The 72,089-nt window shown below is 39.7% G+C and overlaps 1 long non-coding RNA gene across 1 annotated transcript; it reads left to right on the top strand.

Moving 5' to 3' along the window:
• Window positions 1–20,060: 20,060 nt before the first annotated feature.
• LOC102547648 (uncharacterized) lies at window positions 20,061–67,004 on the top strand. The gene is made up of 4 exons (XR_015678278.1): window positions 20,061–20,117; window positions 20,622–20,749; window positions 42,660–44,049; window positions 65,914–67,004. It is a non-coding gene; the product is annotated as an uncharacterized LOC102547648 (long non-coding RNA).
• Window positions 67,005–72,089: the final 5,085 nt, after the last annotated feature.

Genomic DNA, 72,089 nt, shown 5'->3' with positions numbered 1-72,089 from the left:
CAAGCCTACTAGGTCAGAGAGGCAGAGAAAGCACATAGATGACCTTCCTCATTAGCTGACATCTTAAAAGGAAGTTCCATCTCAAAAACTTCTCAAACTCAATGCCCCTCCCTTCTCTTACTAGTGGGTAAGGTTCATCTCTCTATCTATCCTCCTGACTTCTTCATACACTCTATGATGTTTGTTTCCCCTATATTCACTCCCTGTCAACTGGTTGTCTGCTCCACCTTTTGACCTGTGGTTGAGTTTATTTAATCCTGTTTTTAATAAATGGATAACTCTTGGATTAAAGCTGTGTGCTAGCGATGTGCTATACCACAACTAGAAACAGATTTTTCCAGTAAACAATACAATCTCAGGGATCACAGTGTAATCAAATATCCTGCACGAGGTTCCTACTACTCTCTTTCACTCCTCACTCAGTACTTCACATCCTTGATATCTTTAGACTGTCTGCTAACCTCTAACCATTCCTAACCTTTCTAGGATCGATAAGTAATGTACTCCTGTTTTAAATTTGAATTTTTTCTTTCCGTATTTCAATTGACTAACACATCTCTATATGTTTCCTTAGGATCAGGGCTTATTAACATCATTCCCAAGAGAGACATAACACTAAACAGAAACCATAATAATAGAAATCTCAACAAGGAAAGAAAAGGTATACAGTAGATCTCAGTATTGTCTGATAATTTTTTCTGAAAATCTAAAATTAGTGTAAATTGTTTAATTTTAATGAATTTATGAAACATAAAAAAATTGATGACAGGGGAGAGGAATTTGTCAGAGCAAGACCAAGGAGGGACACATTACACTATAGAAATAGCTGTCAAAATAGTCCAGTCATCATAAGGAGAATCATAAGGACAAAACCAAACCTCAGTATCTTTAACACTTGCATATGAGCAGGTGAGATAGAACATGTTTACACTATAGCATCCAAGGTTTGTTTATAGCTGACAGGAGCAAGAATAAATGCTCAAAACTAAGTCCCTCATGAGTGGGTCCCTTAAGACTCAGCAAATCTTTCCAAAGTTTATGGATTCACATCTCCTCATGACTGTCATTGTACCACAGCTGAAGAACCTTGAAAGCACTGCACCCTGGGATTATATATTCTGGGTACAGGCTGTTTTGCTGAGTACAAGCATTGCAGGACACCATGTTCTCAGAGATAAAAAGATATAGCCCAGGTTATTCAAAACATATTCTTCTGTCTGGATAAAACTGTTACATTCCCAGTACGTTCTGCAGTCATTCCAAGAACTACAAATGAGAGGAGAAAAGCAGGGTTTAACAATGATATCTGAAGGCCTGCTACACAGGACTGCTGTACAACCAATGATAATACCTCAGGGGAGACATCAGCTTTGGTTAACCAGGATTCTCAGAAGAACATAAAAAATTCACCTGTCACCGACTTCAAAGGGGATTATTACAAGAGGTCTTGAGGTCAGTAAGAAACAGAGCTAGCAGAAGAAGCTTGTAATAAGAAAGCAGAAGTCAAGCTGGGCATGTTTCAGTGGGCAAAACACTTGCTACACAATCATATGACTTGGAATTGAATGCCTAGAACCCAACTAAATCCTCACATGGTAGCCTTCATCTATCATCCCAGGCCCTGTAAAATGAGAGGTGGAGACAGAAAAATCTCCTGAAGCTTTCAGGCCAACCACGGGAATAACAGAGACCCTATTATAGAAAGTATGACAGTTTATATATGCTCAGCCCAGGAAGTGGCACTATAAGAATATGTGGCCTTGTTGGAGTAGGAATGCTCTTGTTGGAGGAAGTGTGCCACTGTGGGTGTGGGCTTTAAGACCCTCATCCTAGCTACCTGGAAGCCAGTATTCTGCTAGCAGCCTTCAGATAAAGATAAAGAACTTTCACCTCTGCCTGCACCATGCCTGCCTGGATGCTGTCATGCTCTGGGAATGAATAATGGACTGAACCTCTGAAGCTGTAAGCTATCCCTAATTAAATGCTGTCCTTTATAAGACTTACATTGGTTATGGTGTCTATCCACAGCAGTAAAACCCTAACCAAGACAGAAAACAAACATACAAACATCCATGGATCATCTTTGGACATCCACACTCCTGATTTGGCATGCATGTGCCTACATACACACACACACACACACACACACACACACACACACACACACACACACACACAGAGAGAGAGAGAGAGAGAGAGAGAGAGAGAGAGAGAGAGAGAGAGAGATTTCAATTAATAAAAGAAGATGGAACCAGAGCTAGAAGTTGGGCTTAATTGGGGAGAATAAAAAGAATCAGCTGGATGGGAAGGAAGGTAACTGGAAAGAGGAAAAAATGAGAAAAAGTATGAAGGCTGCATATGAAGACATCTTATGAAACTAGTTACTCTGCCCACTAGCCTAAAATCTTGTAAGATAAATAAATAGGTTCTCATGCTAGGTAGGAGACTGGAATTTTTCATATAATTTTTGACAGAGTAGGCAGGGTTTCTATTTCTTGGAGTTGATATACTGCATCAGGAGCAAATCCAGAGTGACTACATAGTAAGCCCAAGTCAGACATAACTCATAGCAGTTTATATGCAGCATAGGAATACAAAAAGCACTGATGGACCATTTTGCTCTTATTTTTGATTTTGTGTTTTAAATTGGGTTGGTGTCTAGCTGTGTAGTCTGGGCTGCCCTGGAACCAGTAATCATTTTGTCTCTGTCTCCAGGTTGCTGGAATTAGAACTTCACCAGGTGAGAGGTGATACAAAAATATGTGCTGAATCCCTATCAGCTCCTATCTTAAAATGACAGGCATACATTTGTGAGGTATAATGTAATTCTAGAATCACTCCTCAAAGGCTGTCTTGTGTCAGGATACCCTGTAGTCTTGACTGAACTATCTTTGTTCTCCCTGAGAGCAAATGGCTCCAAAGGCCTGCGATCATCTAGGTGAGTGTAGCATCTTTCCGTAGCCTCAAAGACATAGCCTGGTCTAGCAGTATCTACAACATGAATGAAAGCCACTCAGCCCCTGGCCTGGGTATACAGCTGAGGTGGACACAGCTATCAGCATACCAGTATGATCCTAATAGGCTCAGTGAAGCACCAAAAATGGTAAGACATGTTCTTTTTGAATAGGGACAAGCACTGGGGATGAGAATCCCTATGCTATGAGCAACCAGAGCCTCTATATAGAATTTTTGATTCATAATAGTCTGGACAAGAACGTGTATTAAATCTCTGTCTCTCTCTGTCTCTGTCTCTTTCTCTCTTTCTCTCTCTCTCTCTCTCTCTCTCTCTCTCTCTCTCTCTCTCTCTCTCTCTCTCTGTGTGTGTGTGTGTGTGTGTGTGTAGTAGAGGCCAGAAATCAGTGTTGAATGTCTATCACAATCACTGTATAGCACTAGCTGGTCAAGCCTCTGTATTTTATTTCTTTCCAAACACTAATAAATTAGTTGATTTACCAAATAATTTTGTATTCAATATTTATCATTGAAAATTTCATCCCTTTTTAAAGTATTTTGCAGCACTGATAATTAATATTCTTTTGTAAATCTTGCATAGTCACCATGTTCCAAGATGTTTCTAAATACTATGTATTCACTATTTAGCTGGATCTTGAAAATATCCAATTAAAGCATTATATTGGCCCCATCTTACTGGGGAAAAACACAAGCAAAATCTCTCTATAGAGTTTCTACTAAAATCTGATAAAAAAAGAAATCAAAGATCTGAATAAATTTAGAGACACCCACGTTCAAGAATGAATCAAAACATCCAATGTGGTCAGGATGCTATGTTTTTGATCTACAGATTCAATGCAATCCCAATCTATATCCCAGCATATTACCCCAAGGATTTTAGTGAGTTATTTCAAAGTTTTGCATGAAGAAGAATAAGATTCAAACTATTCAAAGAAATATTCACTGATGTTAAAGGAATAGCTTAACAGATCACAAAAGACACTTGCATGACAATGTTTATTGCAGCACTATTCACAAGACTTAAGTTGTAGAATCAACTAGAAATGTATGTCAACTAGAAAATAAGATACATATGGGATTGTATTCAACCTGTTGTTTGAACAAAAACAAAACTGAAAATTATCATAAGAAATGAATGAGTTAGTTTGCGTTGTTGAACTAGATGCTCAATAGAACACATCTCTCAAAGAAACTTCAGGCTGTAGACTCATAACTTTCTTAGTGTCGTAGAGTATCAAAATCAATGATGTTCAGCCCTGTAATTATCAGCGAGACCACAGGATGAATTGTACTAAGCAGTCAACCATGTGTTTGATAGTTGACAACTAATATCATTCTTTCAAATTCTACCATTTCCTTGTTCTATATTGTCCCTCAGTTATAGAAGCACTACAACTCAATAAATACTCTATTGAACTCTTGACTTTATATTTTCTGATTGAAAGTCCTTTTTGGAGCTCATTTAATGGCATCTTTAGTAACCATTCATAGGTGTCTGAAAACCAGATCTTGAGTATCTTCAATGATTTTGAAAGTATCTTATACTCAATAAGATTTTTCTATTTAAAATAGATTGGGTGGTTTCTTTTTCTTACTACTAAACCCTAATGAGTTTATGTTTGTAGAAGTACATAAGGAGACCACTATACATGTGCATATGTGACATTTTCTGGAATGCTCACGGAGATGTGGCATTAACACCAAACTTAATAATAGGATAGATTTTTAATAAATTTAAGTGTAATTTATATGTCTATAAGTTAAAACTAATAATAACACAGATACATGATACATCTACCTTAGCTAATTGTAAGCTACTTCTCACGCATAATCACCAATTCCTGTGGTTGTGATACCAATATCAGGAAATGACAGCTCAGACCAATTGTCTTCTCTTACCTCCTGCCATGGAACTAGAATAAGAGGAAACTGTCTTTCTATTGCTGTCCCTATCCACTACAGAGAAGAAGCCATGAGAGATGTTATGAGGTCTGCTGCCACTCTGTCATAGGCCTCTTGTTGACAGAACCCAACTTGCTGCCAGAGGTATAAATTCTTAAAAATTAAGGAAACTAAACTCTTCTTTTACTTTTAAGCACTAATAAAACATGGTATCACAGAAACAGAAAATGAAATGTATAGTAGATACTCTTCTTCATATGCGTCTTAAATTTGACCATACAGTATTAGATGGAACATGAAGAAGTATTTACCCATGTACCCTTTGGTGCCTCATGAATGGGGGCTCCCATTGTTTATAACCTTACAATTTCTTTCATTTCTAAAAATCTAATAGGTTAAAATTTTACTGCTTTTTGTCTTGATAATTAAGAAGGACCTATTTTCACATGGTGTTTGATCTTTTAAACTTCCTCAGGAGGGGTTAAACAGCTCATTAAAATCTGGGCTTTTAGCCTTTAAAATAATAGTGTTTAAGACTTCTTTGTAAATTTCATATTCTGATCTTCTCCTGCTGTATACAATAAAATGATCTACCAAGCAACAGCTTATACTTTTAACCTCTGTCTTAGTTAGGGTTTTACTGCTGTGAACAGACACTGTGACCTAGGCAAGTCTTGGAAGGACAACATTTAATTGGAACTGGCTTACAGGTTCAGAGTTTCAGTCCATTATCATCAAGGCAGAGCATAACGTGTCCAGGCAGACATGGTGCAGGCAGAGGCACAGCTAAGAGTTGTAAATCTTTATCTGAAGTCTGCTAGCCCAATGCTTGCTTCCAAGCAGCCAGGATGAGGGTCATAAAGCCTGTGCCCACAGTGCCACACCTACTCTGACAAGGCCACACCTTCTCCAACAGGGCCACACCTTCTCCAACAGGGCCACACCTTCTCCAACAGGGCCATACTTTCTCCAACAGGGCCACAACTTCTAGTAGTGCCAATCCCTGGGCCAAGCATATTCAACCATGACACCTTCCTATTGTTGCTTATAGAAGTCACATATTTTGATATTTGTATTTAATCAAATAATTTTATCATAAATATATGGTTCTGATCAGAATTTTACAATCTCCATCTATATACCTTAAAAGATGTTTCCAAACTGAGAAAATCTTTAAAGTGTCTAAAAGTTATAAAGAATTAATTTGTATATTAGGTTTTATTAATCTTACTTATAATAACTTTGAGTAGGTAAAAAGTAAGAATTAATTATACATCCTATGCTTTATGAGTGAACTGCTGCTTGGGCATCATCTTTTAAAAGTGATCAAATATATATTTACCAACTAACCAATTCTAGTTCCATGATTTCTATTCTGTCTCCTCTATGTCCAAACATATTCTTTAACTTAACAGTATTATGAATTTTTTTTGTCTTTTAAAATCTTCTAATGATTTCAATTGCTGGCAAGCATGTGTGGGGAAAAGAATCCTCATACTGTGCTAATTATTCTAATTATGTCCATTATATAAATCCCTACTGAGGATTCTCCAAAAAGTAAAAAGACAGCCAGGTATGGAGGTGCACACCTTTAATCTAAGCTAGGAAGGTAAACATGGGCAGATCTCTGTGAATTCTCAACCAATCTTGTCTACATAGTGAGTTCCAAACCAACCATAACTGCAAAGAAATACCCTGTCTCAAAACAACAGCATTCCTTACAATAGAATAGCCATGTGGTCTATCTATTGTTTTAGGCATAATAACCAAAGGATTCTAACTCAATATACCTCAAAGATATTTGCACACTTTTATGACTACTCAATCTACAATAGTCTGGGAATGCAACTAAACCTAAATGTTCATTGACAAATGAATGGAAGAAGAAAATGTAGCACATACTCATTAGGAAACTTTATTCAACTATGAAGAAAGATGAAATCATAGCCTTTGCACAAAGAGGAAAAAAACTGACAAAACAGATTATCATTATCTTAAATAAAGTAAGCCAGGAAACCCAGTACTGTGTTTTCTCTCATATATGAAACCTATATTTACTCTGTGTGTGTGTGTGTGTGTGTGTGTGTGTGTGTGTGTGTGTGTGTGTTTGTAGTCATGAAATTAGAAAGGGATCACGAGATGGGACTCACACACCTCAAGCAGAGGAAGAGGAGTAATAAAGGAAAACATGTATCATGAAAGAAAGAAAAAATTATCAGGATGAAAGACAACATGTAGAAAAGCACTGGAGAAATGAGGAGTGCTAATCATGCAGTTTTCTACTCAATGAAGAAAATGGTTACCTGTTTCCCACCCAGAAGGCTGAGCATAGATGTTGTTAATAACCTGATGACTGTTGTATCTACAGTGCTAGTCTTTCACCCAAATCCTCCAGAATGTTTATCCCAACCCTCCCTAGACCTTAATCTTTAACCTTCTCAGTCAATAGAACCCATCCTTAAGGGAGGTGTCACGAGTACCTTATAAGTTGCTGATCTCTATCTCTATTCTGTCTTAGTCTGAGACCACACAGAGCCTTGATCCTAAGCTATAGAACACATGGTAGAAGTCACATGTACTTTCCAAAAATAAAAATTTATGTAGTTGCACTGTGCTGATTAGAATATGTCCATTATAAAAATCCCTATCGAGGTTTCTCCAAAAACTAAAAATACAGCCTGGTATGGAGGTGCACACCTTTAATCTAAGCTAGGAAGGCAGAGATGGGAAGATCTCTGTGAATTCTCAACCAATCTTGTCTACATTCTGAGTTCCAAACCAACCATTGAAAGACCCTCAGAGAGAATCTTCCTTTGGGAAGGAGATCCCCAAGCCCAATGACCAGGCCGAGACCACTGGATGCAATCAGCAAGAGGGTTTATTGTCTGGATACACAGGTACCTGCCGGCATCTCAGTCAGCTCAGAAGGACTGGCACGCCCAGCAAGGCCGGGGACGGGTTTTTATAGGGTTCTGGGGAGCAGCAGCAGGCATACAGAAGCAGATGCATGGTTACAGGGACTTGATTGGTGGATTCAAATGAGGCGCGGATGCATGGTTACGCAGCAAAAGAGTACGGGAAGGCTGGGGCGTCTGGAATGTCAGGGGCTAGGGGCTTATCCCTTCCTGCCAGATGGCCTATGAGTCAGCACTGATAACTCGGGCTGGTTCTGCATTCCTTTTTCCTTATCTTTATGGTCTGTTAGTCTTTTTTTGGTTGTGAGCCTAGCCTTTAACGGCTGAGCCATCTCTCCAGCCCATGGTCTGTTAGTCTTAACAGTGGGGCAGGCCCCACAGGGCCTGGGCGTGCCTGGGCTCACCCGGGCCTGTTTTAGCTCTGAGTCTGTGAATCTTAAGACTTACTTTTTACTTTTATAGTTGTGGACCTTAAGCTCGTATAATTTTCCTTTTAAGGGGGGGTCTTTCACCATAACTGCACATGGGATTGGGATAATTATTACTAGGAAGATTTTTTCCAAGATTGTACTTAAATATGACTCTGACATCTGCCTGATGTCAGACTCCAGAAGTTTAAATCAACCTAAGTTATGCTGAACCATGTTTCCTTCTTTGCCTGGGACCAGCTTGGCAATAGCCTTGTCCAGCAGAGGAGATAAGAAGTCAGTACAGGAGGAGTGACTTAGGTTCAGGGGTCAGGAGGGAATCTTATAGCCTGACAAATTGGCAGTTAGGTGCTTCCTTATCAATTTTGTCTCTTGATACATGTTTTAACTTCTTGGTCTTATAAGTTTAGTCATCACTGATAAGTAGTGACAGAACAGAGTTGTGTTTTGTAATCATTCTCAGTCGTCGACCCCATAACCAAATTTTTAAGAACCTAGAGTCATATTTTACCTTGCAGTGTCAAGGGCACTAGACAAAAAGAAAATACATGTTAGCTTGGTCAAAGTATCATGTCCTGAGAACAGTGTATTATTAATTCTTAATGATCAGAATGCCAATTATCATCAGGTCAAAAAAAATTCTTCTGGCCAAAACTGCTGTAGTTATTCAACTTTTGACATAATACAATGTTTATATCATTGTAGAATTTATTTATATATCTAATGGTGGCATTTTTTGTTCCTTGGTCTTACAACACCACTGTGGCCTTGTACGAAATAACTTTTCTAAGAAAGGGAGGTCTTAATACTTCATTCTTTTATTATTTATCCACACCATTCTCTGTCCATCATTGTGTAGGGCAGGGATAACTCCAGTCAATCTAACTTTGTTGCTTTATTTTTTCTTGAAGGGGCCATACTATATGCAGCCCCCAATCTTATATGCCACATAATTGCCTGAGCTTATAATACAAAGAGGTTTTTACTTTGATCTGCAGCAAAATCTTCTAGCCTACCATATCTCATTTACCTTTATAAGTTTAATATTTTTTATTATCTTGTTCTTGAGTAAGTATAGAGGCAGATGTTCCAAGAGTATCTTGAAGTCAGAGCCTCGTAAGAAGATCTCTGGCATCTTTATTTGAGTCACAACCTCCAGGGCATAAAGAAGATCTTCAAGTAGGGTCAGATATGGATATTTTCCTTAAAAGGGGAAAGGTAGTATGTTTGGTACTTTTCTGGGGAAGCTTAGAGCAGTACTCCTTGGAGAAGGTATAAATGATTCATAAGAAATTTTCCATCAATCTAATGTCCTAAATTGTATAAAATATTAAAAGCACCCAACTATGCAAAACATGGAGACCAAGACCAAAAATGGAAGACATTTCAGAAATTATCAAAAACAGACTTTTGTTTTATTTTGATTAGCTTCATTTGAGGGAATGTTTCATATACTTCAGGCTGGCATACCACCCACTATGTAGCTGAACTTGACCTTGAACTTCTGATTCTCCTTTGTCCACCCTTCAAGTCCACAAATTACAAGCATGTGTCACCATTAGAGTTTATGTGGTGCTAGAGAATGAAGACATTATGCACACTAGACAATCGCTCTACCTATTTAGCTAAATCATCAGTCCCACAGCCTCTAAACTGGTTCTTAATTAGCCAATGTATCCAACCCTAATGAGCTTATTGTCAGGAAAGATATTCTAGCCAATGCTCAATAATAGGATATGCTGGTATTTTAATTACTTGTACAAATGTGGACTATAAGATATTGAATACAGTAAATGGCAAATTATTTGAATTAGCAATAGTTATCTAGAGAAAATTAACCAATAGGGTGGACTAAGAGGAACATTTTGCATGTGACAATTGGTTTACATGATTCTATATCATTCTAAAACCCATCATACCACCTGCAAGATGGAGAACCAAGGAATCCAGGAGTATAAAACCAGTGTGTGTTCTAAAGTCTAAGTACAAGGAAGGCAAGTCAGCAAGTTCTAAATCAGGAAACCAACAGCTCCATGGACTAAGGATAAGAGAAAATAGATTTACAAACTTCAGATAAAAGAAATCTCTCCCTTCCATTGCCATTTTGTTGCATTCCAGCCTTGGAGAGACTGGATAACAACTGCCCATGTTGGTAAAGACTAATCCTGTTTATAGAACCTATTTTATTCAAATGATAATATTCCCCTGAGGCACTCTCTCAGAAATATTCAGAAATAACATTTTGTCAGTTATCTAGATATCCATACTCTAAACCAAGTTGACATGTGAAAAATGCCCTACACTGGGGAGAAGGTACTTGTAGAGGCCCCCTCCATCAGAAAGACAGGGCATCAAGTGAGGGATGGGGTTGCTATTCCACAGTCAAAACTCTGACCCATAATTCTTCCTGTCTGAAAGACCTGCAGGGATGGAAATGAAGAAGAGCCTGAGGAAAAGAAGGTCCAGCAACAGGTTCAAAGTGGTATCCTGCTCAAGGGGAGGTCATAAGACCTGACACCATTGCTGAGGCTATGGAACACTCACACAAGGGACCTGTCATGACTGCCCTCCAAAAGACCCAACAAGCAGCTGAAAGAGTCAGATGCAGATATGTGCAATCAATCAATCAATAGAAGCTGCTGACCCCTGTGGTTGAATTAGGGAAAAGCTGGAGGAAGCTGAGGAAGAGGGCAACCCTGTAGGAGGACCAGCAGTCTCAATTAACTTGGACCTCTGAGATCTCTTAGACACTGGATCACCAACCAGGCAGCATACACCAGTTGATATGAGGCCCCTAGCACATATACAGCAGAGGACTCGGGCATATGGGTTCAGTCAGAAAAAATGCACCTAACCCTCAAGAGACTGGAGGCCTCAGGGAGTTTAGAGGTCTGGTGGGGTGTGTGGGGTGGAGACATCTTCACGGAGACAGGGCATGGCAGGGAGGCGGTATAGAATGTGGAACAGTCAGAGGGTGGACCAGAAGGGGAATAAAATCTGGAGTGTAAAAATAAATAAATAAATACACTAATTAATTAGCCATCCTTGATACCCACTTTTTCTCCATATTTCTCAAATTGTTAATAAACTTGTTGCCATTTTCAGCATGAAGAATTTCGAAAAAGCTATCAACTTTCAAAAACTGAAGATGGACCCTGCATGTCTGAGCTCAGTCAGTGCTGTGTTGCAGGGGGTGGCACTTTGTTGTGCACAGGAGGAGCTACCACCCAGCTACCGTCACTACCGAAGTTCTGTTTCTTCTCCTTTTAGGTTCTTTTCTGATGTCTGAAGCTCAACTGACATTTGCTAACATCTAAAGCTGCCACTAAGCCTTGGCTCATGTTTAGTGTGAAATCAAGCTTTCCAAATCCTGTGTGGATCTAGGCTAGATTCCAGAGTCTGATGCCTGATCTCCTCCCATTGCTCAAGAACCCTCCTCCCTCCTACTGGCTCCTTCTGGGGGAAACCCTTTGGCTTTACTTATTCTTTCTTGTCTGGTGTACAAAAGCCAGGTGGCCCTCTTCCCAGACACAATTCATTTGCCAATTCTCCCAGTCATCATTTGAGAATGACAAAATAAGGGAATCCCCCTTCTTGTCACTGTACAAATGTTGTAAATATTTTTGTTTTGATTTGTTCTGTTTTTTATAAGATAGAAAATTTGAGCCTGTAAATATCTGCCAATTTTTTATTGTCTCTGTAATTATTTAAGGTCAGCTTCTATAAGAGCAATCAATTGCTCTGGTTAAGTACTTCACAAAATGAGCCACCAGTTTACCAACTGGCTATCTTTACCTAAGATTTAAATGTAACAATAGAGTTTGAAATGATATTCAACGAGGAATTAATATTACGGGGAAAATACCAGTGCAGTTATGTTCTCTTAACACAAATCATAGCCAAGTAAAGGATCAGAAAACAGTCACATATTTTAGTCCAAAGTAAACAGTGTTTAAATGTCCCTATAAGTAACAAACTGAACTAATGGCATCTCTGTGCACACTAATATCTAGGTCTCAATTCTAACTTATTCTTCACTTTCCAGTTATTTAAGGCTAGTTAATGTCTTGGACTTAAGGGAGGCTGTTGTATATTAACATGTATTTATTAAGGCTCAGGTCAGAAGCTGCAGAGTTCTTCATGCAATGATTCAGATATGCAGAGTCCTGTCAACTCAAACAGGAATTATCTCAATTCACTATAACAGGATAAGGTATGTGAGGCAGCTTATTGGTGCTTAATTATCTTCTTCAGGCTACAGTGGGCCTGTCTAGATTTCAGTATCTAGAAACATAAGATAGAAGAGAGTCTGGAAAGTACAGGAGAACATTCCAGGAGACAACAAAAGCATTTGATAAGTACTATTCCTCTCTAAACAAGCATGCGTGCTTTCATGACTTTCTCTCCTTAACTTAGATTTATTGTGTTTAGCATTAAAAAGACAAGTTTGTCCTTTTTTGATATAGTATGTGCAGGCTAGTTTATGTCAACTTGACACAAGTTAGAGTTATCTGAAAAGAAGGAAACATAATTTAGAAAATGACTCTATAAGGTCTGACTGAAAGGCATTGTCTTAATTAGTGATTGATGAAGGAGGGCCTAGTTCAATGTGGGTGGTGCTATCATTGAGCTGGTGGCCCTGAGTTCTACAAGGAAGCAGGCAGAACAATCGATGGAGAAGAGTATACAGCACTCCTCCATGACCTCTGCATCAGCTCAAGGATCCTGCCTTGTTTGAGTTCCTGTCTTGACTTACTTCGATGACAAACAACATTATGAAAGTGTAAGACAAATAAACTCTTTCCTCTCCAACTGGTTTTTTGGTACAGATATTTCACTGAGGTAATAGAAACCCGAAGACACAGAGTTTCACGCAGCCTAGGCTTGGATAAAATTCATCATTTAGCTAAGGATTACATTGAACATATGATCTCCCCACCTCTACATCCCACCTGAATCCTGGAATTGCAATCATGTGCCACAATGCCCAGATTTTATGAAAAAGCACTTTTGAAACCTTGTTTCAATATTAGCAATTCCTGCTCTAAGGATATATTGTCTTTCCAAGAAACTGGGTAACACAATTTTTACCCTGCAATAGTTTTCAAATTAAACTGAAGACAGAGAAGTAGTAGAAGGCTAGCTACCACCTTTTATCAAGGAAAATGTAGATGAGATGTGGAAACTAGTCCTGGGAAGAGTTCTTTTCATTTATCTGAACATTTATCACATGATTCTGTTCCCATGCATGCTCAAAAGCAAGGAAAATAAAGTCCTGATTTGTTGTTTGGAATATTTCAGTGTACATCTACCCTGTTGTTACTTGCCAATGTATTCTCCATATATTGATAAAGCACAAAATTACATCGTCATTCACTTACCAAAAGTAGGGAAGGGTCATCATACATGAGAAGAGTGATGTCTCACCCTTGTGATCAATTTCAGCAAATTGATCAATGATGACACCCTTGTGATCAATTTCAGCAAAAATGAACTAGCATATGTCAAACAGCAAAGGAGAATATATATTTATTATAATGTATAATATAATATGTATATTTTAATATACATATATATTAAAAAGAAGTCTTTGTATTGTTAGCACTGCACGAAGATCCACCAATGGATATATTTCATCCAGCTAGAATGACAAACAGATGCTAACTGAGAACTGAGAGATACAGAGCCAAAGACCCACTACCAAGCCAGCAAGTGACTACAATGTGAGACAAAGTTACTCTTCACGCAGATGAGGCCAGATGACTTACAGATGCCCATCATCATCCTTCAAGCTTTGGTCCACAACTAAAATGAGAAAAATGATAAAGAATATGATGAGCTAAGATCTTCTTGCTAACATACAGAGAGAAGCCATGTAGCCACTCACAGCAGGAATTCTAGAAAGTAACAACTGTGAATAACACTTAAAATGCCATGGTATCTAGCTAGTTAGCTCAGTTAAATGTTAGCATTCATGATGTCACCCAAGATGACAACATATTTAAACACACACATGCACACACACACACACACACACACACACACACACACACACACACACCCCTACCTAAACCAGCAATCTCAACAGGAAATACTTTTCGTCTCCAAGGAACACTTGACAGACTCTGAAGAATTTTTTTTTCAAAATTTATGACTGCTTTTGGCATCGAGTAAGTTGAGGCCAGAAATGCTGATAGGTATCCTGTAATGCACAGGACAGCTCCTTTCCAAACAATTGTACAACAAAGCATTTTCAAAGCATCACTGCTGAGAAACCCTGAGGTGAACCATGATAATGATTTCTCAGCACAAAAGAACTAAGAGTAATTACTGTTGAGGCTTGAATATGAAATGTGTCCCCATGGATTCAAATGCGTTGCAACAGTTTGTCCCTAGCTTGTGCCCACTGGTTTGGAGTTTGCAGCATTCTTTAGGAGATCAAATCTAGCTGGAAGAAGTACGTCACTGGAGATGAATCTTGAAGCTTTATAGCCCACCCCACTTCCTATGTCTTTGCAACCTCAGAAAGTAAATACTGTGTAACCAGCTGCCTAGTATTTTTAGCACTGAGCCTTCCTCACCATGGGGGACTGCACCCTTCTTCAACAGTAAGCCAGAATAAATTCTTCCTCCCTTAAGTTGTTTCTTGTCAAGTAATGGTCACAACAATAAGAAAAGAAAGTAACAGAGTGCTTTGGAATTTGTTTGTTTTGTCTTGTTTTTGTCATAAAAGAAATTGTGTGTGTGTGTGTGTGTGTGTGTGTGTGTGTGTGTTTGTGTGTGTGCGTGCGTGTTTGCATGCATGTATGAAAGCATCCTCTATGGTGGAGGCTGGCCTGACACTATTGGTCTAAGTGGCTTTACACTTGTGGTAATCTCTCTGCTTCAGACTCCCAAATGCTAGGAAAATAATTATAAGGTAATATACCAGCCATGGTAAGTAATTTTTGTTTTGTTTTGTTTTGTTAATCAGGAGTAAAAGAAATTCTATTCAATGAAATATGCCATTTTTTCCACATTTGAGTAGATTTAAATTAAGAGCTAGAGAAGTTTCTATCAAACAATGCTGGGATGTGGGATAAGTGGATAGGTGACAGTTTCTGTCATATCATCTCCCAATGCCAATAAATTTACATGGATATATACCAAGACACTTTCTCAGAATTACCCAGTTGCTAGCTGAAACGGAATGTCCTGCTTTTCATTCCCATGATAGAAGCAATACCAGGAATGAATGCCTGTGTTGAGTTATAACTGAACTGCTTGATCAGGAACTGGAGAAGGTGGTCCTATAATGTCCTAGATAATCCCTAGTGTGCTTCTGCAGAGAATCACTGAGAAAGAACATCTTTTTCTAATGTTGTGACTGTTTAATTGACCAATACTGATCCCTCACCCCAAAGAAGAAAGAAAAGAAGGAAAGAAGAAAGAATATCACACCAAAGTGTGGATGCTACAGTCCTACTTAGAAGGGGGAAGAAAATAATCTCCAGGAAGTAGAGGGAGAGAAGGATCTGGGAGGGAGAGAGGAGGGTGAGGGGAAAGGGGGGGCAGTTCAGTTCAGATATGGGAGAAGATGGTTGAGAAGTATGAAGAGTCAGGAATTTGAAAGGAGGTACATAGCAGTGGAAGAGGGGGAACTTGAAGTACCACTAGACAGTCCCAGATGTCAGGGACCCAAGAGGTTCCCAGACCCAACAGGGATGACATTTTTCAAAATAGCAAACAAAGGGGAGATAGAACCTGTAGAGAACATATCCAGAGGTTAGACATGGCCCTGGTTGAGGAATGGGGCCAACCACCCATCTCAAAAATATTAATCCAGAATTCATCCTGTCAAGGAAATTCAGGGACAAAGAGTGAAGTAAAGACTGAAGAAAAGACCATCCAAAGACTGCCCCATCTGGGGATCCATCCCATCTGCAGACACTAAACCCAGACACTATTGCTGATGCAAAAAACTGCCTGCTGACAGGAGCCTCATATAGCTGCCCCCTGAAAGGCTCTGCCAGAACCTGATAAATACAGATGTGGCTGCATGCAGTCAAACATCAGACTGAGCAGGGACCCCAACAGAGAAGTTAGGGCAAGGACTAAAAGAGTAGAAGGAGTTTGCCATCCCATAGGAAGAACAATATCAACCAACTAGAAACTAGAAAGCTCGCAGGAACTAAACCACTAACCAATGAGTACACATGAGGGGATCCATGGCTCCATCTGGATATGTAGCAGAGGATGGCCTTATCAAGCATCAGTGGAAGGGGAGGCGCTTGGTCCTGTGGAGGCTCAATGACCCAGGGTAAGAAAATGCTAGGTAGCTGAGGCAAGAGTGAATGAACAGGTAGGGAAGTACCCTCATTAGAAGCAGGGAGGGGGGAGGAAATACGGGGTGTGCAAAAGGGAAACTGAGAAGGAGTTATTTGAAATGTAAATAAATAAATAACCAATAAAAGTGAAAAAAAGAAAATTTAAAAAAGGAGAAAATGAACTTTCTTATATGTTCTTAAAGAGAGACATCAAAGTTCCTAGATATCTGATGTTGAAAGAATGTCATTTTATAGGTAACATGTTTTGATAAGCCAAGCAAATTTAAAAACCAGAACCATAGACGATAACAAAGCTCTGGGTGCCACCAAGGGACTGAATGCTTTTTAATAATGTTGACTTAGTGTGGAGAACATTTTCAGAGATTTGACATTTCTCTCTTGGGTTACTCTCTTCAATTTCTGCTTGATTGCTTCTAATCTCCGGGTTCTAAAATAAATATTATGAATATCCAAAATCCCCTATCAAAATATCCAAAATATCCTAATCTCCATAAAATACTTTCAGACATTTGATCAGGTGCATTGTTATCCAGCGTTACCTTTGGAGACAGTAGAGTAGAATAACGGTTAAGTGTTCGTAGGATTCAAAATTTCTTCCAAGTGCATCCTTTTATTCATATGTAGCATGACACGGAGAAACTCTGTCAAAGAGCAAAGGAAATTTGGGCACTTAGAGGAAGGCACCACATTGGACTGAAATTGGAAGAAGATAATCTTTAGATAAAATTACAAGCAGTAAAAGCTATTTTGTGGCTAAATATGGTAATAACAACAGCAGCCTTCATTATTAGGAAATCAGTGAGGTGTTTAATTCTAAAAGACTTACAATGCTTTGACTTAATTCCATAGTTTTGTAGTCACATACAACTTTAAATCCCTTAGAGAAAAAGTATGATGGGATGCTATTGAAGTTTAAGGAAAATCTTTGATCTTCAGATTTTGAAATATTTTATTGAATGGTAAAATAGATCCTTTAAAAACACTTTTAGTTAGAGACAACTTCAAATATCTCCAATACCATGTGTATAGAATGAAGTCACATGTGGTCATTTTCTAATTTCACAAGGTCTATTTTGCCTTTTGAATACCTTTGGATCTTAACAAATGTCGATTTGACTACATGAATACAGGGGCTTCCCTAGAAATCTGAACACAGGGTGGATAATCACAGGATTTCCTTCTTTGGTCTCTGAAGAATAAATTGGGGAAGATTAAGACATCAAGCAGAGGCATCAAGCTACACATATTTAATTATGTTCTCACTTCCAAACACCTCACCAAAACCACGGCAAGTAGACTTCTTCCAGCCACCACTGCACAGTGGTGACGATTCTAGGAGGAAGCCACAGCAACTAGGCTTGCACACTAGAAACCAGAAGGAGACATCATCATATAGCAGTCATAAATGGAGCAGGGCAGATCCACATAGATAATATTTACAGAGCTGGCAAATGGAAAACTGTCTAACTGTACCATTAAGAGTTCTGCTTTGGGGTTGGGGATTTAGCTCAGTAGTAGAGAGCTTGCCTAGCAAGCATAAGGCCCTGGGTTTGGTCCCTAGCTCCGGAAAAAAAAAAAAAGAGTTCTGCTTTATCTCTGGCTAAGGGATCCTTCTCCATAGAATGCAAGATAAAAGCCATGAAGATCAGAGTTTCCCTGTTCTAATCCCCAACAATTATCCAACAGTGAAGATCACAAAGGAATTCCTTTCAGGTTCCTATACTCTAGTCAGAGTTTCTTTCCCCTGACTTGAATATGAGACAAATAAATCATCCCATACATCCAAGGGAAATACCTAATGAGATCATAATAAATATATAACTGAGATAAAAATCATGGATCATAATAAATATATAACTGAAATAAAAATCATTAAACAGGGAGAAGAATATGGTGGCCAGTGCAAAAGTTATGTATGTAAATATTACAATGAACACATTTCTTTGTAAGGTATGCAAAAATTTAATAAAAAGACTAATTAAAAGTATTATGCTCCTAGAGAGACAAAGAAAGTTATTTGATCTATGAAATAAGAATTGAATTTTTTAGAAGCAGTTTTGGAATAGCCAAAAAACCAATATTTTCTTTTGGTATTAAAGTACGCAAAACTCAATTGGTGACACTGCGTTTGTCTATGAACAATGGCAATTAGGAACAACAACAAAAGGTTTTAAAAGAATTTATCACATAATCCAAACTCCAAGTTAAAAAATAAAGGAAAAAAATGAACAATAACAATGAAACAACGCAGGGGTGGGAGGGACAGGACAACTTACAAAAAGCTATGAGAAAACTACTTGCCATTTTCAGGGAAAATTCCTGCTACAGCAAAGAACAGCATACATCTTTGATGGAAAATGGGGAGGAGGGAGATTATTACACACAGAAACGGGTTCTGGAGTGACCCTGGATCTCTCGACAGCATCATTCTAGTGATTCCAATAGAGCACAGCCATGAATTAAGCCTTAAAGTCTTAATATTATGATCACTGATGTCTACCATATCAAAAAAAGATATATATATATATATATACATATATATATATATGGGAGGTTGTTAAGTAGGAGAGAGAGAGAGAGAGAGAGAGAGAGAGAGAGAGAGAGTTAATCATAGAAACTAAAGAAGACACAGCTAAGTTCTGATTCTCTTTAGAAGGAGGGATACACACACACACACACACACACACAATGCTTTCAAACTAAAAAAAAATCAAAATCTAGAATGACATTTCCCAAAGAAAGACATAATTGACCAGAAAGCATATGAAAAAAATAATTATCATCATTAATAATTATTGCAACCAATACTATAGGGAGCCAATACTTCACTCCAGGAAACAATAACTACTGTCCAAGAGCCAAAACACAATTGTAAGTCTGTGGGGAAAAGAGAGTACTTGTGAGCTCATTAGTGAGACGGTACTTTGGTGTAGTCATTATGAAAAACAATATGGAAGATACTTGGCTTATCTTCTTCCACTATTGCTGCGATAAGATACCCAGACAAAAGCAGGGGATTCTGGCTTATCCATCAGTGTGGAGTCCATCAAGACAGAGAAGTCAAGGCATCAGGAGCTTGAGACAGATGGCCACAGTGCATCCACAGTCAAGAAGCAGAGAGTGAAGAATGCTTTCCCTTTCTCTATTTTACACAGTCTAGGAGCTTCAGCCCAGTAAATAGTACACCCACAGTCAAGATGATTCATCCACCTCAATTAAATTAATCCAGGTATAGACTGCGATTGTCTCCCATCTGATTCTAGATTCTGTTAAGTTGACAATATCTGCTGTATTAGAATCAAGGATCGCGTCCAGACAGATCACACCAGGTCAGTACAGTTCCATGGGAGAGGTTTATTGTGGGGAAAAGGACAAAGCAGGCAGTAAAGATGAAGAGAGAAAAAGAGAGCGAAGGTCAGGAGGGGTCTGCCTTTTATTTGGGTTGGGAGGTAACCACACACAGGTAAAGGTTGGCCAGGTGGATGCTGGGAATGTATGGTGATTGCCATGGCAACAGATTCACAGATTCCTCTTGCCTATGAGTGATGTCTCCGTCATCCCTAGATTTGGAGGTGACTTATAACCTTAAAGTCTGTTCCTGACTGTAAAGCCAGTTCCTAATGTGAACATACCTCCTGTTTTCTTAACATAAAAAGAAGAAAATGGAGAGGAGGAAGCCAATAGTGAAAGGGGAATAGGGGCACCAGATCTCTTAATCTGATTCCTGTTGTCTAGGGGCATCATCAATTTCAGGGTGTAGGTGACTTTCACCATCAGGGTCCACTTGGTAAACATTTACATCAGGCTCCTCTGTGGACAACAGCTGGTTATCCTGTAAGGGGAACTGATTAATTGTTTAGTTAGATATTTTTTATATTTGTTGTTGAGGGAATGTAGAAACAAGATTAATGAGACAGGAAGAAATAATACCAGGAAGATGACTAGGAAAGGTGTTATGAAAGGGAGTATCCACTTTCATATAGGGTTTTCAAAAATCCAAGAATTGGAGGCCTCATGTTTCTTGAAACTCTGCATGTCTGATTGTAGCTCTTGGATTTTATTTCTCTCTATCCCAGATTGGTTGATGTAGAAACAGCATACTTCTTGGAGGAACAGGCAAAGACCACCTTCTTTAGCTGTCAGGACATCCAGCCCCATCCGTTCTGAAGTACCACAGCTGCCAAAGAAACGTTGTTTCTAGATGGTAAATATGGTTTCAGACATTTTTTGAAAACCAATGTTAAGCTTGGAAGTGAATTTATCATATTGGGTTATGGAAGTCATTATCTCTGCAAGTCCAGTACCAGGACCTATGACTATGCCTACAGCAACACAGAAGGGTGCAAACTGAACTGCCCTCTTACGTTGGACAGATATCATATCTGAACTGGGATTGACAGAGGCTAATTTCCCTGAATTATTCCTAGTTGAGGGAAAAGGATCACCGACATGCAAACTCCTGACCCACTGGCAGGTAGGCGATGATATACCCGAGTGCTAAAAAATTGATGTGTTTTTGGACTGCAGGGCATTATGGCAAAGATCGGGTACCAAGGGTAGTGGTTCTATTGCAGTCTAGTGAATTTAGTGTAGCTACATAATGTGTCCTGGAGGTCTTAAAACTGTTTGCCATGCCAAAAAAGAGGGAGAGAAGAAAGATATGGAGTCACGACAACATCAGAGTCAGGGCAGCTGACAAAAGGTGAGGTAAGGTTATTTGGCAGTATCACCGGAGAGGTTGTAAATGGCAAATGTGAGTTTATTCCAGGGGGTACACATAGCCAGCAATCTTTAAAGCAACCAGATTGGATGACTTAAGGAGTTGTAAGCTGAAATCTGAAGCAAAAGGTGAAATGACAAGTTAGTGCCATTTATGAGGGAGGCTGTCAAGGATGTAAGGACCTCAGAGGAGTGTTTGATTACTTCTCCTACTTTTCTGATATCTAGAGGTTGGGCAATTGAGACGTATTTTCTCCAGATATAGATAGTACTTACTTGGGACCCAGCTTGATTTTACAGGGGAGCTTATCAACAATTCTTGTCTCCCACCTGAGATTCCATGGACCTTGTATGTAGAAAAAGAGTGTCTAGCATTGTTGATAGAAGAAGTGATTGGTCTGTGATCCTAGTATATATGTATCTAGCAAGACCAATATGTACAACCCCATAGTCATCGGGCCATTTTTTACAATCAAGTTTTATCTGGTCAAAGAGAAAGCAAGTAAAGAGGTCATAATATTTAAACAGAATAATAGATACAGGGTTGATAGCAATTTGGATTGGTTCCTGGCATCTGGCTATGGAGCAGTTTTCTGACTCTATTTGGAAATACGTTATCAGTGGGGGTTTCTTAAATCTCAAATCTCTATTTGTAAGGGCTACACTGAAAATGAACCGCAGTGGGGGATGAGAAGCTCATGTCTTATCCAGTGGGATCAAGCGCAGCTGCTTCAGTGGAGTCTCATCTTCTGTGATTGGGGACAAGGTGGGTGGTAGATGTGTATGAAGAATTTTTAGGTGAAAGGATGAAAGGTTTGAGGTGAGACAGATGGACCAAACGAGAGAGTCCCTCAAGTTTAACAGCTACAGGGGTCATGAGAATTACCCTGAAAGGGACCTGCTATTTAGAAGAGAGAGAGGTAAGGGCTGATGGTCTGGAGAGGATAGAAGAACTTGGTCTCCATTTTGACCACTATAGATGGTGGTCAGCAAAGTTCCATAGGAGAGAGAGGAGGTGGCAAACTATTGGGGTTTGAGAGAGGAGAGCATTTAGGTGAAAAACCAGGAGTTAGGATAGGGTGTCCATACATGAGTTCGAAGGGTGAGATGAGGAGAGGTCACTTGGGGAAAGCTCAGAGCCTGAAAAGATCCAGAGGTAGGAGTTTTAACCAGTCAAGGTGAAGTTCTTGTCATAACTTGACAAGAGTGGTTTTTAAAGAATGGTTGGTTCTTTCTACCTTACCTGAAGATTGAGGGTGGTAGGGAATATGAAACTGCCAGGGGATGTCTAGGGTCTTAGATAGAATTTGAGAAATATGGGAGTGAATTCATGGACATTGTCTGACTGGAGGGAGGCAAAAACACCAAATCAGGGGATAGTCTTTCAGAGAAGGAGATCAGACACTGTTGTGGAGCCCTTTTGTTAGTTGTGGGAAATTCTTGAACCCACCCCAGAAGATGTCTACCAAGACCAGGAAGTACTTGATTTGACAGTGCGCATGTGGGTACAGTCAAGTTGCCAGTCCATTCAAGGAAGGGAACCTCTAGCCTGATGAGTAGGAAAGTAGGTGCTATGACACCTTGAGTTGGAGTCTGACATCTCACAGATTTTGCAAGAGGCAGTGATCGATTTTAAGAAACTTAAGTTATCAGGAGTAGGCTGCAGGTGGGTCTTTAAAAAGACAATTTTGAATGTTAGGATGACAGAGCTGGTGAGGATAGGACAGTGTTTGAAGAGTGTCAGGGAGTGAGGGTGGGGATGTGGGTTGTAATGTAAAAATGCCCTGGGACGGGTGAGAGGAGTCTAGGCCCCTAAGGGCCGCAGCTCTAGCTGCCTCATTAGCTCGGTTGTTTCCCGAGAATGGAATCATCTCTCTGGTGGGATCTGCATTGGACAATCCCAATAACTGTGAAGAGATAGGAGACCTTTAGCATGGCCATAATTTGGTTTGCATTAGTTACTGATCCTTCTTTAGTCATAAGTAACCCACGCTCCTTCCAGATAGCGGTGCGGGAAGGGAAGATATGGAAAGCATATTTGGAGTCTGTAGATGTTGAGATACTGTCCCAGTGCCAGTTGAAAGGCACAGGTAAGGACTATTAGTTCAGCCTGTTGGTTGGTAGTATGAACAGGAAGGGCCTATGTCTCAACCACCTCTGTGTCTGACTACCCCAGGGATTCTGGGACAGTCAGCTCTTCTGGTCCCTTCATGTAGAAAGGAGCTTTCATCTGTATGCCAGGTATAAACGTCCTGAGGCAATGTGCCCTCATGTATGTGTGAAGGATGAGGTAATATTTCCTCTAACATTTCAATGCAGGAGTGAGATGGGGAGTTGTTAGTATCTGGTCAAGGAAGAAGATTGGAAATATTAAGAGGTGGGCATAATTGGAAGGTGAGTGTGGAGTCTTCTATTGGTGCTACCTAAAGAGAAAGAACCCTGGAGGGAGGTAGAGTCTGTACTCCTTTGTAAGTTAGGAGCTATGACAGGTTATGAGAAGAGAAGACATTTATAGGTGACACAAAGATTAGTTTTTTTTTTTTTTGACTCTCGAATAAGGAGTTCAGCAGTTGCTAAGATACTAATACAAGGTGCCCATCCCTGAATAATTAGATCTAGTTTTTTGACAGGTTTGCTACAAGTCATAAAAAGGGTCCCAGTTGGTAACCTAGGAAGGAGCCTTGGAAAGGGCTCGGTAACAGGTTTGAGAAAAGGTTCATGGTTGGGTCCTAATGCAGAATCATATAAGGGGTGGGAATAGAGGAGAAAAGGAAGGAACCCAGGAACATAAAAAACTAGCTATTCCTAGGAATGATAAAATCTCTTCCTTTGTAGAAGAAATGGTTAGATTCTGTTTCTGTTAGAGACTTAATCAGATTCTTTCTATCTAAGGTAATAACCTTGTGGGTTGGGTTAATTGTTAGTCCAAAATAAGTGACCTGAGAAGTGGAAGTAGGACTTTAGAAGGTGAGACCCTGTAGCCTCGACTGGAAAGTAAATTTATGAGAGCAGAGGTGTCAGCTTGGCTAATTTTTAGAGAAGGGCTACAGAGAAGGATATCTACATAACGAAAAATCTTAGATTGAGGGATAGACAGAGAAATTAGGTCAGAAGCCAGGGCCTGGCCAAATAGGTGGGCTGTCCCGGAATCCCTGGGGTAGGACAGTCCAGGTAAATTGAGCAGAGAAGTGAGTGTGTGGATCTGTCCAGGTAAAGGTAAATATGTCCTGTGACCAGGCGTTTAGAGAGACAGAGAAAAATTCATCCTTGAGATCTGGGACTGAGAAATTGAAAGTCCGTGAGGAGACAGTGGAAAAAAGTATTTAAGGGTTAGCCACAACAGGATGGAGAGAACCACTGCAGAATTAATGCATCTGAGGTGTTGAGTCAGGCGATAAGTTCTGTTAGGTTTCTTAGCTGCTAGTATAGGGTTATTAAATGGGGGAGTGATAGGGCAAAGGAGTTTTTTTCTTTTTCATTTTTTAAAGATTTGTTTATTTTATATGTACACTGTAGCTGTCTTCAGACACACCAGAAGAAGGCATCAGATATCATTACAGATGGTTGTGAGACACCATGTGGTTCCTGGGAATTGAACTCAGGACCTCTGGAAGAGCAGTCGGTGCTCTTAACCACTGAGCCATCTCTCCTGCCCAAGTTTTTTTCTTAAGAGGTCAGAAATCATAGACTTAATCCCTTGAAGCTCTGGAGAAAGAGAGGCTATTGTGCTTGAGTGATATAACTAGTAGAGTCCAGTAATTGGATGACAACAGGAGAATGATGTTTAGCAACAGAAGAATTCTGGATGACCCAGACTCAGGGGCCTACCTGAGAAACTGGTAAAGGAAACAACATGTTAATATTAGTAGGTTGACTGGCTAAGAGCAACAGAGGGGCTGATGATCAGCTTGGGTTTAGGTGAGTGGGGAGTGGGGGACAAAGGAAATAGAGGCTATCAACTTAGCTAGAAAAGTCCTTCCCAATAAGAGGGCAGGATATATTGGCACTATCATAAAGGAATGGATGAGAAATACACCCCTAAAAATGCAAGTAAGTGGTAGGGTCTGGTGAGGGAGGTAATTGTCCTCCTACCCTGATAATGGAAAATGAGAGGGGGAAGTGGGTCCCCAACACTCCATCAGACCCGAGTAAGTGGCCCCAGTGTCTAAGAGGAAGGAGATGGACTGACCAGATACCATGATGGCTACCCGGGGGCTCCCTGATAGTGATGACGGTGGTCGAGTCAAGGAAGCTTGAGACTCTTCGATCATCCATAGCCAAGCCTTGGGGATCAGCTGGAGGGTTATCTGGGAGTGATGTCCCTCTCTCCTGTACAACATGAGGACAATCGACAGCCCAATGGCCCTCCTGATGGCACCTCGGACATGGCCCCTTTGGCTTGTTGGGGTTACATCAAGCCCTTGCCCAATGACTTTGTTGACTATATCTGTAGCAGAAGCCTAGTGGTCTCTGAGTCTGAGAGGATCAGGAGTCCAGGGCAGTGGCTGCAGCTGTCCACACAGACTTTGCCAGCATATGATATTTTTGTCTGTGGGCCTTGTCATCTCTCTTGTGGTACACTTTGAAGGCCAGCACCAAAACTTCTGCCTGTGGAGTTGGGATCCCTTCGCCAACTACTCAAGTTTAGCTTTTATATTGGGGTAGATCTGGGGAAAAAAGTGGTCATCAGAAGTTTCTTACCATCTGGGTTTTCAGGGTTTAGATTAGCATATTGTATTAAGGCTTTTGCAAGGCATTCTAAAAACTGAGATTGGTTTTCTTGTTTGTCCTGGATGACCTCTCAGAGTTTTACAAAATGTATTGGTTTTAAGGCTGCCCTATAGAGAATGGACAGGAGGCAGGTTATGAATTTATCTCTGGCTAAAATACCACCTGCGGAATTATAATTCCATTCCATTGGTCAGGTACTGCCTCAGATCTGATGGGTGTGTTTCATCTGTTTGATGAGTCTCGTCTGCATGTATTCTCGCCCGCTCCCAAACTCGCCTGTGCCCATCAGGAAGTAAATTATTAGTGAGGACCATATGTGCATCGTGGAAAGTCAGACTATAGGATTGAGTAATGTGCTGAAACTCTTTAATAAAAGCAGAGGAGTTAGAGGTATAGGAACCCAGTCTGCTTTCCACTGGAGAAAGTTCACTCAACAAGAAAGGAACATATACTATGACAAGGCTGTCTACCCCAACAATTTCCTTTATATGAAGGACTGATGCTGGGTCAGGTGTCCCTGGGGGGAGCAACTTGGGGGTTTGACTGGGGCCTTAGAAGTGGTGATGGGAGGGCTAAAGGTAGGTGACTGCAGCAGCAGTGGCTGGGGCAGCAAGAGAGTCTGTAATTGAAATCCATGTGGTGCAGTGGTGTCAGTGGTGGTCTGTCAGTCATGGTCACTGCTGGGGTCACTGTGACCAGTCTAGCAATTCCTGGGTTTCAGCACCAATACTTTTTTAAAGATTTTTATTTTTTTTTATATATGTGACTACACTACACTATCACTATCTTCAGACACACGAGAAGAGGGCATCTGATCCCATTACAGATGATTGTGAGCCACAATGTGGTTGCTGGGAATTGAACTCAGGACCTCTGGAAGAGCAATCAGTGCTCTTAATCCCTGAACCATATCTCCACGGCCACCATAATCTTCAAAAATGTAAAAATAGACCCACTGTTCATAGGAATATTTTACCACTGTGTATATGTCAAAAAGAAATGAAATTGCTATGTTAAAGGAACACCTGTACTTCTTATTAATTGCAATTCTGTTCCTAAATGTCCAGAAATAAAAGCAACTTAAGTGTCTACAACTGATGAGTAAAATAAAATGATGTGGTTGATCTATACCAAAACTTGTCCTTCAATACATCATAAGTATGTGCAACTTCGGCTTTTATGTCTCAGTTAAAAATAAAATCAGTTTTAAAGTAATAAATGCATTATTTAGAATCTTGATAAATGCATTACATGGAGGACATTAAGATAGAAACTTGTTAAGTTCTGGCACTATTAGATGTTATAGAGATTGGATGGCTAGTTAGATGATAAATGTTTAAAAGAAACAAAAGTGTTTTGTCTGGAAAGAGAAAAATGAATAAAATAATAAGCAGGAATGAACTGCCTTTTATACTTCTACCAAAAAAAAATGCCCTCAAGAAGCCCATGGAATACATCATAATAAAAAAGGGGAGAAAGGAAAATTATTGCTTAATTATAAAAATCCCGAGTTTAGTTGACTCTTCTTTAATGTTTTTAATTGAAATAGAATTGCACCACTTTTTCTGCTCCCTTTCCTTCCTCCTGTCCCTTCAGGTACCCTCCCCCGAACCTTTCCTTTTCCACCCTCCACTCTTAAGATTGTCAACAAATAACTTGATTTTTTAAATCTCTGACTCTCTGCCTGCCCTTAGGACCCTTTTCCTTCTGCTGGGTTGCCTTGTCCAGTCTTCATATGAGGCTAGGTACTTAGTTTTTTTTAACTTATGACCTGTTGGCTTCATATTTCTTGGAGGTCTGTGTTTTTCTGAAGAGAAATGGAGGAGTGAATCTTGTGAAGAGGAGAGATATAGGGAAAGGACTGGGAGGAAGGGAGGGAGGGCAAACTGTGTTGGGGGTGTAATATATGAGAGAAGAATAAGTAAATGTTAAATAAAGTCTGGCATATCTATGTTTAATACAAATTTTAAAACTTCAGCATTGAATTAGCAAAATAAAGCCATATTCTCTGTTTTATATTACTTTTGAATTGATATTCACATTAATTTCCTTTAGCTAGGCACATCTTTGAGCAGAACAGCCCACATTCTCACACTTTTGAGTAGCCGGCAGTCCTCTGTGTATGTGAGAACTCTGCAAGCTGATTAGCGAATGAGCTGCGACAAAAAGTTACAAAAGTGAAATGGAAAACAACTGCCCCCCACACTGTTTAATGTGTCTACTAGGCACACAAACATTTAATTAGCTGAAATGTGTTGACAGAGTAAGACCTTCCTGATGGCTCAACAGTTTTTTACCCGAGGAATATGTTCCAAAAGTCTGGCTGAGAGAATGAATTTGTTGCAATGCTTACTGTCAGGTTCTATTGTATACATATGCTCTGTCTCAGAAGCTTAAAGAGCAGCAAGGAAGCTCAGTGCTCATTAGTAGGCACTCCCAGGATCACAGTTTCTGCCTAAGATTCTGAAAGTTAGTCCTGTTATAAGCTCAGACTTGAGCCTAGTTTTGTGCTGATTACATGGGTTATCTAAGCCCTCTTATGGCCATATGTCCTCAACTTCCTCTGCCCAAATGTTTTCATTGTCGACATTTTAGTAAAAGATGCAAACATCTCTGTGTGCAACAAGTCTCAGTTTCTCATTTCCATAGAAACTACACCAAAACCACCATCACCCCCCACCCGGAACCCTCAACCACCACTATAAAATACCAGGAATATAGGCTTCAGGATGAGCCAATGGATCTAGCCCATGAAGAACATACAATAACCCATGAGATTCATACTTTGTACTTTCCATTGAATCCACTATTCTGGAAAATGTCTGAGTAGATGTAAGAAGTATTTTTTTTTCCTTTATTAACTTGAGTATTTCTTATTTACATTTCGATTGTTATTCCCCTTCCCGGTTTCAGGGCCAACATCCCCCTAACTTCTCTCCCTCCCCTTCTATATGGGCTTCCCCTCTCCATCCTACCCACATTACCACCCTCCCCCCAACAACCACGTTCACTAGGTGTTCAGTCTTGGCAGGACCCAGAGCTTCCCCTTCCACTGGTGCTCTTACTAGGATATTCATTGCTACCTATGGGGTCAGAGTCCAGGGTCAGTCCATGTATAGTCTTTAGGTAGTGGCTTAGTCCCTGGAAGCTCTGGTTGGTTGGCATTGTTGTTCATGTGGTGTCCCGAGCCCCTTCAAGCTCTTTCAGTCCTTTCTCTGATTCCTTCAACGGGGGTCCCGTTCTCAGTTCAGTGGTTTGCTGCTGGCATTCGCCTCTGTATTTGCTGTATTCTGGCTATGTCTCTCAGGAGAGATCTACATCCGGATCCTGTCAGCCTGCACTTCTTTGCTTCATCCATCTTATCTCGTTTGGTGTTTGTATGTGTATGGGACACATGTGGGAGAAGCTCTGAATGAGTGTTCCTTCTGCCTCTGTTCTAAACTTTGCCTGCCTATTCCCTGCCAACGGTATTCTTGTTCCCCTTTTAAAGAAGGAGTGAAGCATTCACATTTTGGTCATCCTTCTTAATTTTATGTGTCCTGTGAATCTAGGTTAATTCAAGCATTTGGACTAATAGCCACTTATCAATGAGTGCATACCATGTGTGTTTTTCTGTGATTGGGTTACCTCACTCAGGATATTTTCCAGTTACATCCATTGCCTATGAATTTCATAAAGGCATTGTTTTTGATAGCTGAGTAATATTCCATTGTGTAGATGTACCACATTTTCTGTATCCATTCTTCTGTTGAAGGGCATCTGGGTTCTTTCCAGGTTCTGGCTATTATAAATAAGGCTGCGATGAACATAGTGGAGCACGTGTCTTTTTTATATGTTGGGGCATCTTTGGGTATATGCCCAAGAGAGGTATAGCTGGGTCCTCAGGCAGTTCAATGTCCAATTTTCTGAGGAACCTCCAGACTGATTTCCAGAATGGTTGTACCAGTCTGTAATCCCACCAACAATGGAGGAGTGTTCCTCTTTCTTTACATCCTCGCCAGCATTTGCTGTCACCTGAGTTTTTGATCTTAGCCATTCTCACTGGTGTGAGGTCAAATCTCAGGTTTGTTTGATTTGCATTTCCCTTATGACTAAAGATGTTGAACATTTCTTTAGGTGTTTCTCAGCCATTTGGCATTCCTCAGCTGTAAATTCTTTGTTTAGCTCTGAACCTCATTTTTGAATAGGGTTATTTGTCTCCCTGCGGTCTAACTTCTTGAGTTCTTTGTATATTTGGATATAAGGCCTCTATCTGTTGTAGGATTGGTAAAGATCTTTTCCCAATCTGTTGGTTGCCAATTTGTCCTAACCACAGTGTCCTTTGCCTTACAGAAGTTTTGCAGTTTTAGGAGATCCCAATTGTTGATTCTTGATCTTAAAGCATAAGCCATTGGTGTTTTGTTCAGGAAATTTTCTCAAGTGCTCATCTGTTCGAGATGCTTTCCCACTTTTTCTTCTATTAGTTTGAGTGTATCTGGTTTGATGTGGAGGTCCTTGATCCACTTGGACTTAAGCTTTGTACAGGGTGATAAGCATGGATCGATCTGCATTCTTCTACATGCTGACCACCAGTTGAACCAGCACCATTTGCTGAAAATGCTATCTTTTCTCCATTGGATGGCTTTGGCTCCTTTGTCAAAAATCAAGTGACGATAGGTGTGTGGGTTCATTTCTGGGTCTTCAATTCTATTCCACTGGTCTATCTGTCTGTCTCTGTACCAATACCATGCAGTTTTTATCACTATTGCTCTATAATACTGCTTGAGTTTAGGGATAGTGATTTCCCCAGAAGTCCTTTTAATGTTGAGGATAGTTTTAGCTATCCTGGGTTTTTTGTTATTCCAGATGAATTTGCAAATTGTTCTGTCTAACTCTCTGAAGAATTTGATTGGTATTTTGATTGGGATTGCATTGAATCTGTAGTTCGCTTTTGGTAAAATGGCCATTTTTACTGTATTAATCCTGCCAATCCATGACCATAGGAGATCTTTCCATCTTCTGAGGCCTTCTTCAATTTCTTTCTTCAGAGCCTTGAAGTTCTTATCATACAGATCTTTTACTTGCTTGGTTAAAGTCACACCGAGGAACTTTATATTATTTGGGTCTATTATGAAGGGTGTCGTTTCCCTAATTTCTTTCTTGGCTTGTTTCTCTTTTGTGTAGAGGAAGGCAACTGATTTATTTGAGTTAATGTTATACCCAGTCACTTTGCTGAAGGTGTTTATCAGGTTTAGTAGTTCTCTGGTGGAACTTTTGGGATCACTTAAATATACTATCATATCATCTACAAATAGTGATATTTTGAGTTCTTATTTTCCAATCTGTATGCCCTTGATCTCCTTTTGTTGTCTGATTGCTCTGGCTAGAACTTCAAGAACTATATTGAATAAGTAGGGAGAGAGTGGGCAGCCTTATCTAATCCCTGATTTTAGTGGGATTGCTTCAAGTTTCTCTCCATTTAGTTTAATGTTAGCAACTGGTTTGCTGTATATGGCTTTTACTATGTTTATATATGGGCCTTGAATTCCTATTCTTTCCAGGACTTTTATGATGAAGGGGTGTTGAATTTTGTCAAATGCTTTCTAAGCATCTAATGAAATGATCATGTGGTTTTGGTCTTTCAGTTTGTTTATATAATGGATTACGTTGATGGTTTTCCATATATTAAACCATCCCTGCATGCCTGGAATGAAGCCTACTTGATCATGGTAAATGATTGTTCTGATGTCCTCTTGGATTCGGTTTGCCAGAATTTTATTGAGTATTTTTGCGTCGATATTCATAAGGGAAATTGGACTGAAGTATTCATTCCTTGTTGGGTCTTTGTGTGGTTTTGGTATAAGAGTAATTGTTGGTTCATAGAAGGAATTCAGCAGCGCTCCATCTGTTTCAATTTTGTGGAATAGTTTGGATAGTATTGGTATGAGGTCTTCTATGAAGCTCTGATAGAATTCTGCACTGAACCCGTCTGGACCTGGGCTCCTTTTGGTTGGGAGACCTTTAATGACTGCTTCTATTTCGTTAGGAGTTTAAATGGTTTATCTGTTCCTGATTTAACTTTGGTACCTGGTATCTGTCTAGGAAATTTGTTTAAATGGTTTATCTGTTCCTGATTTAATTTGGTACCTGCTATCTGTCTAGGAAATTGTCCATTTCCTGAAGATTTTCAAGTTTTGTTGAATATAGGCTTTTGTAGTATGCTCTGATGATATTTTGAATTTCCTCTGATTCTGTAGTTATGTCTCCCTTTTCATTTCTGATTTTGTTAATTTGGACACACTCTCTGTGTCCTCTCATTAGTCTGGCTAAGGGTTTATCTATCTTGTTGACTTTCTCAAAGAACCAACTTTTGGTTCTGTTGATTCTTTCTATGGTCCTTTTTGTTTCTCCCTGGATGATTTCAGCTCTGATTTTGATTATTTCCTGCCTTCTACTCCTCCTGGGTGTATTTGCTTCTTTTTGTTCTAGAGCTTTTAAGTGTGCTCTCAAGCTGCTGATATATGCTCTCTCATGTTTCTTTCTGCAGGCCCTCAGCGCTATGAGTTTTCCTCTTAGCACAGCTTTCATTGTGTCCCATAAGTTTGGGTATGTTGTACCTTCATTTTTATTAAATTCTAAAAAGTCTTTAATTTATTTCTTTATTTCTTCCTTGACTAGGTTATCATTGAGTAGAGCATTGTTCAATTTCCATGTATATGTGGGCATTCTTCCCTTATTGTTATTGAAGACCTGCTTTAGCCCGTGGTGGTCTGATAGGACACATGGAATTATTTTATCTTTCTGTATCTGTTGAGGCCTATTTTATGAACTATTATATGGTCAATTTTGGAGAAAGTACCATGAGGTGGTGAGAAGAAGGTATATCCTTTTGTTTTAGGATAGAATGTCCTATAATTATCTGTTAAGTGCATTTGGTTCATAACTTCTCTTAGTCTGTCTACGTTCTGTTTAATTTCTGTTTCCATGATCTGTCCATTGATGAGAGTGGGGTGTTGAAATCTCCCACTATTATTGTGTGAGGTGCAATGTGTGCTTTGAGCTTTAGTAAGGTTTCTTTTATGTATGTTGGTGCTCTTGTATTTGGAGCATAGATATTTAGGATTGAGAGTTCATCTTGGTGGATTTTTCCTTTGATGAATATGAAGTGTTCTTCTTTATCTTTTTTGATGACTTTTAGTTGAAAATCGATTTTATTCAATATTAGAATGGCTATTCCAGCTTGCTTCTTCAGACCATTTGCTTGGAAAGTTGTTTTCCAGCCTTTCACTCTGAGGTAGTGTCATTTTAAAATAGATTGGTATTTTAGTATTGGAAGATGTGAACACTCTAAAATCTATATTATAATTACTCACAGACACTTCCTCACACTTCAACAAGATGTGAAATTGTCTAAACTGGGTTTAAAGAAAACAACACAAAAATAAATACAGGATTAAATACTGTTTGTCCATGGTTTCTGTCTGGAGATCTGTCAATCATTAATATACTGGGAATATTAATCACAACCCTATATTTATAGGACTGCAAAAATCTCACATTTGTATCTTTAAGTTGACATGCCTAACACCAGGGAAATAATTCTAAATCAACATAATAATTTGCATAGTTCCCTTCATTCATTGTGTTTGTCATTTAGGCCACAGCAAACTGTATCTAATCAGTAAAGGGGAACTTTTTAATGTTTGAAGGGTTCACTTGTTTGCTCGGTTTGGATTTTATTTTTCAGGAAGCAGTGTTAACATTTAAGCCAGCACATGGGGCATGAGAAACTTGCAATCTGCCAGGGAATTCCACATGAGCATTTTTTTTACTTCTTTTCTTTTGTTTATTTTCTTTGGTTTGTCTGCTTTTTCTAATTAGTCTCATCCATACTCATTGTGCAATTCTGCTGTGAAAGTGCTTAAAGGCATGGGAAAGCATAAGTATATATAATTAATATAGTATCATTCAGAAACTACAACAGTCAAAGACTTGAATACTGTGAATAAATTGTCTGACACCGTATGGGGAGAACTCTTTTTTTAAACACTTTATAGTTACAGGTATCCTAGGAAAAGTTCAAGACCCCATAAAGACTCCACATGAATGCCTTCATTTTTATTTTATTTAAATTTAATTATTATTTACATGCATGTGTGTGTCTATGTGAGTGAATGCTATATGTGTGTAGGTTCCCCTAGAGATGAAGATAGGACATCAAATATCTTAAACTGGATTCAAAAATGGTTTCAAGCCATTCAGTGTGGTACATTCAGTGGGGAACTGAAATCAGAACCTTGAAGAGCAACATATATTCTTAACCACTGAACCAGCTCTCTAACCACTTGGTTTTATTTTTTAAATGCTCATCCACTGTTACTTCATCATTCACTTGAGAATCTTGTCTAACTATGTTAAGAGAATTTCAGTTCCTGAATAAAATATCTTTGTGCTTTTTGAAAATATTCTATTCTTAGATATTTCTGAGAGTTTAGTAATGCCATTCTAAGCTTTCCTGTTTCTATAATACAGTTTGCCTAAGTCAAAGTATTTCAGTAGTTTAAACTGCTAAATATTGTAGAGTCTGCACAGTACACATTACAGGACCAACGAGCCATGGTCATCTTGCAAAACTCTTATCAATCATCACTTGAAGCCTCATTGTCTAGAAGTTAACTAGTGAACAATATATTTGATTTGCTCATAGGAAGATTGAAAAGACTTCATTTCCTCAATAAGTTTTTTTTAATCATCCTTCACTGGTAACTGGTCTTTACATTAAACATAAAGATACTATTTCTTATTTTTTTTTATTATTAACTTGAGTATTTCTTATATACATTTCAAGTGTTATTCCCTTTCCCAGTTTCCGGACAAACATCACCCTCCCACCTCCCCTTCCTTATGGGTGTTCCCCTCCCAAACCTCCCCCCATTGCCACCCTCCCTGCATAGTCTAGTTCACTGGGGGTTCAGTCTTAGCAGGACCCAGGGCTTCCCCTTCCACTGGTGCTCTTACTAGGATATTCATTGCTACCTATGGGGACAGAGTCCAGGGTCAGTCCATGTATAGTCTTTAGGTAGTGGCTTAGTCCCTGGAAGGTCTGGTTGCTTGACATTGTTGTACTTTTGGGGTCTCGAGCACCTTCAAGCTCTTCCAGTTCTTTCTCTGATTCCTTCAACGGGGGACCTATTCTCAGTTCAGTGGTTTGCTGCTGGCATTCGCCTCTGTATTTGCTGTATTCTGGCTGTGTCTCTCAGGAGCGATCTACATCTGGCTCCTGTCGGTCTGCACTTCTTTGCTTCATCCATCTTGTCTAATTGGGTGGCTGTATATGTATGGGCCACCTGTGGGGCAGGCTCTGAATGGGTGTTCCTTCAGTCTCTGTTTTAATCTTTGCCTCTCCCTTCCCTGCCAAGGGTATTCTTTTTCCTCATTTAAAGAAGGAGTGAAGCATTCACATTTTGATCATCCGTCTTGAGTTTCCTTTGTTCTAGGGATCTAGGGTAATTCAAGCATTTGGGCTAATAGCCACTTATCAATGAGTGCATACCATGTACGTCTTTCTGTGAGTGGGTTAGCTCACTCAGGATGATATTTTCTAGTTCCAACCATTTGCCTATGAATTTCATAAACTCGTTGTTTTTGATAGCTGAGTAATATTCCATTGTGTAGATGTACCACATTTTCTGTATCCATTCCTCTGTTGAAGGGCATCTGGGTTCTTTCCATTTTCTGGCTATTATAAATAAGGCTGCGATGAACAAAGTGGAGCACGTGTCTCTTTTATATGTTGAGGCATCTTTTGGGTATATGCCCAAGAGAGGTATGGCTGGATCCTCAGGCAGTTCAATGTCCAATTTTCTGAGGAACCTCCAGACTGATTTCCAGAATGGTTTTACCAGTCTGCAATCCCACCAACAATGGAGGAGTGTTCCTCTTTCTCCACATCCTCGCCAGCATCTGCTGTCACCTGAGTTTTTGATCTTAGCCATTCTCACTGGTGTGAGGTGAAATCTCAGGGTTGTTTTGATTTGCATTTCCCTTATGACTAAAGATGTTGAACATTTCTTTAGGTGTTTCTCAGCCATTCGGCATTCCTCAGCTGTGAATTCTTAGTTTAGCTCTGAACCCCATTTTTTAATAGGGTTATTTGTTTCCCTGCGGTCTAACTTCTTGAGTTCTTTGTATATTTGGATATAAGGCCTCTATCTGTTGTAGGATTGGTAAAGATCTTTTCCCAATCTGTTGGTTGCCGTTTTGTCCTAACCACAGTGTCCTTTGCCTTACAGAAGCTTTGCAGTTTTATGAGATCCCATTTGTCGATTCTTGATCTTAGAGCATAAGCCATTGGTGTTTTGTTCAGGAAATTTTTTCCAGTGCCCATGTGTTCCAGATGCTTCTCTAGTTTTTCTTCTATTAGTTTGAGTGTGTCTGGTTTGATGTGGAGGTCCTTGATCCACTTGGACTTAAGCTTTGTACAGGGTGATAAGCATGGATCGATCTGCATTCTTCTACATGTTGACCTCCAGTTGAACCAGCACCATTTGCTGAAAATGCTATCTTTTTTCCATTGGATGGTTTTGGCTCCTTTGTCAAAAATCAAGTGACCATAGGTGTGTGGGTTCATTTCTGGGTCTTCAATTCTATTCCATTGGTCTATCTGTCTGTCTCTGTACCAATACCATGCAGTTTTTATCACTATTGCTCTGTAATACTGCTTGAGTTCAGGGATAGTGATTCCCCCTGAAGTCCTCTTATTGTTGAGGATAGCTTTAGCTATCCTGGGTTTTTTGTTATTCCAGATGAATTTGCAAATTGTTCTGTCTAACTCTTTGAAGAATTGGATTGGTATTTTGATGGGGATTGCATTGAATCTGTAGATTGCTTTTGGTAAAATGGCCATTTTTACTATATTAATCCTGCCAATCCATGAGCATGGGAGATCTTTCCATCTTCTGAGGTCTTCTTCAATTTCTTTCCTCAGTGTCTTGAAGTTCTTATTGTACAGATCTTTTACTTGCTTGGTTAAAGTCACACCGAGGTACTTCATATTATTTGGGTCTATTATGAAGGGTGTCGTTTCCCTAATTTCTTTCTCGGCTTGTTTCTCTTTTGTATAGAGGAAGGCAACTGATTTATTTGAGTTAATTTTATACCCAGCCACTTTGCTGAAGTTGTTTATCAGCTTTAGTAGTTCTCTGGTGGAACTTTTGGGATCACTTAAATATACTATCATGTCGTCTGCAAATAGTGATATTTTGACCTCTTCTTTTCCGATCTGTATCCCCTTGATCTCCTTTTGTTGTCTGATTGCTCTGGCTAGAACTTCAAGAACTATATTGAATAAGTAGGGAGAGAGTGGGCAGCCTTGTCTAGTCCCTGATTTTAGTGGGATTGCTTCAAGTTTCTCTCCATTTAGTTTAATGTTAGCAACTGGTTTGCTGTATATGGCTTTTACTATGTTTAGGTATGGGCCTTGAATACCTATTCTTTCCAGGACTTTTATCATGAAGGGGTGTTGAATTTTGTCAAATGCTTTCTCAGCATCTAATGAAATGATCATGTGGTTCTGTTCTTTCAGTTTGTTTATATGATGGATCACGTTGATGGTTTTCCTTATATTAAACCATCCCTGCATGCCTGGGATGAAGCCTACTTGATCATGGTGGATGATTGTTTTGATGTGCTCTTGAATTCGGTTTGCCAGAATTTTATTGAGTATTTTTGCGTCGATATTCATAAGGGAAATTGGTCTGAAGTTCTGTTTCTTTGTTGGGTCTTTGTGTGGTTTAGGTATAAGAGTAATTGTGGCTTCATAGAAGGAATTCGGTAGGGCTCCATCTGTTTCAATTTTGTGGAATAGTTTGGATAATATTGGTATAAGGTCTTCTATGAAGGTTTGATAGAATTCTGCACTAAACCCGTCTGGACCTGGGCTCTTTTTGGTTGGGAGACCGTTAATGACTGCTTCTATTTCCTTAGGAGTTATGGGGTTGTTTAACTGGTTTATCTGTTCCTGATTTAACTTCGATACCTGGTATCTGTCTAGGAAATTGTCCATTTCCTGAAGATTTTCAAGTTTTGTTGAATATAGGTTTTTATAGTAAGATCTGATGATTTTTTGAATTTCCTCTGAATCTGTAGTTATGTCTCCCTTTTCATTTTTGATTTTGTTAATTTGGACGCACTCTCTGTGTCCTCTCGTTAGTCTGGCTAAGGGTTTATCTATCTTGTTGATTTTCTCAAAGAACCAACTTTTGGTTCTGTTGATTCTTTCTATGGTCCTTTTTGTTTCTACTTGGTTGATTTCAGCTCTGAGTTTGATTATTTCCTGCCTTCTACTCCTCCTGGGTGTATTTGCTTCTTTTTGTTCTAGAGCTTTTAGGTGTGCTGTCAAGCTGCTGACATATGCTCTTTCCTGTTTCTTTCTGCAGGCACTCAGCGCTATGAGTTTTCCTCTTAGCACAGCTTTCATTGTGTCCCATAAGTTTGGGTATGTTGTACCTTCATTTTCATTAAATTCTAAAAAGTTTTTAATTTCTTTCTTTATTTCTTCCTTGACCAGGTTATCATTGAGTAGAGCATTGTTCAATTTCCACGTATATGTGGGCATTCTTCCCTTATTGTTATTGAAGACCAGTTTTAGGCCGTGGTGGTCCGATAGCACGCATGGGATTATTTCTATCTTTCTGTACCTGTTGAGGCCCGTTTTTTGACCAATTATATGGTCAATTTTGGAGAAAGTACCATGAGGAGCTGAGAAGAAGGTATATCCTTTTGCTTTAGGATAGAATGTTCTATAAATATCCGTTAAGTCCATTTGGCTCATGACTTCTCTTAGTCTGTCTACATCTCTGTTTAATTTCTGTTTCCATGATCTGTCCATTGATGAGAGTGGGGTGTTGAAATCTCCCACTATTATTGTGTGAGGTGCAATGTGTGTTTTGAGCTTTAGTAAGGTTTCTTTTACATATGTAGGTGCCCTTGTATTTGGGGCATAGATATTTAGGATTGAGAGTTCATCTTGGTGGATTTTTCCTTTGATGAATATGAAGTGTCCTTCCTTATCTTTTTTGATGACTTTTAGTTGGAAATTGATTTTATTTGATATTAGAATGGCCACTCCAGCTTGCTTCTTCTGACCATTTGCTTGGAAAATTGTTTTCCAGCCTTTCACTCTGAGGTAATGTCTGTCTTTGTCTCTGAGGTGTGTTTCCTGTAGGCAGCAGAATGTAGGGTCCTCGTTGCGTATCCAGTTTGTTAATCTATGTCTTTTTATTGGGGAGTTTGAGGCCATTGATATTGAGAGATATTAAGGAATAGTGATTATTGCTTCCCGTTATATTCATATTTGGAAGTGAGGTTATGTTTGTGTGCTTTCATTCTCTTTGTTTTGTTGCCAAGATGATTAGTTTCTTGCTTCTAGGGTATAGCTTGCCTCCTTATGTTGGGCTTTACCCTTTATTATCCTTTGTAGTGCTGGACTTGTAGAAAGATATTGTGTAAATTTGGTTTTGTCATGGAATATCTTGGTTTCTCCATCTATGTTAATTGAGAGTTTTGCAGGATACAGTAACCTGGGCTGGCATTTGTGTTCTCTTAGGGTCTGTATGACATCTGTCCAGGATCTTCTGGCCTTCATAGTTTCTGGCGAAAAGTCTGGTGTGATTCTGATAGGTCTGCCTTTATATGTTACTTGACCTTTTTCCCTTACTGCTTTTAATATTCTTTCTTTATTTTGTGCGTTTGGTGTTTTGACAATTATGTGACGGGAGGTGTTTCTTTTCTGGTCCAATCTATTTGGAGTTCTGTAGGCTTCTTGTATGCCTATGGGTATCTCTTTTTTTAGGTTAGGGAAGTTTTCTTCTATGATTTTGTTTAAGATATTTACTGGTCCTTTGAGCTGGGAGTCTTCACTCTCTTCTATACCTATTATCCTTAGGTTTGATCTTCTCATTGAGTCCTGGATTTCCTGTATGTTTTGGACCAGTAGCTTTTTCCGCTTTACATTATCTTTGACAGTTTAGTCAATGATTTCTATGGAATCTTCTGCTCCCGAGATTCTCTCTTCCATCTCTTGAATTCTGTTGGTGAAGCTTGTATCTACAGCTCCTTGTCTTTTCTTTTGATTTTCTATGTCCAGGGTTGTTTCCATGTGTTCTTTCTTGATTGCTTCTATTTCCATTTTTAATTCCTTCAACTGTTTGATTGTGTTTTCCTGGAATTCTTTCAGGGATTTTTGCGATTCCTCTCTGTAGGCTTCTACTTGTTCTCTAAGGGAGTTTTTTATGTCTTTCTTGAAGTCCTCCAGCATCATGATCAAATATGATTTTGAAACTAGGTCTTGCTTTTCTGGTGTGTTTGGATATTCCGTGTTTGCTTTGGTGGGAGAATTGGGCTCCGATGATGCCATGTAGTCTTGGTTTCTGTTGCTTGGGTTCCTGTGCTTGCCTCTCGCCATCAGATTATCTCTAGTGTTACTTTGTTCTGCTATTTCTGACAGTGGCTAGACTGTCCTATAACCTGTGTGTCAGGAGTGCTGTAGACCTGTTTTCCTGTTTTCTTTCAGCCAGTTATGGGGACAGAGTGTTCTGCTTTCGGGCGTGTAGTTTTTCCTCTCTACAGGTCTTCAGCTGTTCCTGTGGGCCTGTGTCTTGAGTTCACCAGGCAGGTTTCTTGCAGGGGAAAAGTTGGTCCTACCTGCAGTTCCAAGGCTCAAGTTTGCTCGTGGGGTACTGCCTAAGTCCTCTCCGCTGTGGCAGCGACCGGGAAGATCTGTGCCGCTCCTTCCGGGAGCCTCCGTGCACCAGGGTTCCAGATGGCGTTTGGTGTTTTCCTCTGGCGCCTGGATGTGCACAGAGTGCAGTCTCTTCCTGTTTCCCAGGCGTGTCCGCCTCTCTGAAGGTTCAGCTCTCCCTCCCACGGGATTTGGGTGCAGAGAACTGTTTATCCGGTCTGTTTCCTTCAGGTTCCGGCAGTGTCTCAGGCGCAGGGGTCCTGCCGCTCCCGGGCCCTCCCCCACGGGAACCCAGAGGCCTTATACAGTTGCCTCTTGGGCCAGGGATGTGGGCAGGGGTGGGCAGTGTTGGTGGTCTCCTCCGCTCTGCAGCCTCAGGAGTGCCCACCTGATCAGGCGGTGAGGTCTCTCTCCCACGGGGTTTGGGAGCAGAGAGCTGCTGTGGTCCGGGATCCGCCGGTGTGGGACTTCCGGTAAACACAGGAAGTGCCCGGCCTTAGAGGAATTTTGCCTCTGTGTGTCCTGAGTTCACCAGGCAGGTTTCTTGCAGGGGAAAAGTTGGTCCTACCTGCAGTTCCAAGGCTCAAGTTTGCTCGTGGGGTACTGCCTAAGTCCTCTCCGCTGTGGCAGTGACCGGGAAGATCTGTGCCGCTCCTTCCGGGAGCCTCCGTGCACCAGGGTTTCAGATGACGTTTGGTGTTTTCCTCTGGCGCCTGGATGTGCACAGAGTGCAGTCTCTTCTGGTTTCCCAGGCGTGTCCGCCTCTCTGAAGGTTCAGCTCTCCCTCCCACGGGATTTGGGTGCAGAGAACTGTTTATTCGGTCTGTTTCCTTCAGGTTCCGGCAGTGTCTCAGGCGCAGGGGTCCTGCCGCTCCCGGGCCCTCCCCTACGGGAACCCAGAGGCCTTATACAGTTGCCTCTTGGGCCAGGGATGTGGGCAGGGGTGGGCAGTGTTGGTGGTCTCCTCCGCTCTGCAGCCTCAGGAGTGCCCACCTGATCAGGCGGTGAGGTCTCTCTCCCATGGGGTTTGGGAGCAGAGAGCTGCTGCGGTCCGGGATCCGCCGGTCAAGATACTATTTCTTAACACTTGATAAAGACACGAGGGGAAGCAATGTTAGTTCTGGTTTTTTGTTTTTACGTTGGTTTACACGTAGTCCTCATATCTTTATCATTCCATGTCTTGGTTTTCTCATTCGTAAAATGAAGATCATAGAATTAGCTGTTTCATAGGTTGCAATGGTTGTGCTTTAAAATATGCAAAATGTGTCTGATAATTAAGCTATTAGAACAGTATTAGCTACTGTGTTGACTTATTAGACAAATAAGTCAGACTTATTTCAAGTCCACAGGTCCGACGTCATAGCAAAGATGGCATTGTATGCTGTTAGGGATAAAGGAAACCAGCTCCCAGCCCACCTTCCATTGCTGTCATTAGTTTAATATGTATGCAGTGTAATCGTTTGCCATTTGTTTCAGTCAAGGTGCTTTATCCTCTTTGTTCTTTCCTCTTTTTACTGCTTTCTTTTCCTCCCTACTTGCTTCTTTCCTGCCTTTTTCTTCCTTCTCTGTGGGGCAGTAAACCATGCCAGGAAGCTTGGTGGGTAGGGTTGATTGAGACCCCAGAACCTCATACCTGAGATAGTAAATGCCTTCCTGCAACTTGACAAATTCCTGGCCTTGATCACATGCCACACTTCCCACATAAGGAAATGTGACTTGTCATCATGTAGGCCTAGAACAGAATTCTCCATGCTAACAGTGTACCTAGAGGCCCTGAGGGTTTAGCCAATAGGCTTCTCTTCCCAGACATTCCTCCTTGTAAAAGGTATTTAATCTCGAGTCCACTTTCAGAAGTTGGTACTTTATTTTCCATGATAAACAGTCAATAAACAGTTTTGAAGCATGGACTATCTCTTTCATCAAGATTCACTATTCACTCTCCTAGATCCAGCAGACCGGATGGTACCTGAGGTGTCACTGGCAGATAAAGATGCTGTTTGGAGCTTCTGGCAGGCCCCTGTAGATGAATCACAGAAGAGACCTTTGAGATTTTTGGAGCAAAGCTCTACCATCTGCAGACCACTATTCTCCCTTTGAAAAACAGCTTTTGGCCTGCTATTGTGCCTTAGTGGAAACTGAACTTTTGACAATAGGACACCAATTTACCATGCAACCTGAACTGCCTACCATGAACTGGGTGTCCTAAAGTAGGATGTACAAAGCAGCATTCTCTTATCAAATGGAAGTGGTATATATGTGATTGGGCCCAAGTAGGTCCTGAAGGCACAAGAAAGCTATATGAAGAAGTTGTTCAAATACCTGGGATTTTTTTTCTCCTGTTACAATGCCATCTGCTGCCAAGCATGCACCTATAGACTCATGGGGTGTTCCCTGTGATCGCCTGACTAAAGAAGAGTAATAACTGATTTACTGATGGCTCTGAATGTTATGCAGGCACCAACCAGAAGTGGACAACCCCTTTCTGAGACAACCCTGAAAGATAAAAGTGAAGAAAAATCTTCACAATGGGCAGAACTTTGAGCAATACACATGGTATTACAGTTTTCTTTTTGAAGAAGAAATGGCCAGATGTACAATTTTTCACTGACTCATGGGCTGTAGCCAATGGATTGGCTGGAAGGCCAGAACTTGGAAAGATCATGACTGGAAAATTGGTGAGAAAGACATCTGGGAAAGAAGTATGTGTGTAGATTTCTCCAAATGGGCAAAGGATGCGAAGATATTTGTGTCCCATGTAAATGCTCAGCAAAAGGTGACTTCAGCTGAGGAGAAGTTCAATAATCAAGTGGATAAGTGTGGACATTCAGACTCTTTCCCCAGCCATCCCTGTCATTGCTCAATGGGCACATGGACAAAGTGGCTATGGTAGCCGAGATGGAGGTTATGCTTGGGCTCAACAACATGGACTTCCAGTCATCAAGGCTGACCTGGCGACACTTCTGCTGAATACCATATCTGCCAACAGCAGAGACCAACACTGAGCCCCAAATATGGCACTATTCCTCAAGGTGACCAGCCAGAAACCTGGTGGCAGATTGACTACATTTGACCACTTCCTCCCTGGAAATTGTACTGTTTTGTTCTTACTGGAGTACATACTTATTCTGATTATGGATTTGCCTTTCCTACATGTAATGCTTCTGCCAAAACCACTATCTGTGGACTTACAGGAGTCATGGTATTCCACACAGTATTGTTTCTGACCAAAGAACTCATTTCATAGCCAGAGAAGTGCAACAGTAGACCCATGATCATGGAATCCATTAATCTTATCATGTTCCACATCATCCTGAAGCAGCTTGTCTGATACAAAGGTGGGATGGCTTTTTGAAGACACAGTTGCAGTGACAATTAGGTGGCAGTAACATGGAGGGCTGAGTCAGAGTTCTTTAGAAGGCAATACATGCTCTGAATCAGCATCCAATATATGATACACTTCCTCCCATATCCAGGATCCATGGGTCCAGGAATTACTCCTAGTGATCTTCTAGGAAAATTTTTGCTTCCTGTCCCCCACAACTCTAGGTTCTGCTGGCCTAGAAATTTTGGTTCCAGAGTGGGGGACGTGATTCTACCAGGAGCCACAACAAACACTCCATTGAACTGGAAGCTCAGACTTCCCCCCCTGGTTATTTTGGTCTTCTAATGCCCTTAAACCCACAGGATAAGAAAGGAATAACAGTGTTATGAGAGGAGATAGATTCAGATTACAATGGAGAGATTGCCTCTCCACAATGGAGGTCAAAAGGATTATGTCTGGAATGCAGGAAATCCCTTAGGGTATCTCTTAGTACTGCCATGTCCTGTGATTAAAATCAATGGGAAACTACAACAGCCTAATCCAAACAGGATGACAAAAGATGCAGATTCATCAGGAATGGAGGTGTGGGTCACTCCTCCAGGAAAAGATCCAAGACCTGCTGAGGTGCTTGCAAAGAGTAGAGCAAATACAGCAAAGGAAGGTCATTATAAATACCAGTGAAGGCCATGTAACCAGTTGCAGAAACAAGGATTATAAAGTAATATGAATGCTTCTGTTTTATTTTGTTAAGAACAAATTTGTCTTTTTCCAATTTCTTTAACATCCATTGGTATTTAAGTTGAAATACTGAAAGAATGTTCCCAAGGGACATTGCCCCTTTATAAATTTACAAATGCATTTTACAAATGGAATAATTATATCATGTTAGGGATATTCATGACCTTGTTATTGTTTCGTGTGGATATGAGATATTATTTGTGTCAAGTTGACAAAGTACGGATTGTAGTGGCTATTTCTGGTTGTAAACTTGATTATATCTGGAATGAACTATAATCTAAAATTGGAAGGCTCAACTGTGGTCCTGATCTTGAGCCTGGGAGATACAAGTTTCTGACCTGTATCTTGGCATGGAGATCTTGAGCCATAGTGGCTATGAATCCCAGGAAAATAAGGCAAGGAGATCTCTGAGTTCAAGGTCATCTGGGACAAAGTAAGTCCCAGATGCAGGCCTGGTGGTACACACCTTTAATCTGCATCATACCTTCTGCCGAAGATCTACATAAGGACATTGTAGGAAGGAATATGATCTCTTCTTCACCTGCTTGTTTTGTGGGACTGAGCAATTGCAAGGATCCTTGGACTTCCATTCACAGATGCTGCTGACCACTTTTGGGCAGTTGGACTATAGACTATAAGTCATTAACAAATTCCCTTACTAAGTAATACCTATGGGTATAAGTTCTGTGACTCTAGAGAAGCCTGACTAATGCATCCGCCATGGAGAGCAAGAAGTGTGTCGTTGACTACCAGGCCACAGCCTAAGTCTCCCATTGAAGGTCTCTCTGCGCTTCCAGCCACAGCCACCACCAAGATAAGGACAATCATTGTTGAGCTAAGCTGGAGCTCCCCATTTCCCCTGGTGCTAGATGCCATCCTCAGCTTGTGGGCCCCAAACTTGGCTCCTAACTCCTCATGACTCAGTGATGCCTAGATGTCCAGGAGTTGGGAACATCTAGTCCTGGCCTCATCAGGGACCTGTAGGTGTCAACACTTCATTCCCGACTTCTCTGTGCAATTCTCCAGTGATGACTAGTGATCCAGAAGCCAGGGAATACCACTTCTGGCTTTCTCATATCTCAGACTGCGCTTTCCCAGCCCTGGAATGGTTTTTCCACAATCCCCTGAAACCCAGCACGCACCCAGTCATGCATGGTATAAGCACAGTCAAAATCCTGTGTTTCACTTCCAAAGTGACTGTGCCCTGTAGTGAGACAAAATACTGTCCCACACTTCTTTACTGAGTCCTTTCTTTTTTCAGTGAATATATAATTATATGACTTGTACTATTTTTTCTGCTCATCATGACCCCACACTAAACAAATATTTGAAAAGATCTGGTGATGTATGTTGGGATATTACTGGACTGTAGAAATAGAAATCAATGACATCTCTAAAAATTCTGTGACACTATTACCTGTTGTGCACATTTATATAAACCCACAGTATTAACAGTGCCAGTGACAAGAACATTTGTAAGAAACTGGAGAGAAGTGAGCAAATTTCTAGGACAAATTTGTATTAAGATGATAAATTTGGAAACTAAAAAAAAAAGCTGCGCATATAGCTTAGATGATATCATGTTTTTTTTAATATCTGTGGAGCTCTGGGTTTGATTACCAGCACTGCATCTACCAGTCATGGAGCTGCTGTCTGTAGTCTTCATTTTGTACAAAATACTCTTGGGTCTACCTTAGACTTCAGGATTGTTATGAGAGGTATTTTCTTTTGACAAATCAAATATATTAACTCTGTTAGAGCTGTTTTTAAGCTATATACTATTAATATACTAGATTTAATATGAAAATATGTATAATGACTTAGTAAAAAATTAAATTGCTTGCATGTTGAAACAGAATGATATATATTGTTCAATCAAGTAGAATATTAATATTAATTTACTTATATCTACTGGAGAAATATATACTCATTGAAAGTACAAATTGGAAGAAAAAAAACACATAGGGAACACATGACTTACAATACCAAATGCAAAGAGAAAAATCAACTACAACATTGAAGAAAATCACCCTCCCTTCAAGCACAAATATCAAACTCAAGAAGTTCTGATAGTCCTCGTGGAGATTCACAGGAACTCAGGTGAAGACTGTTGACTCAGAATCGCAATTAATCTAAGAGATACAATTTGCTGTCAACCAAGGGAAAAGATTCATAAGACAGAAGTTTTCAAAGTTCCTGAGTATGGAACTTCTTTCACCTCCGGAATTTATTACCTTATCAGAATCAGTGTATGTAAGAACACACACATACGATGTTGACAACTGTGGTATCACATCTAAATTTCAATTTCCAAAGATTTTTAGGAAAAGAAGGTCTTCATAATATACAGATAACCAACCTGTTGATTTCACACAATGTTACATTCAGCCTCAAATATTGGTAAAAATTGTTTTTATGTTACCTGATGTGCCAAGCTAAGTCTCATGGTTAGTTATTCTAGTATAGGAACCTCTTAAAAATATATAGGTATATAAAAGGTATGTAAAAGGAGTCACCAACACCAGGAGATAAAAGCCCAAACTGACCTCTCTTGAAACCTGGAAAAACTTCTAATGTAAGGAATGGACTATAACTGATTGTGTTGCTGGTCAAATTGTGCCCATAGAAACCACTAACAGCCCAGGCTAATACAAAAGCTCTGGTTGCAGTCCACAAACTGATTTAAAGCCCTATTGATGCAAGCAACACCTATATATTTCGTTGAACATGAAGCGGTTGAGCTGGTGCCTACCCAAAGCCTTCATCCCTGCTCACTAGTGTTCACGATACTGGAAAGTATCGTGCTCACTACCCAAGGAAGAAGATGAACACCAATCACAAATTATGTGATCTACGGTAGTGAACTGTCTGCAAGATATGCTAGCGCAAGGTAGCAAACATTTTACATTGTGGAAGTAACAAACTGCTACTTGATTGGATTTAAGGCCCACTCCAGGAGAGGTCTGACACTCCTTGGGTGGCCAAGAGCTTGAGTCAATAGAATAGGCTGGAGATCTAGGAGAAAAACCATATACTATTATAGGATCATAGCAATCAAATTACTTTAATGACATTCTGTTATACCAATCATCAGAGAACTTACAACTGCAGTTGGCGGAAATTAATACAAGACCCACAATTGGGCAGTGTAGAAAGAGAGAGAAACTGGACCACTCAGTCATAAGTGAGTTGTTTCATCAAATTTCTCCCCTTGTGGGTCAGGGAACTGTGCATAAGAGTCAGAAAGAGGGTGGAAGACACCAGAGAACAATGACTTCCTTAGGCAACAGTACTGACACACAAAGGAACTCACAGATACTGTGCAGCCATACACAGGACCTGCACGGGTTCAAATGGGTTCCAGCATCTAGAGAGAAGTGGACACCAACCCCCACCTCTAACCCAGAAGCTATCTCCAATTGACAATCACACCGGAGTTAAAGTTTAGTTTATGAAGATTTCCCATGGCGTTTCACTGGGTATACAATCCACACTTAAGGGAGGCCCCAGGCCCAGCACTGAATGGGCAACACAAACAGTACTCAATGGTATGTTCAGATATGTTTCTTCTCAAAGTGCTTTGGCCATTTTTACCTCACTTGTCCTCTGCTTATCAATTTCATGGCTTCTGATTTTGTGTTTCTATGGGTTTTGTGTGAGAGAGTGCGTGTATTTCTTCCTATGTATATGTTCCTCCTGTCTTTTCTTTGGTTGTGCTTTTCTCAATTTTATTCTGATTTATTTGTTTTATTTCCACTAGCATGTTTATTTTCTAAGTATACAGAGAAAGAAGGTATGGAATTGGATGGATGGGAAGTATCTGGGAGGAGAAGAGGAAGGAAATGTGTGTGATCAGAATATACTGTATATAAAAAACTATTTTCAATAAAAATGGAGGTTAAATTGAATGGGGAAGACAATCTGAAAACAGAAAAGAATTAAAATGCTTAGCCAATAAATAATAGACTCCTTACAGAATTTGTTTTACATTTTTGTTAAACTATTCATTGTCAGGGGAAACATTTATTACTTTTAAGAAGGCATTCACTAGGAAATACCCACTTTCAAGAAATGTGTTGCAAAAACTTTGTAAAAAGTAACCCAGTTAGCTAAGTCTTTGCAAGTGGAATACATAAAGATTTGATCTTTTGAGGTTAAAATGGACAATTAATTTTGTTTTTTTTTAATCTTTACATACCATTCGGTCGTGGGACATATGCCAATTAAAATGTGTACACTTCTTTATGAAGACATTAAATGGAGATGACAATCTCTAATGCAATACCAAAGCAAATAAGTTGTTCTGCTGTGATGAGCTCTGGAGGTGAACAGTGTGTGAGAATCTGCAGCCTCAAGCAGTTCTGCTGATGGCTTCCACCTCTGGCAAAACCACCAAGGAAGACTCTAATAGATGTAGTGTCTGCACATATGCTGTTCATTGCCCTTCCTTCACGCTTACGCTGCCCTGGCTGACTTTGCACATCTGTTGTAATTTGGTAAATAATATTAAATCTATTTTCTACAATGTGTGATGCTGTAAATCACACACAATTAAAACTTCATTGGACATTCTAGATTGGGGGAAAACAGCATTGTGTCATGAATTACCTCATTGTAGTTGTACCAAACTAGGGTATTGGAAACCTGTGTCCTGATCTAATCCTTCTGTTCCTACCTTGCCTTGGTAGAGTTTCTTGACTTCTCCATTTCAATCATTCATCTAAGAGTAGGGCATAGCTGATTCCATTGAAGCTGTTGTACTGAGTGGTTACAAACTCTACCTCAGGGATTGCTAAGCATAAGAAAGGAGTCTCACATGAATCCATATTTACAGCATTTTCTTCAAGGTTTTTATTGCCCTCCATTTGGTTTTCCCATGTTTCCTAAATGACATGGTCTCCTATAGGACCACACACTAATCATTGCCTTTCAGAGAATAGATGTGACATTCCTATTACCAGCTAGAAAGCCTCCCGTTGTCTTCGAAAATACAAGTCAAAATGTTTTGATCACCCATTGAAAGGTAAAAAGGCAGCAGTTAAGAAACTTCCCAACTTTACACATCAGACAGGGAAACCTCAGAGATTCAACGACAGTTGAAGACTACAAATTATTTCACAACCCTTTTTTCTCTTTCTATTTTCTTTGCGAACAACAGGTAGCTTTTGTTTGCCCGGGATAACTGAAACATGCCTTACTAAGTAGCTATATTGCCACAGAGTAGCAAAACAGCCATCTTCTATGATTATCCTGTACCCATGGAAATGTTTTCTGCTGTTAACTCACTGCAAATTAACTCAATAGTGCTGAAATTAATCACCCATACTCTTTATCTCTATTTAGAAAAATAGGAACTCCTTAGCTTTCTGTCGTTGGTACTAGGAGAAACCCCATACAATTTTTGCATCATTTATAGCAGTCTAATTGCTTTAATAGGCTTAATTAGTATACAGGATTTTGTTTTCGAAGAGCTTGCATATTTTTAATGGGTTTGCTCTCTTGTTTAAATGGTCTAAATGACTTTTCATGAAGACCATATCCCAGTTGAGGCAGGCTGCATATCAATAAAAAGACTTCTACTCTCGGGATGCTTCTCTGTATGATTCAAGTCTAAATATTTAGTGATGAGTTCCGATCAATTGCAAACAAATTAATAGTATTAACTGTATGATTTCAAATGCACTTAGAATATCAATTTTCATGATTTTGACTTGAATATTGAAGAGTAAATTTGCTTCACTAAAAATAAAGATAAAATCTGTTGTGTTGGTTTTAAAGGCACTTTCTAAATAATGGTAGTTAAAATAGTAAGTGAAATAAATTATATCTTTTCCATAGAAAGTACCACAAAGTGTTACATGGTGCTATTCATACTGGCATATATTCAGTATTCAAATAGCTCATAGACTATATACAATGTAAAGATTATTATGAAGCAACATTTTCCTTATGACTTTTAATGAGTGTTTTTGCATACTTTTACAAATAAAGGAGAATTTAAAGGTGGTTGATGATTTGGAAATTTTATTTAAAATACATTATTTTATTAAGTAAGTGATTATAAACATGGTATCAAGATCAAATAGATCATGATGATGATAGGCAGACATAGATACTTAGGTAGATAGATAAATAGATACATACATACGTATAGAGAGAGATGATAGATGACAGATTATAGTTGATAAAGATGATTGCTTAGTAGATGATAGTAGGGAGATAGTAAATATATTTGCTTTATGATTATATAATGGTTTTTTTTGTTTTTTGTTTTTTGTTTTTTGTTTTTTTTCCTGGAGCTGAGGGCTGAACCCAGGGCCTTGTGCTTGCTAGGCAAGCGCTCTACCACTGAGCTAAATCTCCAACCCCTATATAACGTTTTTAAATTATTTTATTTACATTTCAAATATTATCCCCCTTCGTGGTCCCTCCCCCACCCTTTGCCTCTAAGAGGGTACTCACTCAACCATCCATGGACTCCCAGCCCAATGATTGGCTGTTAATTATTTATATCAGTCAGATGCTGATAGAGACTCTCAGAGGATACCCATTCCAGGCTCTTGTCTGCAAGCATAACATGACATGAACAATAGCATCTGAGTTCGGTGCTTGCAGATGGAATGGATCCCAAATTGGGACAGTGTCTACATGGCCTTTCCTTCAGTCTCTGCTCCATTTGTCTCCCTGAATTTCCTTTAGATTCTGGGTCAGAAATTTTGAGATGTGTGGATGGCTCCATCCCTCAACATGGGGTCATACCTATCTACTGGAGGTTGGCTCTTGAGGTTCCATCTCCCCACTGTTGGACATTTCAGCTAAAATCATCCCAACTGGGTCCTGAGAGCCTCTCATGTCCCAAGTGTCTATGACTTTCTGGAGGTTCCCCCTGTCCTCCACCCCACACTGCTGCATATTTCTCTTTATTCTCCTGGTACTCTGAGCTTCTCTCCTATCTCCCCCATACCTGATTCTGTCCTCCCGCTTTCTTTTCCCTTTCCCTTTTCTACTCAGGACCCTTGTTCCCTCAGCCTCTTGTGATTATTTTCTTCCCCCTTCCAAGTGGGATTGAAGCATCCACACTTGGGCCTTCCTTTTGCTAAGATCATATGGTCTGTGAGTTGTATTATGAACTTGTTGGCTAATATCAACCTATCAGTGGCTACATACCATGTGTGGATTTTTGGGACTGGCTTACCTCACTCAGGATGATATTTCCTAGTTCCATTCTTTTGCCTACAAAATTCATGATGTCCTCCTTTTTAATAGCTGAATAGTATTCCACTGAGTGAATGAACCACATTTTCTGTATCCACTCTTCAGTTGAGCATCATCTGGGTTGTTTCGAGCTTCTGGATATTACAAATAAGGCTGCTATGACACAGTGGAACACATGTCTTTGTGATAAAGTGGAGCATCTTTTTGGGTATATGCCAGGGTGGTATAGATGGGTCTTAAGGTAGAATTATTTCCAATTTTCTGAGGAACTGCCAGGTTGATTTCCAAAGTGGTTGTACCATTTTGCCATCCCACCAGCAATGGAGGAGTGTTCTTTCTCCAGATCTGCTGTCAACTGAGTTTTTTATCTTAACCATTGGTGTTAGTGAAAATCTTTTTCCCAATCTGTAGGCTGCCATTTTGTTTTATTGACAGTGTCCTATGCCTTACAGAAACCTTTCAGTTTCATGAGGTCACATTTGTCAATTGTTGTCCTTAGAGCCTGAGCCATTGGAGTTCTGTTCAGGAAATTTTCCCCTGTACCAATGTATTTAAGGATCTTCTCTACTTTCTCTTCTATTAGATTCAGTGTATCTGGTTTTATGAGGAGGTCCTTGATCCACTTGTACTTGAGCTTTCTGTAAGGTAATAAATGTGAGTCAATTTCAGTCGTCTACATGCAGACCACCAGTTAGACCAGCACCAGTTGTTGAAGATTCTTTCTTTTTCCCAATGGATGGTTTTGACTTCTTTGTCAAAGATCAAATGTCCATAGGTGTGCCTGTTTATTGCTGGATCTTCAGTTCTGTTTCTTAGATCTACCTGTTTGTCCCTGTATTAATACCATGCAGTTTTTTTTGTTTGTTTGTTTTTATCACAATTGCTCTACAATACAGCTTGAGATCTGGGATTGTGATTCCCCCAAAAGTTCTTTTAATATTTACAACTGTTTTTTCTATCCTTTTTGTTGTTGCTGTTGTTGTTGTTGTTGTTATTCCATATGAAGTTGAGAATTATTCTTTCCATCTTTGTGAAGAATTGAGTTGGGATTTTGATAGGTATTACATTGAATCTGTACATTGCTTTTTACTATGTTAATCCTACCAATCCATGAGCATGGGAGATTTTTCCATCTTCTGAAGTCTTCTTTGATTCCTTTCTTCAGGGACCTGAAGTTCTTGTCATACAGATCTCTCACTTTCTTGGTTAGAGTTACACCAAGATATTTTAAATTATTTGTGACTATTGTGAAAGGTGCTGTTTCCCTAATTTCTTTCTAAGGCTGTTTATCCTTTGTATAAGGAAGGCTATGGATTTGTTTGAGTTAAATTTATATCCATCCTCTTTACTGAAGTTGTTTATCAACTATAGGAGTTCTCCAGTACAATTTTGGGGTCACTTATTTATACTATCCTATCATCCACAAATAGTGATACCTTCTTCCTTTCCAATTCATATCACTTTGACCTCCTTTTGTTATCTAATTGCTTCAACTAGAACTTCGAGCACCATATTAAATGAACAAGGAGAGTGTGGGCAGCCTTGTCTTGTCCCTCATTTTAGTGGGATTGCTTCAAGTATCTCTCCATTTAACTTGATGTTGGCTGTTAGTTTATTTTATATTGCTTTTATTATGCTTAGGTATGTGCCTTGAATTTCTAATTGCTCCAGGACTTTTGACATAAAGTGGTGTTATATTTATAACATTGTTTTTTACTTCAAATGAAAATGCATTCCTGGTCCTTGACTTACTGTAAGACAATAGCTCCTTTCCAACTTCCATGAGTGTTAGTATGCTCTTTTGGAAACTAACATAATTTCTTATTGTTTTTATACATGTACTATCAAAATTCTGGTCTTATTGCCAGGCATTTTGTAAGATGCCTAAAATTAATAACTGCTTATTTACTTTTAATACATCATCGTTACTACTTATAATAGCAAAACTCCAGTTATTGGCATCAGCACTCCCTATACCAGCCCATTTCTGAATGAAATGGTCAGATCTGACCCTGACACAATCCACTTGCTGCTTTAGAGAAAGATGTGCTAACCTTGCATTATTAACTTACCTTACAGCAGATGGTACTTTGAGATAGTGTTACCCCTGGGAGTTACACTATGTACACATATTTGTTTAGGAAAGCCGCACTAGCACTGAACAGTGACCAACATCTACAGGATTACAGTCTCTAGGAAGGAAAATAATAAAAAAGACTGTTTACATAACTTAGTGTATCTCTTTTATGACATAAAGTAATTTCAGTGACAGACATCATTCTCTCCAGCAAACAATAGCTCAATAGCTAGACTCTCTGAAGTCCTTCCTATCCTATCCAAGGAATTTTAAAAACTGAATGCTTTTTTGTTTGATATATATATATATATATATATATATATATATATATATATATATATCACCACTTTTCCCTCCCAATATTTTTTTAGTTTTTGCAAAAATGTATTGAGTCCAGATAATGCTGCCTATGTGTACAGGGATGTATGAATATCTAATAAAATAGAATAACTTCTCAATAGTTACAATGATAAAGAAAACTGACTTTCCTTTTTACAGAAGTCATTAACTGCCAATAAGTGCTCAAATTAGTATAGAGCTTTATGAGACCCTCCCTATCTGTGCTCAGATTTTGGCTAGCTTGATATTGTCCAGATCTTGTGCATGCATTCAAAGCTGCTTTGAGTTCATTTATGGGGATTTGGGCCCAGTTAGCAGTACCAGGCATGAATTTCCATCAGAAGGTGATTGGTTACTCTTATAACATTCAGACTACAATTGAATCAGTGGGTATATATTGTCAAGACAAGTGTTATTGAAAATTGCAGGGTTCACAGATGGACAACACAGTTGATGGCTTTTCTTTCTGGGTAGTATTCATAGAGCCACGCAGAACCATAAAAGCTAACCAGGTTTGTACCATTTTGATATCTCTATTCTCCAGAAAGGTTGTGACATCTTCAGCAATGAAGAATGTATTTCAGGGGCAATGGCAATAGTCTGTGAGCTAGACAGACAGACAGACAGACAGATGGATAGATGGATAGATGGATGGATGGATAGATAGATAGATAGATAGATAGATAGATAGATAGATAGATAGATAGATAGATAGAGGAAACATGGTAGAACCTCCTTGACCAACAACTTAGATTTAACTCATACCTAGCACTTTGCTTTACTGATTTTATAGTATATTGGGGGGGGCACTTATAGGTTAACACCATTTAAAACATATATATATATATATATACATATAGTTTAGAATTCCTGTATGGTAGTAGATTTCCGGTTCATGTGTTCACAGGACTTTTAGCTGTACCTCCCATATTCACTCTTTTATTCTGCCTTCCATCTTCCATTCTATTTAATTCTCGCTGTTCTACTGCTCCCGCTCCCCATGCCCCACATACCTACTGCATTCTGCTTGCCTTCCCCTAACATGTCCCATGGCCTCTTATGAGTCCCCTGACATCTATGAGAACTGTAATTTAAACACACATATCCGATTGAAAGCTAGCATTTCCACTGGAGACAGAACATGTGATGTTTGTCTTTCTGGGTCCAGGTTACCTTACTCATAATGATTCTTTCCAGCTCTATCCATTTGCCTATGAATTTCATTTTTCTTTACATCTAAATGATACTTCTTTGTGCATATGAACTGCATTCTCATTATCAACAGGCCTTAGTTAAGATTTGTATTGCTCTGATGAAATACCATGACCACAAGCAAGTTGAAGAGAAAGAGGGTTTTTGTTTTGTTTTGTTTTTTAGTATAGAACAGGGCATGGGGAAGGGGGGTCGAGAGGGTAGTAGAGACAAAGAAAGGCAGAAAGAGAGAGAGAGAGAGAGAAAAGAGGAATAGAGGCTGACCATGAGCACCATGCGGGGGGGCAGGGGGAGAGGAGGGAGAGGAAGGAGGAGAGAGGGGGGAAGGCGCAAGAGGACAGAAAGGGAGCAAGAAGGCAAGAGCAGGAGCAAGAAGAGTTTTATTTGAACTTACCACTTGTATTTCATCATCCAGGGAAGTCAGAGGAGAAACATGTAAGAAAAAAACTGATGCAGAGACCATGAAGAAGCATTGTTTCTAGGGTTGCTCCTCATGGTATGCTCAGTCTGCTTTCTCACACCAACCAGAATCCCCAGCCGAGGAGTGATGCAATGCTGCCTTGTAGTTCAGGGGTGGTGCAGCCTGCAGTAAGACAAGCACTTCCAAGTCATTGTGCGGACTAATTTTATGTCAACTTGACATAGCTGAAAGGGTGAAACCTCAACTGAGAAAATGCTTCCATAAGATCTAGTTCTACAGCATTTTTATTAGAGATTGGTCAAGGAGGGACCACAGGACACAGCAGCTTGGGGAGGTGGAACTGGGAAGTTTGACTGTGCTTATCCCATGCCTCCTACTTCTAAGGCAGGTGCTGGGCTGGAGGGAAGCATCAAGGCACCCCTCTGGGGGTTGGAAAGTGCAGTCTGAGATATGGGAAAGCTGGAGGCTGGTTGGAGAGGGGGTGGGGAGGCAGGGTTCTGGGGGTCAGGTGTCACTGGGTGTCACAGAAGAGCTGAGAACAAGCGGGGAGGGGAGTGAGGACTGGGGACAGCCTCTAGTCTCAGCAGAGATGATTCCTTTGACAGCTGCAGGCTTGGTGGTAGTTGTGGCTGGAAGTGCAGGGAGGAAAGGCCTTCTGTGGGAGATTGGGCTGCAGCTCTGTAGGCAAAGGCCTTTTCCAGGGCTCCCCACAGTGGATCTTGAAGAGAGATGTTCCATGGTTCTAAACAGTTTTTTGCCATGGTGGAAACGGATGTGTAAAACTATACCCCACTTCTCTGGGTGGGCCTGAGATTAAATATCTTCTGCAGGGAGAAATGTCTGGGAAGGGAAGCTTATTGGCTAAGCCTTCTAGTCCTCTAGGTACCTCACTAACATGGTGACCTCTGTCTTGAGTCTACATGACCACAGGTCACATTCTTTTACGTGAGAAGCATGGCATGTGTTCCAACTCAGGAGTCTGGCAGGGACCTAGGAGTCACCTAAGCCTCAGGTATGTGCCCACCTGGTCTGACTCAACATGCTCTACCTTACCAAACTCCCTGGCCAGCCCACTGTGGTTGGTGTTTTCAGATGGAGCCATCAGGATCATCTGCAAATAATAATATGTTAAGTAGTTCTTTTACTTTATGTTTCCTTTGTTATTTTCTTATCTTCCTTTTCTTTTATTGCTCTAGTTATGACTTTGAGTATTATATTGAATAGGAGGGAAAACAGTGGATATCCTTGTAATGTTTCTAATTTTGGTGGGAAATACTTCAAGGTTTTTACTTTTTAATTTAGCATTATGCTATTGTGAGTGTGGTGCATAATGTCTTTAGTATATTTAAATACATCCTGTGCATTTCCAGATTCTCCAGGACTTATATAATAAAGGGTTGCTGGATTTTGTCAAAAGCCTACATCTAATTAGATAATGCCCTTGAGTATATTTATGTAGTGGATTATATTACTAGTTTATGTATGTGGGACCCTCTCTACATTCCTATCATGATGCAAGCTTGATCATGGTGGATCTTTCACTGTTCTCTTAAATTCATTTTGCAGGTATTCTATTAAGAATTTTTTGTTTCTGTGGAGGGAGGTTAACCTATAGCTCCTTTTTTTTTTTTTTTTTTTTTTTTGTCTTTATCTGGTTTGGGTATCATGGTAATGGCCGACTTTATAAAACAAATAATTTGGAAATATTTATTCCATGGTCTTGGTTTTACAAATGTGGCACAAATCTGGACATGCCTGGAAAAGATATCTTAACTGTGAAAATACCTCTGTAAGATATGCCCAAAGCGGATGTGAGGGTGATCTGGCTGCAACAGGGTTGATTTGGCTGATCTGGCTGGCTAGCTGGGTGTCCACTTCCTCCCTCACTGCTCCATGTGTGTCCCTCACAAAGCTGTGCTTGGTTGAAGAAGATGACCTTCCCCAATAGAGGAGGACCGAATAGCTGCGCTCCCCTGCTAGAACTTCCAAACAAGATTTGCCCAAAGCCATGTCTGTGGGGAGGTTATCTTAATTAGTAATTTTTTTTTGACAAATCTCAACCCACCGTGAGTCGTACAGGGGGCTTGAGTTGTTTGAGAACCAGCAAACCAGTAAACAGAATCCTCCCTATCAGCTGTGACTCTAGGACTCTGCCTTAAATCAGACTTCCTTTGAATTATGGACTATGATTTGGAACTGTGAGCTGAAATGAATCCTTTCCTCCCAAGCTGCTTTGTTCATTGGATTTTTATCACAACAATGGAAGCCCAAGCAACACACTTGCCTTTTTCGAGGTCACATAGTTTGGCCTAGTTCACAGGGTATTTTGCCTGTATGTGTGTTTGTACACTATGAGCATGGCTGGTACCACGTGGCGGTCAGAAGGGGATGACAAATCCTTTGGAATTTGAGTTAGAGATGCTTGTGGACTGACATGTATTTGATAATAGTTGAAACAGAGTCCCATGAAAAACTATTCAGTCCTTTTAACTGTTGAGCCATCTCCTTAGACCCTTAATAACCTTTTTTATTGTTTCAAATATTTTATCTACGTTAGCGTGCATTTTTTTCATCCTGTCTAATTGTTGTTCTGTGGGTCTCTTAAGCATCTCTTTTTATAAATTTAGGCTCTCTTTTACTTTCTCATTTTCTGTGATCTCTTTTAAACCCTTTGGCACTCTTTTTCCTCTATGTCTATAATTTAAAGTTTATATCTTTCCACGTTTCTCAAAACTCTCCCCTGTTCTGACCATGCATATATTTTTAAGCCTCTTCTTTACTGAGTGATCAACTTGCTATACCTTGCCTTTTATCAGAGCCTCTGTTTTCAAATAATTCAGTTTGCTTTCTTTCAACTGAGGTTTTGGACTTGCAAAGGTTTGGCTTTCAACATCAGTTCGGTTTGACTGTTCTTCAGCAGTTCCATCCCTTGGCTTGTCTTCTTTATTTACCTCAGCCCTTTATTTTTACTCTTCTTTGAGTTGTTGGAACATAATTATATTGAATCCTTCCTCTAGAAATTCTTCTAGATAGTTATGATTATAGCTAATTATGTGGAATTAATAATGGGGGATTAATCATATTGATAAACATTCCAGAGGCCTAGTCCAATCACATTCCAAAGGCCCTGTTCCTAATACCATCACATTGTATAACTTATTTCTAGTTTTGTGGACACAAACATTCAGATTATATCACATATATATTAAAAATGCTGGGATGATACATTCAAAATTAATCAGCATAGTTACCAATGGAGTTGAGTAATGATAGCCAAGCAAAGGAGTGGAAATGTACAAATGGGACACTTCACTGCATATTGCTGCTCACTGTTATATTATTTCTAAATTTCAAAATGACAACCACCGTTCTTAAAACTTAAAGGACCAAACGAAATGTAGAAAAACATTTCAGGAGAGAAATCAACATCAATCCTCTATCCCTAAAATGCAATTAATTTCATTTAACCTCCTTCATGGAATAACTTATAGATTAAAAAAATGAAATTAGAGGAAAATCGATTATTTTTTTTCCATTTTTACTCCATGAATACTGTGTTAAAATACAGAGGGAAACTGGCTTTTAAAAAGTTACTCTTACTTACTGGATACTAACAGCCTGCAAATCTGTCTGGATTTCAAACAAAACAAGGCCGATAGCACTATCAGCATCAAAAGCAGCCACTGACACTAAGCAGTGTCACTTGCAGAATGAGTAAACGGATGTACAGCCACTTTAAGCATAATTTCCACATAATAGGAGCAAAGAGACACCTGAAAGCGAAGTCTTCTTGCTGAGACCAAAAGCAAAAGGAACAGAGCAGAAACACGGCACTATTGTTGAAATAACAATTAAAATACTGGGTGACAGGAACAGAAAGAAAATGGAAACAGCCAGGAAACCCTCTGTACATTTAGTCTCTGAAGATTTCTTTTGAGAAACATTCAAGTTTCCCAGGTCCACACCTTTAAAGTGTGTTGAATAGGGACAGCATTTAGAGGCAATCGCAATGGTCCAGCATTTGATAGTCTATCTTAAGCTTTTCTATAATACAGTCTCTAACAAAACTAGGCTGTTTTTAACCCCTGGTTATAGAATTATGTCCTTATATCTATGCAACAATATCTGTATGTGGTATGTACTCAAAACGAGTTCAAGGAGTTCATGCTGAGAGACTTAAAGTCCTTATGAGATTATCTGAAATGAAAACCATGTCAGTAGGGCCCGTGGTGTTTCCACAGGCGCCAAATGTGTCCATGACAGGATCCAATGTGAGCCTCTTACTGAAAAGCAGAAAATCATTGTGAAAGTATTGAAGGCACAAGCTCAGAGTCAGAGAGCAAAATGTGAAGCATTTTTTTTTTAAATTGAGATAAGTCAATGCAACAGAAATAGATTTCTCTACTGTGGATCCTTAAAAGATACTGGACCAAATTTGAGATCAAGAAAAGACAAACTAGTAAGCTAAAAAGGATGTATATAAGAATAAGTGGACTCAGGGATGGGTCATTCAAAAGACAGATATAAAAAATAAATAGCTAGAATGAGGATCAACAAGAATAAATAACATTTGATTATCAACCCATCCAGGCTGCAGAAATTAACAAAAACTCTTCCTTCATGAAGCATGGGGAATTAGAAAAAAGTATACACTACAATGAAGTTTTAGTCTAGTCTAGTGTTGTCTCAGATAAAAAATATTGTGTTCAAAATATGCCCAACTCTATGACTATTAAGACTAGCGGCGAGTCTGCATACTCAGCTTAACTTTACAAAGCAGGACGGAAGGGATTGTGGATTGCAGAGGGGGCCTTGTGCTTGAAAACAGAAGTACCATGTGAGAAAACGAATGCATGTGGCCTAAGTTAAGAGCAAGATGAAGTAGAATGTAGGAGTATATTGTCAGTATGAGGGAATGTAGCACCGTTCCACAAACAACTGACTGGCTCACACAGTTAAAAGATACCTTCCATAATTCAAGGACCAGATTGTAAGTACCGTCTCTGCCTTGCCTCTGGTCAATTGGGTCCTCACAAGAACACATGAATCATTCTCCCCCCCCACTTTCCCTTTTCCCCTCTCCCCGTTTCTCCTCCCCCTTGCCCTTTCTCTCTCTCTCTCTCTTTCATCTTTCTCACACAGTTCCTAAATCCACCATGAGAACTACAATTTTTTTGGCACAACCTCTCTCTAATGAGCTACCTATCTCACTGGGGTTCAGGATTCCAACATATAAATCTGAGGAAAATACAAATATTCATCCCTTAACAAGCAGCTTTCTTAAACCACACACTGGGTCACAGATTTACATATTAATGAAAGTCCTGTTGGAGGAGATGTGGGGTTTTCTTTTTTTCAGTTATCTGATACCACTCCTATGTTTTAAATTCAATGTACTTAGGTTTTACAAATATTAATTCTATTCTCTCCCAGATATCTTATTTTTTACCCCACCTTATAGGAATAAGGAATATTCATCACAAACACACACATACACACACACACACACACACACACACACACACACACACACACGCACTCCATTCTTAACTAGCTGTATACATAAAGCTATAAACTCAATACCATCAACTATGTAAAAAAGGTGGACATGGCAATTTACACCTTGTTTTCATGCAAAATAATATTTTAGAAAATAGATGTTTAGAAGTAGGCAATAATCAAATTAGGCAGTTAATTTAGTCGTGCAGTGTGCACCTGGATATGTTCCCATGCATGCCTTATATTAAAGTTAGTTACCTGTGAGCCTTCCTTGACAGAATAGAAGCCTGTCATCTATTTTTGCAGAACAGCTGCCAAATATTTAAGTTTTAAAAGTGTGCTGCTAAGAGTCTGCTTTTGCCCATAGAAGTCATCACGCTTACATCTTTATTATTCTCTATTCTGGTACCTTCCTTTGAAAGCAGGTGGCTCACATTTCAAAATTAACAAAATACCCAAAATAGATCTAAATGCAAGTTTTATAGGATCCTAAAAGATATATCAGAATATGTCCCAATCCAGACAGCTGGCCGGCCCTGCGGCAGGTCCCATTCCCAGGATCTTGCTCCACAGATAACTTTCCTTCTGCAGCCACTCTGTGGAGACCACCACGGTTAGTTTGGAGCCTGCACTGTGGCATGCCAAGACACAGGGACATATTTTCATAGTAACACTAACCCCACAGACCCCAAACCCTTCATGATGCAACCTACAAATTCCAAAAGCTGGAGTCCAAGCGCCTTCTGGCTCTCGGGCCATTGCACTTATTCTAAATTGAGAACTCTAATCTGAAAAGTAGTACAATGATGATAATGTCTGCAGCCCAGAGTCATTATGAATTAAGCTCTTGGCACAGTGTCCTACAACACTGCAGACTTGAGTGCAGGTAAAGTCGCTGACTTAGTACAGGAGTTCATTTTCTCTCCTTGAAACCATTCCATGTAGAGGTTGCTTTATTTCCTTTATTTCATCTTTTCAAGGCCCAAAGCCACAAGGACAAAGAGAATAGAAGAGTAGAGAAAAACAAGTACCATTTGCAAACCTGAAGGCAAATGACAACTGGCTGATGTTACCTGGCAGCGGCCACATAAAGGCAAGAGGCAATCTGGGATTGAGGCAATCAATAAGTGACCCTCTATCTGCACTCTCAAGGTGCAGTGTGAATAAAGCCAGTGTATGAAGATCTGGAGAAATGTCCCAGAAGGGGTGATCCTTCCATATGTCAGCAGACAAGCTGGGGGAGTCTCCTTCTTTGACATTTAGTTCCCACCTTCTTAGCCTGTACACTCAACAGCAGAGGTTGAAAACAGCCCATTTCCCTCAGATGAGAGGTCAGAGAGGGGTTTCAGTCTAATGTCCTCCTTGAAAAGTAGAAAGTAAATCAGAAAAATGGAACCTTCTCAGAAGAAATAGAAACTGTATGGAAAGAAGAGATCTTCAAAAATCACATGATTCACTTTGAAAACACAGTAACAGATGCTCGGTGGGTATGGTGGCTGGTCTGTAATTCCAGCCTCATAGGTCAGAGATGAGTGATTCCCCCAGAGCACCTGGGTGCTCGGGGTTTGATTGAGAGAGACTGCCTCCGTGAATCAGGTTGAAGAACCATGATTTACTAACAGCATCAGTAAGTGTGTGTGTGTGTGTGTGTGTGTAGTTGTGCATAAAAACCTATACATACGTATATCCACACAGATACAATGTGCACAACTCCCCCCTCTCTCCAATGGAAAAAGGAGATGAAGCAAAAGATAATGCATCTATGCAAATAGGCAATTGTGTCTGTGTGTGCATGTATGTGTGTTTGCGTACACTGTATTTGTGTAGGTACACCTTTATGTAAGTGTTTATGTACAACTACACACACATACACACCAAGTGATGAAAGATAACACATTTATGGGAATAAATGTGTATGGTTTGTGCATATACATTTTCCCATGTGTATTTGTACACATTTGTGCTGAAAATTTCCCACTTTGGCAATGGCAGCACGTAAGTGTCTCTGACATACTCTCATTACATTTCCTACATTCATTTTTTTAAAACTCTCTACTCTCATTTAGATGCCTCTTGGTATATTCTTTTTGTGTGTTTGTCTCCCATGTTAGTGTGTGAAATTGCTCCAGAACAGAAGCTTTACGACATCAAATCACATCATAGAGGCTGACTTATTAGTAGGTGTTCAAGAAATGTTTGTGAAATGACTAAATTGGATGCATATGTGAAATGTTGACATACTAATTTGATATGTCCCCAGAACATGTAACCCCAAAGAACACTATCAACATTCTGAAACCCACTGCTACCACAGAGGGGGGAAACCATTAAAAATGTTTCAGTAATGCAGAAATAAAAGGGTAGAATTTCCCTTTAGTAAATCATGACAATTAACTGTAAAATGTACTTAATTAGAAGAAAAACAAGTTTTCAAAGAAATTATGAAATTCTGTTTCCAATTGTGAACTCAAGTAATATATGACTATGACTAAGCTTTTATTTAATATTTTAAGCTAATACGAATTATATCTGAACTCAGTTCATTTTTGCTTCTATGATTTTGTAAATTTTATTATAAAGCATGGAGGCAATGCTTAGAAAATAAAATAATATTTGTATGAAATAGTATGAATTGAAATAAATGTTGAAACAAGTTTAATTTTTTCAGCAGATTCCCCCACCTATACATGAACTGTATTTTAAATTGCCAGTGACATAGGGCTTTCAATTTTCTTTATTCATCCAATCACTGGTACTGTGGCACCAACTCCTTCCAGATTTATAGAATCAACATCAGCACGAGAGAGTTCCAGTCATGCTTGTCTATCAAGTTACTTGAGTATCCAGACAAGCCTGATAGTCACCATTTATAGAGCACAGGAAGTCTCACTAAAGAGTTATAATCTTAGTTGATAAGCTAGAACTCTGCCTAATAGTTCCCTTTCATGACTTTGTTCACATCTGATAGGTAGGGAAGGAAAGAAGTAATCAATCATAGGTCTTGGCAAAAGAGAGGTGAAGAAAACTACATAAGGATTAAATCTTCTCAGGGTGACTGTGGACCATGTTTTTATCCAGATCTCAGGTATGTATTAAACTGAAAACAATGAATAAAATAGGATTTATCAGGCTTACTTCAAGTTTATCTTGCTTTTCTATACTTGTAACTGCTAAGGAGCTGTTTCTTAAAGGATTACCTCCATTAAAAACTCCCTCTTATCCCTCTTGCCAGAAATTCCTTCCAGAGCCTATAAAAGCTAATTTTACTTCTTTAAAGCTAGTTAATCAAATAGATGTTCAAGTTCATCTGCCTTTGCTAAGAGTTGACGCTGAAATAAGGGTGTACAGAATGTGCCTTGAGCTATTAACCATGCCTCCTAGCCATTTCTCTTCTTTCCTCTTGACTTAAATGCTAAAATTCTATTAGCTTGCCATGTTACTTTTGTTAACCATATAGCACTTAAATAGTATCACTTTCATGTTAATATAATGGACCATTCCTATAAGTGGATATGAGGGCTATCAATTTGCACACTTCCAAAGTTATTAATTTCAGGGTGTTAGTTGTATGCACCCTTTAAATGTAGTTGAATAGTAAATAATGAACCACAAAAGCTCTGACCTAATGCAAAAGCCTACAAACAAAAGATATAAAGTGGTACGTTCCCTTGAAAATACATCAATCTTACAGGGTAATGAGAATATAAAAAGATAATTCTGTCAGTAAAAACAGCTGTACTGGAGGCTATACACCAGAGTTTAGAATATAAGGAGAAAGGTATGAAATCTACTTCCTGCTCTTGGAGAAAGCCCTCAACTTTGTGATCATGAAAGAGAAGAGTACTGTAGGGGATTCTGTCATATGGGTATATCCTCATGTTGTTTATATTGACAAAACAGACACCCCAAATAACAACAACAATTATCTGTCATTTCATAGCACTTTACAATGGGTTTATATGCATGAAACTGAAAATTAATTGAATTCTTAATTATGATCATTACACTACCCCAATAATACCCTAAGGCCTATCAATTAGAAAACATAACAATGTTCATCAGAAAACCAACAGGGTATTTGTTCAAAGCAGCTAGAAAATTGAGTATAAATTGAATGTCTGCAAGACTGAGTTGGAATATTATTTTTATAGTAAAAGAATTGTCCTCAATTTTATGAGAAATGAATTCACTACTACTTGTACTTTGGTGCTCAGCTTCATTTAGAAACATTTCAAGACTCCCTACCTAGGGGAAGGCATTGCCCACAGTGGATTGGGTCTTCCCAGATCAATTAATTTAATTATGACAACCCCTCATTGATATGCCCACAGGCCAAATCAATATAGACAGTCCCTCATTGAAATTCTCTTTCACAGGCAGGAATACTGTTATCAGGAGAAACAATAATGACTCCACTGAACCAGAAGTTAAGAATGGCTATCTCACCACTGCCTCTGAGACAACATGGAAAAAGAGCAGGACAATGTTGAATAGAAAAGATGAACTACTACTCCACAAAGAATTACAAATATATAAAAGCATCTCTAACTGATGGGGGTGGAGAAGTAGAGGGCATCTCCAGGGAGATACAGAGACATGGGATAAGGGAGTCACTGAAGAGTCAATGGAGAGGTCCTTAGCTGTGATTCACAGCATTGGGGATATGGAATCTGAAGATGCTACCTCCTGTAGCCAGGTAAGAACTCCAGTGGAGCAATAGAGATGCCAACCCATCCACAAAACTTTTTTCCTGAAATGTATTCTCTCTACAAGGAATGAAGGGACTGGGGCTAGAGCAGAGACTGAGGAAACCGCTAACCAATAACTGCCCCAACTTGAGACACATCCAATGGGCAATCCCCAACACTATTAATAATAGTCTGATATGCTTCCAGACAGGAGTCTAAGCATGGCTGCCCTCTGAGAGGCTCCACCCAACAGCTGACTCAGACAGATACACCCGTAGCCAGACAGTGGATGGAGCTTGGGGACTCTTATGAAGAATAGGAGGAAGGATTGGGACCCCTAAGGGGATAGGAACTCCACAGGAAGACCAACAGAATCAACTAACCTGGAACCTTGGGGCTCTCAGAGACTGAACCACCAACCAAAGAAGATACATGGGCTGGTGTTTGGCCTCCCCACATGTAGCAGGTGTGCAGCTTGGTCATCATGTAGATCCTGAACAACTGGAGTAGGGGCTATCCCAAAAGCTGTTGCCTGTACATGAGATATGTTCTTCTAGCTGGGCTGCTTTGTCTAGCCTCCTACTGAACTATGCACAGACTTGATGTTCCAGGATGGGACAATACCCAGTGAGTTTTCATCCACTCAGAGGAGAAAGAGAGGGGACATGGCAGAAGAAGTGTGGAAAGGGGTGACTATGAAGGGGGCAGTGAAAGGGACGTAAATAAATGAATAAATAATAATATTAATATTAATAACAATAAAGGCATCTCATAATAGTAGCATTCTCTGTGGCTACAATCAGTCAGTGAAATTATAACAATTCAGTTCAGGCAAGATCAGAAATGAGTCAGATCCTCTAGAATCCAAAGTAGGAGGTCATAGAACTAAAGAAAATGCCAAAATAACTAAGGGGCTTCCTGAAGGCAAATGAAGTACAAAATGTGTGCTAGGGGAAGCCTTGTGATGGCGTTTAGGTATCAATTTATCTGGATTCGGGCATACTCAGAAAGCTAGAAATGTATTATTTATGATCGTGTCCATGAGAACGTTTCCCAGGAGGATTGCCTTGTGAGTTAGTAGACTGGGTGTGATAGATTCACCCACAGTGTGGACAGATGTCATCCAATCATTTGGGGACCTAGATAGAATAAAAGAGAAATAATTTGTCTTCTCTCTCCTGGAACGGACACCCATTATTCCTCCTGTCTTTGGATAACAGGTCTTAAATTCTCTGACCTCAGGACTCCAGACTTGCATTAAGAGTACCCTCAGTTCTCAGCCTTTTGGTCTCAAACTGAAAATGAAACTATCAACTTCCCTGGTCCTGAGGCTTTTGAACGGATGGTTTTAGGACTAACTTGTGCCAGGGCTTCTCAGCATCCAAAATCATGTGAACCAAATGCCCTAGAAAATTTTCTCACATCTATCTGTTCATTCAGATTCCCCTTTTAATTAAAATAGAATTAGAACCTGGTAAAATCCATAAGTTAAAAGCATCATAATTCAAACGTGTTTAATGCACTTAATGTACTGGCCAGCACAGTTTAAGAACATTATTCAACAGAGGGTTGCTGCTGACTGTCATGATCCAGCATCTCTGGAGGCCATCATACTATTCATTTTAGCCCAGAAAAATATCAAAATTCAAAATTTTAGTACAGCTTCTATTGACACCATTTATTATGTTAGTAGAGAGTCAAAACCAGGTCCAGACAAAACATTGCCAATATCCAGTCTTCATCTTGTTTATCCAATCCTAACCTCTCCTTTTTCAGAAGTGAGAATCTCAAGAATAATATAAAAGAGTAACATAAAAGATTATTACATTATCACCATCATGAAGTTTAAAATCATTAATCAAACCTTAACAAGTTGGGATTGTTATGTGTATACCTTATTATTTCTGTGTTTTAAAACAACTCTGATTAGTTCAAGATTATTCCTATAGTGGTATAAATGAGAAATGGACCCATAGGCTTATGTAATTGAACACTTGATTCCCAGATGTGCTGTCTGAGGTTATGGAACACTTAGGTGGTGTAGTCTTGCAGAAGGAAGTATATCACTGTGGAGGAGGGGGTCAGACGTTAAGAGTTTATATTCTCAGGCCACATCGTTCTCTCTTTCTATGCCTCCTGTATGTGAATGAATGTGATAAGCCAGCTTCCTGCCCATACTCTCCAGTGCCATTCCTTCGCTGACAGTGTGGGCTCGCCCTCTATAGCTGTAACCCATATAAACTCTTCTATAAGTTGCCTTGCTCATGACATTTTATCCCAGCAACAGAAAAGTAACTGACAGAATTTTCAAAAAAACATCAGTTCCATAGCACCAGAGACCTTTACCCACTGTGTTAACTCCTGTAGTACCAGGTATTCTGTAAATATTTGAGAATGAATTCTGTACATAAAAAAATTAGGTAATTCTTCACACAGAAAGAATACACAACATGTAGTAAGATGACTACCTTAAGTTGTTTATAAATATATAAGCATGACAAATACAGATGCAAATGCTAACAGCAAACCATTGAACTGAGAACTGGGTCCCCATTGGAGGAATTAGAGAAGGGATTGAACGAGTTAAAGGGGCTTGCAACTCCATAAGAACAACAATACCAACCAACCAGATCTTACAGGGACTAAACCACTACCCAAAGACTACACAAGGTCAGACCCATGGCTCCAGCTGCATATGTAGCAGAGGATGGCCTTGTTGGGCACCAATGGCAGGAGAAGCCCTTGGTCCTGCCAAGGCTGGAACCTCCAGTGTAGGTGAATGTCAGAGCAGGAAGAGGGAATGGTTAGGGAGGGGGAACACCCTCACAGAAGAAGGGGGAGAGGGGATAGGATGGGGGCTTATGGACAGGGAACCAAGAAAGGGAATAACATTTGAAATGTAAATTAAAAAAACTCCAATTTTAAAAAAGGTTGAAAAAAGAATTCAAAAAAAAAAATTCCTTGCAGGAAAAATTACATCTATCTAAGAGAATCTGTGCTGGAGAAACATGGTTAACTGAGTTGGTGTTTTCACAATGTAAAATAAAACAAAGCACTATAAATGGAAGTTTCTACTTTATATAATTACATGGATAAATCAAAGGACTCTAATGGTGAGGGAAAGGAACAAGACATGAGGGGAACATACTATATATGTTACGTTCATAAACCAGGTCACCAATTCTTTTATGTTACTCTTGAGATGCTCACCTCTGAAAAAGAGGAAGAGTTTAGCGTTGGAAGAACAAGATGAAGACACTGAAGCTGGTAATGTTTTGTCTGGACCTGTCTGCATGTATCCCTGCATCAATCAGCTTTGTTTCTGCTATGGTAACAACCTCAATACCCCAGTGCTCAAACAATCACCATTTTTCTGTCTCTTGCTTCTATTACATAACAGCTTTGGCCTGCTATGTTCTCCTGGGTCAATTTGGCCTCAGCTCAGTCGGGCTTCATTCCAGGAATTATCTCCTTTGGGACCCAAGCTAGTGAAGGAGTGACTATTGAGGACATACTTTCCTCATTAACAGGGTTCAGAAACTCAAAGGCAACTGAGCAAACTGAACAGTTAGCTGCACCACAATTTTCTGGTTGGAGGAAGTACATAGCTTGTTCAAAACTTAGTTGGATTTTCATGTACCAAATCTAGTCATTCCTACATAGCAGGAGCTACATAGCCTTGGCTAGGTCTAGGTTCCAGAGTGAAGGGTGTTTGGGAGAAGTGAAAACAACTTGAAGACAAATCATCCATGCTGGCAGCCTAAGTTCCACTGAGATGACTTTCATAAAGAGCTCTCTATGGGTAGGTAGCTCTGGACTCTGTAGTCTGCTGGTTGAGACAGCTCTCTCTCTGATAGTAAAAATTCTAAATGGGTAGGGTAAGGCTCAAAGTGAGTCTTAACTACTAGGAGACTCCCCAAGTGAGACACAAGAATGGAGCTCAAGGCAAATGCAAGAGGTTTATTTTCCAGCTCGTGGGGGTCAACCTTCAACCAGTCCCTCGTAGCGAGTGACTAGAAGGTGACCCTGAATGGCTATAACAAGCAATTTTTATACTTTTAAGGGTCCAGGTTACATCAGCAAGGATACAGTTTAAATTTATTGGCTCAGCATATTGACCTTAGAGCCTATTGGCTAACAAACTCTATCTGGAATCAGAGGGTCAGGTGACTATCAGTACATTCTGAGGTTTCTCAAGAATGTCTCTGCTCCTCCTGAGAACTGTGGGTGGAGAATGGAACTTGGCCTACCTTTGACCCAAGACAGGAAGCTGGTACTTGGCCTAATCTTGACCTGAGGTGGTAGGTATAAGGCTGGCGAAAGCCGCTAGGGTCCTTCACATAAACCCCATAACCTACCTACTTTCTACCAGGCCAAGCCTCTTAATAGCTTTTATACTTAAGTAAGAACCAGGGTCCTTCAATAGCTCATAGGTTTTCTGACTATAACCACATTCAGAAAAGCTGCCATAAAAATTCTTGGCATCTCCAACCACATCAGAAATCCTCTTAGAAAAATATTCTAGAAGTAATCCTTTGGTTTTCTGACCAGAATCCGAAAGCCATATTTTTTAAAGAGTTGTTTTTTACTCTTCAGACAGTCCTTCTCTGGATAACTACTAGAAAACATTCTAAAAGAGCTGTTCTTGGTTGTTTAAGTAATTCTTGGGATTTCTAACCATGGTCAGAGTCAGAAATCCTGTTAGAAAAAATTCCTGAAGTGCTGTGTTTGCTCTCCAGAGATCTCTAGACAGCTCAGCTCTCTCTTACTGCTGCTTCTAGTCTACATCAAGCAAGGTAAGCACTCACTGTCAACATTTGTACCCTCAAATTAAAAACAAAAAAGGGAGCAATGCTGAGTCCAACAAGGCTTGGTTGGGGCCAGTGGACATGAGCCTCCACAGGTGTTGCTGGCTGCTGTGTATGTAAGGCTTGTTTGTATAATAATGTACTTACTTTCATGTCCCTCTGAGGATTGTCCTCCCTTTTCAGGTTAATGACTTCATGATAATCAGAGACAGTATGAGTCTGGGAGATGAAAGTATGGCTAATATCTCAGCAAACTGGTAAACACTGGGACCTTCAGGACAACCTTTAAGGCTGTGGAAAAGAACTCTGAAAACATGAGTTCTAAAATATATAGTTTCTTACTTATGCAAATATATCTGTGTAATCCGAATTGTATAAGGAGCTTCACGTATCTAAAGGAATAGAGACAGCTACACTACGAGCTTTTCAGAAGCCAGCTTGTCAGAAAGATACAGAGAGAGGCTGATACAAACGCCAGCAGATACCAGAGTTCAAGGTCAGCCTGAGTCACTGGGAATTTAGGTCTAGGTGTGGTCAGAATAGTAATCCCAGGGCAGGCTCCCACCCAGCTAGTTTATCCTCTTCTGTATTTAAAAAAGGCTGGCAGATCTCTGAATATTTTTGCAAGGTTAAAAAAAAAGTGCTTGCTAACTCTTAAGAATCAAGGGATCACAGAATGCTGATTCCTAAAACAATCAAGAAGGAACCTGGAATAAATAACTGAATTGATATGTAAACAAACAAACAAACAAACAAACAAAAAACCCTGGGCTTTTGGTCTGCTTGAGCTAGCAGAAAGAGATAATAGTTCTTCTTTACAATGTTTTATCTAGGGAGACTGAGCTGTCTGGCGATCTCTGGAGAGGAAAAAGAGCTCTTCTGACCCTGACCTGGAACAGAAATTTCATGAATTACTTAGAGAGCAGACTCAGTTGCTTTAGAATGTTTTCTAGCAGCTATCCAGAGAAGGCTGTCTGAACACAGCTCTTTTAAAAAAAATTTTCCAGCTTTCTTATTTTGATTGGAAAACCCAAAATAGTACTTTTAGAATTTTTC

Source organism: Rattus norvegicus, chromosome 2 (genome assembly GCF_021556685.1).
Source record: "Rattus norvegicus strain SHRSP/BbbUtx chromosome 2, alternate assembly SHRSP_T2T, whole genome shotgun sequence".
NCBI lineage: Eukaryota > Metazoa > Chordata > Mammalia > Rodentia > Muridae > Rattus > Rattus norvegicus.
Note: the sequence above shows the minus strand (reverse complement) of the source record. Positions and strands in the feature narration are given on the sequence as shown.